Source organism: Capsicum annuum, chromosome 1 (genome assembly GCF_002878395.1).
Source record: "Capsicum annuum cultivar UCD-10X-F1 chromosome 1, UCD10Xv1.1, whole genome shotgun sequence".
In the NCBI taxonomy this organism is placed as follows: Eukaryota; Viridiplantae; Streptophyta; class Magnoliopsida; order Solanales; family Solanaceae; genus Capsicum; species Capsicum annuum.
In genome coordinates this window covers 35,401,944-35,474,032 of record NC_061111.1, presented here as the reverse complement: position 1 = coordinate 35,474,032, position 72,089 = coordinate 35,401,944, and the positions used below count along the sequence as shown (strand labels likewise).

Sequence of the window (72,089 nt, the reverse complement as noted above, 5' to 3'; positions counted from 1 at the left end):
GCTTAATAATAAGTTAATAGGAATCGTTTCAACTCAAAGTGATCGTTCAACGACTCAGATCAAGGGAAACACAATACCAACATCATGCAATATAGTAAGAGTCAATTAAAGTTGTAGTTGACTATGTCAACTCATCCCTAGTTGTAGATAAATCAATTTAGGTATTAGATTAATAATAATTTAATAGGAATAGTTTCAACTCAAAGTAATCGTTCACAACTCAGGTTGGGAGGAACGTAATACCAATATCATACAATATAGTAAGAGTCAACTGAAGTTGTAGTTGACCCTATCAACTCATCCCTAGTTGTAGATAAATTAATTTAGGTATTAGCTTAATAATAAGTTAATAGAAATCTTTTCAACTCAGAGTAATGGTTTGATGACTCAGGTCGGGAGGAACGCAATACCAATATCATCCAATATAGTAAGAGTCAATTAAAGTTGTAGTTGACCCTTCAAATCATCCCTATTTGTAGCTAAATCAATTTAGGTATTAGCTTAATAATAAGTTAATAGGAATCATTTCAACTCAGAGTGATCGTTCGATGACTCAGGTCGGGAGAAACGTAATACCAACACATGCAATATTGTAAGAGTCAATTCAAGTTATAGTTGACCCTATCAACTCATACCTAGTTGTAGCTAAATCAATTTAGGTATTAGCTTAGTAAAAAGTTAATAGGTATCGTTTCAACTTAGAGTGATAGTTCGACGACTCAAGTCAGGAGGAATGTAATATCAACATCATATAGTATAGTAAGAGTTAATTGAAGTTGTAATTGACCCTGTCAACTCATCCCTAGTTGTAGATAAATCAATTTTGGTATTAGCTTAATAATAAGTTAATAGGAATCATTTCACCTCGGGAGGAATGCAATACCAACATTATCCAATATAGTAAGAGACAACTGAAGTTGTAGTTGACCCTGTCAACTCATCCCTAGTTTTAGCTAAATCAATTTAGGTATTAGCTTAATAATAATTTAATAGGAATTGTTTCAACTTAGAGTGATCGTTCAATGACTCAGGTCAAAACAATGAAATACCAACATCATGCAATATAGTAAGAGTCAATTGAAGTTGTAGTTTAACCTGTCAACTCATCCTTAGTTGTAGCTAAATCAATTTAGGTATTAGCTTAAAAATAAGTTAATAGGAATTATTTTAACTCAGAGTGATCGTTTGATGACTCAGGTCGGGAGTAACACAATACCAACATCATGTAATATAGTAAGAGTTAGTTAAAGTTGTAGTTTACCCTGTCAAATCATCCTTAGTTGTAGCTAAATCAATTTAGGTATTAGCTTAATAATAATTTAATAGTAATTATTTCAACTCAGAGTGATTGTTCGATGACTCAGGTCGGGAAGAACATAATACTAACATTATGCAATGCAGTAAGAGTTAATTGAAGTTGTAGTTAACCCTGTCAACTCATCCCTAGTTATAGCTAAATCAATTTAGGTGATAGCTTAATAATTAGTTAATAGGAATTGTTTTAACTCAGGGTGATCGGTCGATGACTCAGGTTAGTAGGAATGCAATACCAACATCATGCCTATAGTAAGAGTCAATTGAAGTTGTAGCTAGCTCTGTCAACTCATCCCTAGTTTTAGCTAAATCAATTTAGGTATTATATTAATAATAAGTTAATAGGAATCACTTCAATTCAGAGTGATTATTCGATGACTCAGGTCAGGAGAAACGTAATACCAACACCATGAAATATAGTAAGAGTCAATTGAAGTTGGAGTTGAGCCTGTCAACTCATCCCTAGTTGTAGCTAAATCAATTTAGGTATCATCTTAATAAATATTTAATAGAAATCATTTCAACTCAGAGTAATCGTTCGACGACTCAAGTCGGGAGAAACATAATACCAACATCATGCAGTATAGTACGAGTCAATTGAAGTTGTAGTTGACCCTGTAAACTCATGCCTAGTTGTAGCTAAATCAATTTAGGTACTATATTGATAATAAGTTAATAGGAATCATTTCAACTCAAAGTTATCATTTGATGAATCAGGTCGGGAGAAATGCAATACCAACATCATACAGTATAGTAAAAGTTAATTGAAGTTGTTGTTGACCCTGTCAACTCATCCCTAGTTGTAGCTAAATCAATTTAGGTATTATCTTAATAAAAAGTTAATAGGAATCGTTTCTACTTAGAGTAATCGTTCGGTAACTCAGGTTGGGAGAAATGTAATACCAATATCATATAATATAGTAAGAGTCAATTGAAATTGTAGTTGACCCTATCAACTCATCCTTAGTTGTAAATAAATCAATTTAGGTATTACCTTAATAATAAGTTAATAGAAATAATTTTAACTCAAAGTAATCATTCGATGAATCAGGTTGGGAAGAACGTAATACCAACATCATGCAAAACAGTAAGAGTCAATTTAAGTTGTAGTTGACCCTGTCAACTCATCCCTAGTTGTAGCTAAATCAATTTAGGTATTAGCTTAAAATAAGTTAATAGAAACCATTTCAACTCAGAGTGATCATTCAATGACTCAGGTCGGAAGGAATGCAATAACAATATCATGCATTATAGTTAGAGTCAATTGAAGTTGTAGTTGACCCTGTCAACTCATCCCTAATTGTAGCTAAATCAATTGAAGTTGTAGTTGAACATATGACCTCAATTAAAATTGTATAAAAATAAATTTTCAATCTGTTGCAACAAATGATTTATCTGTTGGAATTTGTCAAATAGATTATTGAATATGTTGCAACAAATTATCTATTTGTTTTAAGTTATCAAATGGGCGTTGTTATATGTTGCGACAGATGACTGAGCTGTTGGAAATTTTCAAATAGAAATTGTCATCTATTACAATAGATGATTTATATTTTTTACATCTTTTTTTATTTGAAATCAATTTCCTGTCCGAGAAAAAAAAGATAAAAAGGTAAGGCGGTAAAAAATATTACTTGGATAACTCAAAAATCTCCTTGAGTAGTCTTATTGTATCTTTTCGATGTCACCATCTCCTCGTGACCCTCAAAGGTATTAATGAATATTTAAAATCATCTCTAGAATTCTCTCTCCTTCATCCATAAATTAACTTATCTCTTCTCTCTTCTGTAATACTCCGAGAAATTTTTTGCTAAAATTTTGTGCGTAAACGTGTTGGGTTCTATCTTTTAAAATGAACCATAAATTTTTCATCAGGAATGTCTTACATTATGACCCACCATTGCGTAGAGTATCGAATAATCTTTCCAACGATATGTGGATCATCCAAAACGGACACCCGAGCGACGAGTTATGAACATTCCAATCGAACCATGAATAGTAGTGAACAGTAAAACGTGCAGGAAAAAGTACTAAGGCTTGGCGTATTTTTGCTCCAAATTTAAATGATCATAACTCCTTGTAAATAATGATCTGGGTGATCTACTATATATCAACGGAAAACTCTGCGAGTCCTCTTTCCTATGAAATTGGTTTCATCCAATTTGTCTATTAGAGTAAAAAGTTATGGTCGATCTACTTCAGCCTATCAAAAGTGAATTTTTGGGTCAATTTCAAACAATCATAACTCCTCATACACAATGATCTGGGTGAGATACTATGTATCAACGGAAAGATATGAGAGTCCTCTTTCTAATGAAATTGGTTTCATCCAATTTGGATAGCGGAGTAAAACGCTAGGGTTGATCTACTTTAGACTATCAAAACAGTCCACCAAAGGACAGATTCGAGAATTATATGATTTTTAGGGGCGTTTTGGTCATTCCCCCTCACCCAAAATCCGTCCAAACCCTATATTAAAGCCTCTTAGAAGCATTATATGTTATATTTCATCAAATTCCCTCAAAAAGAAAACCCTAAACTCCTACATCCAACTTCAAGAACCTCCAAAGTTCACCATTTATTTCTGCAAATTTATTCAAGATTCCAAGTTCCTAGTTCAAGAACTCCAAGAACCATCATTCAAAGGCATGATTAACATCTCAAAAATGAGTATCGATCTAAAGTTCATCATTCTAGGTATGTGGGGTTTTTCAACAAGAACTCTCTTTCGTTTTTGTGCCCAAAAGTAATTTTCTTTACAAAGGTATGATTTTTATTTGATTTTTATGAATTTGAAGCATGAACCCATATCTTATGATGATTATTATGAAATCTTGATGTTTATGATTTTGAAAGATGATTTACATGTGTGGTGATATAAAGCATGAATCTTGAATGATATTTATCATGATTCTGATATTTGGGTCGTGAATCCCCATTGGAAATTATTCTTTTAAAGTGTGTGTTATAAGCACGTTGATGTTGAATATTTGAGATATTTTGAATGATTTGACCTTTTGGTCTTAATGGAGTTGTTTTGAGCTCGAGTGTGAAAGAAATCCACAACGTGATTGATTTTGATAGATGGGAAACATGATGGCTCCCGATGTATTTATATATTATTGAAATTATTTTGTTGTGGATTGTATTTGAAATGGTCTGAGCTAAGTCTGGGAGAAATCTTTAGCACCGAGTGGGAGGTATAAAGCAAACTTACTTCCCTAGAACTACGTCCCCCAGTAGGAGTGAGCCTGAGGCTGATTTATACAGTGATCACTAGTTTGTGTGGATTTGATATCGATACTCCTACTCTTATGGAAAGGATAGGACGGCTCTCCCCAACGTGGGTTGTACGTTGGACTCCATGTAGCTCACATGGTTTATATCGGTTATAGGATCTCCCAGTGTGTATGTGTTTCCTTGTGTCTATGGTGAACGGTGAAGTGATTTGAAAGTGAAATTATGAAAGTTATTTTTTAGAAAGATTTAAATGATATTTACATTATGAGAATTGATATTCTTGATGAAATGAAAGTGATTGACAAATTATATGATGACTCATATGTGTTATTATCCTGAATTCATCCTCTCATGATTATGATGATTTTCTTCGGGCTATGTGAGTCTTTCATACATCCTACATATTTCTTATAAATATTTATGATGATGATGTTTATACAACTGCATACACCCCCATATACTCAGTTCCTTTCCATGGTACTGACCCACATCTTCAGATGTGGGTTGTATTTTCTCAGAATCTAGGTTCAGGTGCTCAGTTCCAGGTTCGACAGTGATTATTTGGGCACACTGTTCTACATCCTCTATTGTGGTGAATCCTTATATTTCGAGGACATGATGTCTGATGTTGGTTTCACGAAATTGTTTACATTTGATAATTGAGTATGAGTCAGTTGCGGCATGCCTCAACGGCTCGCTGGTTTTATTGATTTTCTTAAAGGCTTGTCAGACTAGTATAGATGTTGGGAGTTGACTAATAAGTCATATTTTGTTATCTTTCTGAAATTCTTTTATTCTTGGATGATGATTACTCTGTTGATATTTGAGGGTTATTTATGGAAACCCCGTTGATTTGTGTTGAACTGAATGAAAATGGCTCAAAGGGTTAGCTTGGGGCTACTCGTAGCCTCAAGCACCGTGTGACGCCCCGGGACCTGTTTTCGGGGTGTTACATCTTCTTTCTTTTAGAATTCTCTTTCTCTCCTCTTTAGGATAATCACAACCGTCTTTTTTTTCCTTATTTTACTCTCCTCTTTTGCGTGAGGATCCTTTCAGATCTCAATCGATCAATATCTTTTCTTATCTAAAATGGGTGTTCTGATCCCTTTTTTTTTTGATACTGAAGGTATGGTTCATTGTTGCTCTTTCCTTCTCGTCTTCTTCTTTGTATGTTATTTAAATTATATATATACATATGTTGTTTTTATTGATTACTCATTACCAGTATCCTATTTATTGAGAAAATTAAAGAAAAGGTGACTTTTAAGTCTTAAATGAACAAACCATTATTTTTATTAAAAAATATGCAAAAAAGGTCATTTGTCGGGAGAACTTAAAAATCATTGTTGTTAGTATCATTTTTTTATGTATTTTGTTTGTTACTTTGTTGGTGGTGGTGTTGTTAGGATGTTGGTATTATTGGAACATGTGGTGTTTGTGTTGTTGATGGTGTTGGAACATATGGTGTTGTTTCTTTGTTGTTGATACTGTTGTTGATGTTGGTGGTGGTGGTGCAATAGTTTCCTCAGCTGTTGCAACTGATGAATCAGTTGTTGGAACAAACGGAGCAACTGTTCGAAGAAATCAAACTAGTAGCAAGTTTGGTTTGATTTATTCCCACAGATTACCCATCTGTTACAACATGTCAGCCATCTGTTGCCACATATGCATCGCATGTTGCAACAGATGGGGAATCTGATGCACCAGATTAGCTATCTGTTGCAACACATATTGAAATGTGTTGTATTCATTCAATTTGTGTTATCCTTTTATAACGTTCTTTTTATTCTTCTCTTTTTTGACATCAATTGCTTTTCTCTTATTTGCAGATAAAAAAGTAAAAGTGGATCAACCTTTGCCCGACCAGCATTAAAGGCTAGAGTAAATATGTGTTCGGCGGAATAAGTTTCTTACAGATGGAACCACTTTATATGTGAGAGGTATTTATTACTGATCAACCTATCGTGAAAACACATATCTAGTACACTGATATTGTGAATGTTGGTTCTTTACCTATTAGGCGTTAATAATTCAAACAAGATATGGCATTTTACAGTTAAGATTGTTAGGTTCGAACTGGTAAGGCTAAGGGAACAAGTAGGTGGTGTCGATACCCTATTACGGTTTAATAAAGATTTTGCTAATGTTTATGTGTCAAGTTTGGAGAAGGGTTCAAGTTTTTGGTGGCAATATAAATATTTAAATAGTGATTGGACTGATTTTAAGGGTTCAATGGACTTTTAAAAGGCCTCCGAAGCCTCGCACTGATGCAAACAAGAATGGAAAACTAATAGAAATTCCCCTAGTCCAAATTTATATAGATTGGTTGCTCGAGGAGACTATTATACAGAAGAAGGTGATTGGAAGAATACCCATGCGGGAAAGGGGAGGTGGAGAAGACCATATACCAACTCGGACCTTATTAAGGAAGAAATACAGGGTAGGAAGGAACATGTAGCGAATCTGGCTGATGAAGTTGACATGAAAAATGAAAAAATAGAATGAGCTGCAAATGTGAAATTGTATCCAAAAATTAAAATCCATCAGTTTATTTTTTGAAAAGAAAAATGTTGAAATGGATTGGAGCTGTGCACTTTGTTAGGGGAGAATGAAGACCCATAAAATACAGGACCAAAACTCTATGTTTGCAGCTTTGCGAGCATCGATGGTGGTAAGATTGTTGGTCTGGAACAAAACCTGAACCAACAACTCCTGAAGTAAAAATAAGGGATCAAGCCAAGGTGGCAATTTCTCAAGTTAAACATGTATCACATGCCTCCTGTTTATGGTTCTGGTCTGGTCAAAGGTAGTGGAACCAATAAGGCATGGATTTCTGGCCAACTTCAAAACTTTTTGTTTCTACAGTCATTAACCTAATCAGAACCATAAACAAAAGGCATAGGATGCAAGTTAGACTTCAGAAATTAACGCCATGGCTTCCCTTATTTTTACTTCTGGAGTTGTTGGTTTAGGTTTCATTCTTGACAGAAAATCTTACCAATCCTCTGTGCTCACCAAGCTGCTTTCTTAGAGTTCTGGTCCTGCATCTTGTGGGTCTTTATTGAGGCCACACTCGCTAGTCGCAGTCCCTAGCAAAGTTTCCATCTCCAGTCCGCTTGAGCATATTTATTTTTCAAAAATAACTGATGGATTTTAATATTTGGATATACTTTCATATTTGAAGTTCATTTAGTTTTTTCATCTCTCAAGTTAATTTCATTGGCCAGATTCACTAGAAGTTCCTTACTAGCTTCCTTGTGTTTTCTCTTAAACAAGGTCTGAGATGATATATGGCCTTCTCTACCTCCCCTTTCCTGCACAGGTATTCTCCCAAGCACTTTCGGTCGTATAATAGTCTTCTCGAGTAACCCATCCATATAAATTTGGACTAGGAAAATTTCTATTGGTTTTTTATTCTTGTTTGCTATAGTGTGAGGCTTCGGAGGCCTTTCAAAAGTCCATTACACCATTAAAATTGATCCAATCACTATTTGAATGTCTACAATGCCATAAAATATTAATCTCTTCTCAGACCTTGACACATAAACATAAGCAAAATCATCACAGGGTATCGCTACCACCTTCTTGGAACCCTTCGGCCTTACCAGTTCGTACCTATCAAACTAAACTATAAAATGTAGGATTTGAAGGATCAATGTCTAATCATTAAAAAACTGTATTCTCAAAATCATTGTACTTTATGTGTCTCTATGATGAAAACCTGATCACTAATACATAACTCCCACATATGAAAATGGATCCATTCACTGCACGTACCTTATTCTTCCTATCCCATCAATGTCGGACAGTGTTTATTCTTCACTTCCCATGGTTAAGTAGTGTACAAGACTACGGAGGCTCAGAGGGTAACCATCTTTAATGTTAGAGGACTACATTCCCCTCAAGAAAAAACAAGTGTTACAAGTTGTGACTTTTTCACCTTTTTTATTTTTAAATCTTATATATATATATATATATATATATATAATAAAACAGTTATCAATTTAGATTAATTAAGGTATGTGATGACTATTTAAAAAGAGGTGAACAGTCTCATGTATTGCAATATACAGACCATCTGTTGCGATAGATGGACCATCTGCTGCAACATCTCAATAATAACGATTGTTATTAAGATATAAACTGTTTTTAAAAGGTGAGAAGTTTGAATTTAAAAGAAAAAGTCATGAATTTTCACAGAAAATAAAAAGTCAGCAAATTGAATGTAACTAATACAATGGAGCTGAACAGTCGTGTCTTTTTGCCTAACATATTCAGATTCAATCCTCTATAAATAAGTCCCTCCTTAATCTTCATTCTACTCTACTTTATTTAGTATTTCTTGCATTTTTGTCTTTTCGTATTACATCTTCAACCACTTCTCTTCAAAGAGCATATTCCTTTCTCGTTGAGGTAAGTTTTTTTTGTATGTGTAAATCTACCAGTTGGTAGTATACGTTGTATTACATTCGGACTCTTTTGTTTACCTTTGTGTTTACTTTTTTTGTCATTTGATGCATGTTCTAGATATGGTTGATCCTATTTGGGATATTGTTATTTTGCACGATATCGTGCGGGAACTATAGAGGTAGGTTAATGATCTATAGAAGGAGTTGGTCGTCGTGAGAGGAAGGATGTTCAGAGAGATGCAGAGGTTGATGAGGGCCCTGCTGCTGACGATTGATGATTAGCTAGCTGGCAATAATAATGATAATGATGATGATGATGATGATAATTAGAATGTATTTTTCTTTTATCGTATGTATTTTAATTTTTCTATATCAAATCTATACCTAATGTATTTTATTTTTCGTTTAATGAAAAATTTATTTTTGATCGACTTTGGATTTTTAATTCTTATTTAATTTTCATTCTATAAATTTTTTCTTCTCAACAAACATGTCAACAGTGGGAGGTAAGGAGCAATTTTGAATGCAGTAGCAATAGCAAGAGTTTTGAGCTCTTTCAACAGATAGATCATTTGTTAAAACAAATTGGTCATCGGTTGGGTTTCTGTCAGCAGATTACCCATCTGTTACAACAGATTTGTCATCTGTTGAAAAAAAACATTCTAGTTTGATGAACTGTATTGTGTTCTTCCAGCTAATGTCCATTTGTTGCAACAGATGGTTAATCAGCTTAAAATAATTTTGTGGTCTGTTGGATTTAGTTCTTGTTTTGCTTATTTTTATTGATGCACAGGTTTTTAAAATGATATTTTATATAATAAATGATAACATTTACATTCACAACAATGAGTTAAATATATAAAAGTCCATAACAAACAACAACACAAGTTTTTGCAATTACAACGATCATGGTGGATTACGATCCGGGCATGTAGTTCTTTTGTGGCCAGTCTTCTTACATACGGAGCACTTATTTCTTCTTGATGGAAATAATTCTTCGATTCCATGCCTCCTTTTATATGGCATTATTTCGGGGTTTGATAGTGTTTGGGTCAATATATAGAGGAGGTATTAATCTTCCCAAAAGCTCTACAGGAACAACCCAAGATTCTTCGGTAGGCACCAAAGTAATATGCCCACTATATGTCATTTTATATCTGTCCACCAAATAATATGGAGAGACGTACTCATAAGTTTTACTTTCATATTTTGCATCGTATTGAGCTCGAAGCGCTGCCATAGTATGTGGACAGGTTATTTTGTCCAAGTCAAAAACTCTGCACGTGTAAGATCTTGTTTGAAGATCGACCGTGGCAACAACACCGACCATTGATACTAAACTTGTAATGTGCTATTGGATGAGAAAATAACCTATTCCCCAAACTGATGTTCGTTGATATTAGTTTTTTTGCTTCTAGAACAAATTGGGTTCCTGCGTTGTTGAACTCCACACGCCTTTCATGAAAAAATTTGTCATACTTCTCATTTATTATATCAAACAGAGCCACGATGGGAAATTCTGTCATCACCAAATAATGGATTCGCCGATTCGGCTATGTTTGATATCATAATATTGTACCTATACAAAATAATCACTTAGTCAGACATCATACTAAACTAGTACCTCAAACAAGACATTAAATCCATAATAATGTATCTATTTTCCGGACAGTATGCCCGGCTCCATCTCTCGAAACCAACATGTATGAGATGTTCTACTGTATTGGGGTGCATATCCTCTATTTTATTAAAATGGTCTAAAAATTCCTCTTTACTATATGCTTTAGCTACTCTATAAAAAAAGGTCACGACCCTTTCATTGTGAAAGTTGGTCTGAATGTTCTCTCCAAGATGCCTAATGCAACAACCAAAGTGAGCTGAAGTGAAGAAAATTGAACCCATCTTTGGAATACTTGGATTCCTATCCGAAACAAAACACAACTCTTTGGCATCTTTGATGCAGCTTTGTAGTTGTTCAAAAAAGTATCCATAAGAGGCATCATATTCTTTGTCCACTACATAAAAAGCGACAGAAAAGATGTGATTCTCTGCATCCTGCGCCACCGCCGCTAGTAGAACTCCATTATACTTTCTCCTCAAGAAGGTCTTGTCGATGACTATGCCTTTTCTCAAATATCAAAAATCTTGAATCCAAGCACCATAGGATACAAAAAAAGTACTTGAACCTTTTGTTTTCATCAACATGCAATGTCTTCTTGCTTCCAAGATTTTTGGACTCAAGCATGTAACGGTAGGCATCAAGGACTGCATACCCATGCTCGTGTGTCCCCCTAACTAAGTCCTTGGCAATCCCTATAGTCGTATATATCTTCCAATAACTGACCATGACACCCAATTCCATAAGGATTTAATTGGACATATCCCTTGTAGAAGGGCCTTTGCCATTGGGGAATTTATTCTTGAAATATTCACCGAGGACCATTGCAGTGGCAAGAGAATTTTGGCCCAAAATATTCTCTGAACCACATGTGTGATACTTTTCATGTTTATGAATAATGAATTTGTCAGAGCTTAAATACTTCACCTCTCTCAACCACCACTTGCAGTTTGGACTAACACATCTGTAGCAAAAGACTTTTCTCGAATTAATCAGCTTCGTTATTCTAAAATCTTTTTTCAAGCAAGAAATAAACAATGTAGTAGATAGTTATTTCTTGTCCTTGAATGACATTCCAATCTAAAAGTCGGTCTTATCGTCTTAACGATTGCCAGATGTGTCGATTGAGAAGAACTGCCCACCGTATTACTCACAGCAACGGGCGTAGGTGTTTGATTATCATCTGGAATATTTATGTCCAGATCATCCAACGTATCATCAAAGATGTCTTACTGTTGTACTTCTTCTACATTTTGTTTCTCATTCTCTCTCATTTTTTCAACCACATACACCCTTAACACCAGCCTGGATGAATCACTAAGATAACCATGTAATTGAACCTGATCGGTTATTTTGAAAGGTAGTACCCTCTGATTTTCAAAGGAGTTATGCATGTAGCTGATGACAAGTTCTTTTGGTTGATAATTCAGTCCACAATAGCTGATGATTAAGTTCACAAAATTATTATATGAAATATCACTTTGGACTATCATAGCTATCATCTATTGCATTTTACCCTCCTTCCAATGCCATACGTATCGATTGCTCTTCTCGATCAATTGACCATGACAATCCACCCCTATTGTTATTGATCCCTCCATTGGTGGTACCTAAATACAGTCATTTGTTAAAAAAAGATAATAATGATATTATAATAAAATAAATAGTAATTTCATAGTGCCATAACATAAACCTCAACAGATATGTAATCTCATGCAACATATGAAAAATATGTTGCAATAAGTGATCAGTTGTAAAATATTACTTACCTGTTGGGATTCATGTTATGCTCCTGAAGCTGATTTTAATAGAGGAGTCATCTGTTGTAACAGGTGAATCATATATTGCAACAGACTACATCTGTTGCAACATATGAAGCGTCTGTTGGGATAGATGTTACAATCCTAAGGAACCTTTGAAGCTGATTCCAATAGATGAGTGACATGTTGCAACAGATAACTAACCTGTTGCGACAAATATTTACTCTATTATAACAAACAACACGTCTATTAGAATTGAGTTCAAGTTCTGTTGCAATAGGCTACTAATCTGTTGCGACAGATATTTACTCTGTTGAAACAGATGACGCGTCTGTTGAAATAGAGTTCAGGTTCTATTGCAATAGGTTACCAATCTGTTGCGATAAATATTTACCCTGTTGCAACAGGTAACTAGTCTGTTGTAAAAGAAATCTAGTCTATTGCAACAGATGGGTCATATGTTGTATGTTACGGCACTATAGAACCATAAATATGGATCCAACATATGAGTATTTCGTTACAACAGACGGCTCATCTGTCACAACAGATTAGAGTTCTATTTAAACAGATGGCTCTTATGTTGCAATCATGTTCGTGTGCTATCTATTGTTGAAAAAACAGCATAATAGCAATTACCCAGATGACAAATTCAACTAAAATCATAATTTGACTTACCAAAATCTCCTATGAAGTAATTAGGGGTGTGCATCGGTTGGTTCGATTCGGTTTTACATATTACCAATTTGGTTTATCGATTTTCAATTTTTAAATATGTTAAATCAATAACCAAACCAATAAGATATTTTTTATTGATTTTTGATTTACTGATTTTTAGTCCTTAACAGTTCGATTTTCGGTTTAACCGATAAGAAAATAATCATAAAATAGAAATAGTAGTAACTAACATGAAAAATAATCAAATCTTAGTTGCAAACAAAAATCCTACATAATGTGTTTTAATTTACAAGAATCTTAAAGTTTGAACTGAATGTTGTTAGGAGAAATTAAGAGTTTGTATAATTGAAATAATAGGTTTGTTAATTTGTAGAGATTAAAGAGAAATTAAGAAAAATATCTAATAAGTCATATATATATACATATATATATTCTTATTGGGTTATCGGTTTACCCAATAACCCAATAAGAAAGAATTGAACCGAACAATAACCCAATAATTTTTTTTATAAAACCATTAAAAAATCGTTAACCCAATAACAATAAAACAATAACAATTTTATCTATTCGGTTTATCGGTCGGTTCGATTTTTGCACAGCCCTAGAAGTAATGCCAAAGTGGAAAGTGATGTACGAAATAAAATTTGACCTAAGAAATTGGTTGAATAGCAGCAGTAGTGATAACAACAGCAACAATGGTCAACAAGAAGAAGATGAAGATGATAATGAAGTAGAAGATGATGCTAATGAAGAAGAAGATAATGATAATGAAGCAGAAGATGGTAATTAAAGCAGCAGCAACAATGAACAACAAAATCGCTAAGAGAGAGAAAACAATAATGGATGAGAAGAGAGAGAAATGCGACTTTTTATCCCTCCGTTTCTTGTTATATTAGCTTAACATTTGGATCAAAGTGTGAATTTAAAAACTTGTGGGATATTCTCAAATTTTTCCAACTTTCTTAATCCATAATAAAGTAATTGTCACCTCCACTCAATTATTAAGATTTGAGTCATCTATACCTCATTTTCAAACTCGTTTGTCACTTTTAACTCAATGCCCCAAGTTTCTTTGATCTGAATGCATTTTCTTTTACTAGTAATCTTTCTAGTAACTTCGCATTCGCTTATAGCACCATCATCTTGCTTTCTCCTACCGTAATCCAAAAGCAATGCCCGTATATTTATGGGGTTAGGGCTACTATTTATTTCTATTCTAGAGCTTTTCTTTGGAGTGTATTTCAATGAAGATTTTCTACTCACCATATTTGCTTCAATTTTTATTTTACAAAATGATTAAATCGTAAATATTAATTTAAGATAATTTGATCGTAAACATCAATGACGGATCCAGAAATTTTCTTGAGTGGGTTCGAAAAATGAAAATATAAATGTGTGACAAAGCCAACAAAATACAATTTGAAAGCCAACAAAATACAATTTGAAGGGATGTAACAGTATAGAGTCACGACAGATTTCTTAAGTAACAACAGTTGTACACAGGACAGATTTTTAAGAAAAAAAAACCTGCACACCCCTAGCGGGGATCGAACACGCGAAGTGGGTGAAGTAAGCTCACTGAGCTATCTAACAATCTTGTTTCAGGTGGTTCAAAATTATAAATGTACATAAATACAAATTTTCTACCTTATATATATAACATAATTTTTTGTCTAGGGAATTCGGGCGAACCCCCTGACAACCACGTAGGTCCGCCCCCGGTAAACACCAAGTTAAAAAATATCAATTTCTTTTGGAAATGATAACCTTTTTGTTTTGATAAAAGTTACGTGAATGAAAATATGACGAGGAAGGTAAATTACGTTGATCAAGGCTGGCTCAAGAGTAAAGCTAGTAAAGCGTTTGCTTTAGGTCCCAAAAAATTTAATATAAATTTGTGATTTTAATTTCACTTAAAATAATATTAAGATTGTAAAATATAAAACGTACAAACTTTAGATTAAAAAAGAAAGAAAAACCATCTACATTTTCTTAAAAAAATATTTTAGAACTTTTTATCGAATCTTCATATTAATAAATAAAGTTTCCATAATAATATTCAAGGTAATGCATTGTAAACAAATGAATAACATCTTATAAATTAAAATTAGTCTTTACTTTGATAAATAATAATATTACTATGTGAAGTTAAATGGTTAATGTCTTCTAAGAATACTACACTAAAAAGAGTACAACAACAACAAACCCAGTGTATTCCCACATAGTGAGGTCTGGGGAGGGTAAGATGTACGCAGTCCATACCTCTACCTCTAAAGAATTAGAAAGGCTATTTTCGATAGACCCCAGCTCGAGACACGGAATACTAAACAAATTCATAGTAAAGCATGGAACAAGATGGCATAACATAAATACGACACTCATAAGTAATAGTAAACAGAGAAAAGTAAACAGACTCGTAATAAAGCATGAAACAAGGTATCATAACAAGAATAATACTCTCACCAAGTAATTCCCTACACTAGCGACCCAAACTGACCCTAGCCTTCTGCCCTAATTCGCGTCTTCCAGATCTTCCTATCTAGGGTCATGTCCTCAGTGAGCTGTAATTGCTCCATGTCCCGCCTAATCACCTCTCCCCAGTACTTCTTCGGCCTACCCCTACCTCGCCAAAAATCATTCAAAGCTAGCCTCTCACACCTACAAACTGGGGCATCCATGCCCCTCCTCATCACGTGTCCGAACCATCTCAATCGGACTTCCCGCATCTTATTCTCCATTGGAGTCACACAACCTTCTCCCTGATAGTCTCATTCCGAACTCTATTCCCCCTAGTCAGCCCACACATCCAACGCAACATCCGCATTTTCACCACCTTCATTTTTTGAATGTGGAAGTTCTTAACTAGTCAACACTCCGCTCCATACAACATGGTAGGACGAACTGCCACCCTGTAGAATTTGCCTTTAAGCTTGGGCGGCACCTTCTTATCACACAGCACCCCCGAAGCAAGCTTCCACTTCATCCATCCCGCCTCAATACGGTGCGAGACCTCCTCGTCAATCTCACCATTACCCTGAATCACGAACCCGAGATACTTGAAACTATCCCTCTTACATACCACCTGTGATTCCAACTTCACTACCACCTCATTCTCCAGCCTCATGTCACTAAACTTGCATTCCAAATACTCTGTCTTGCTCCTACTCAACCTAAACCCTTTAGACTCAAGAGTTTGTCTCCACACCTCTAATTTATCATTCACACACACACCCTCCCCCCCCCCCACGTCTCATTAATCAAAACAACATCATCTGCAAAAAGCTTACACCAAGACACCTCTCCTTGAATACGTCGCGTCAACACATCCATCACCAAAGCAAACAAAAAGGGACTAAGAGTAGATCCCTGATGAATCCTGTCAAGACAGTGAAATGCTCTGAGTCTCCTCCCGCCGTCCTCACCTGAGTTTTAGCTCCATCATGCATGTCCTTAATTGCTCTGATATATGCCACCGAGACTCCACTCACCTCCAAGCATCTCCAAAGCACCTCCCTGGGGACTTTGTCGTATGCCTTCTCCAAGTCGATAAACACCATGTGCAGGTCCTTCTTCCTTTCCCTATACTGTTCCACCAGCCTCCGTACCAGGTGAATTGCCTCCGTCGTCGAGCGACCAGGCATAAATCCAAACTGGTTCTCCGAAATAGACACTATCTGTCTCAACCTCACCTCGACCACTCTCTCCCAAATCTTCATAGAGTGACTCGATAACTTAATACCCCTATAGTTATTGCAACTCTGAATGTCACCCTTGTTCTTATAAAGAGGGACCATAGTACTCCACCTCCAAGCCTCGGGTATTTTCGTCATCTTGAAAATTCCGTTAAACAATCCAATCAACCACCTTAAACCAGCCTCGCCAAAAAACTTCCAAAAATCCACAGGTATCTCATCAGGCCCCGTCGCCCTACCCCTTCGCATCCTGCGAACAGCTTGTCTAACCTCCTCTACCTTAAAACGTCTACAATAACTAAAATCCTGACACTCCTCTGAGTGCTCCAGCTCCCCTAACCCAATAGCTCTATCCCCTTCGTCATTCAAGAGCTACGACAGTCATCTATTCTTAACGTGGCCGTCCTCCACCAATACTGTACCGTCCTCCCCCTTAATAAATCAAAAATAACTTTAAATTATTCATAATGTTTTTACTATGCGCATATATTTAAGGCCTCATATTAACATTTGGCTAAGTTACAAAGATAGGAGTTAAGAGAAAGAAATTCAAACACACAGAAAAAAACAACAACAATACAAAGAGAGGAGTTAAAGAGAAAGAAGTTCAAACACACAAAAAAAAATAACAACAAAAAAAAAGATAGATAAATACGATTGCCAAAAAATCAGCCTTTAAATTATATCCCAAAAAAATAAATTCAAATCCTTAAATCTCGATAAATGAGTCATTTCAGTAAAAGTTTTAACTTTTTACATGAAAATAAAAGATATATTTTGTAAATAAAAAATAGTATATTTATATTTTGTAATATTTACTCTTAAATAGTATATGAATGAATGTGATTTCCTCAAATTCTCTTATACAATTAGTCTCTTATACAATTAGAGTTTTTCTTATACAATTAGAGTTGTGAAGAACTAATTATATACAATTAGTCTCTTATACAGTTAGAGTTTTTCTTATACAATTAGAGTTGTGAAGAACTAATTATTAACAAGAATCTCTTATACAATTAGAGTTTTTACTAATATAGAATAATATATTAACCGTATTTTTTAGCCCAAAATCAAACAAAGGATATATTCGATTTATTTTCAATTGTTGAAGGGTGTTTTTGACTTTTTTTCATGTTTAATTTATACGGTTGACATACAATTAGAATAACGGGAACTACAACTAATTAATTTTGAGATCCGTCTTCAACGCCAATGCAAAAACAACATTTTATTATGAGAATGAAACTCAATCCGACATTAGTTTTTAAAGCATGAAATCGAATTAATCGAGTAAGGGGATTTTGAACCCAAATAACTTTTAAAAAAAAAAAAAAAAAAAAGTTTACATGAAAACCTAATATGGTGACCTGAAATCGAGCAATAACTTTACAGCCCACAGTGTCGAAATTATGTAAAGTTTAAATCCAAAACAACCAGAATAAATAATGTTCAACCCAATCCTTAAACTAGCTAAAATGTCAAACAGCTATAGATTAGGTTCTGATAACAATCGAATATGCGGAAGCAGTTGAAAGTAACAGAACAATGAAGAGTAAGTATGGAGGTAGAGATAACAAGCAAATTGAAATAGCAATCAAATCATAAAATGAATCCAAAATAGAGAAAGAAAATCAAAAAAGGTCATTTCCTGAAGAGATACATGGCTCAAATTCAGTAAAACCCTTAATAAGCATCCTAAAACTATCTATTGAAAATATTCTTTAGAATGCTAAAGGTCTAGCGGTCAATGAAGTTGATCAAGCACCATGATGTATAAAGTTCATATTCTAACAAAGACGAAACACTCATCTATTCCAACCTAAAGGACAGAGTTACCTCATATCGTAGGCTGTTGGTGGTGGAAAGTGTTAAATATCTTGTGGACTAGCCTAAGGGTGTTACTAATTATAAAAATGGTCAAATAGGCATTAGGACTTTATTTCAAAACTAGTCATTCTTTGGATCTTGATCCTTGATCTCTTGAAGAGGCCCTGAAATAAACTTCTTTGATCTTGGTGAGGTCTGTCTTCATGAATTCTTTTGATGCAAAAAGTGAATTGATCAGTTTACTTTCATCTTCTAATTTTGCCTTCCTTTTAGGCTCATCATCATAACTTGTATTAAACATGTCATGCATTGAAACCCAATCACCAAAAGGACTATTATCAACACTAGAGATGATCAATTGATGATCTACATTCTCATGAGCAATTGCATTCTGAATAAAAGGATGATGAATTAGTGCATCCATAGTCAATAATCTACCAGGATAATCACAAAGCAAACAGTTGATCACAAAATCTTTAGCCATCTCAGAAACATTGTCCAAAAACTCATCAGAATAATAACCACAAAGCCCCACTCGATATTTCTCAATATGCTCAACGTACCAGGTTGGATCCCCAGTGAGCATCTTTACAACAAGACACCCTATAGAACACACGTCGAAAACTTGACCTTTTACATGAATCTCATGACTTGCTACTTCTGTGCCTCTCAACGCAGATCCAAAATCAGCAATCTTTAATAACTGATCTCCCGGGAAAACGACAATATTACTCGGCTTGATATCACAATGAACAAACCCCTTGCTATGAACATGACGAATCCCCATTAGGAGTTGATATGCATAGCGAGCTACTTCTAGTTCCAGAATTCCTCCATTAAGAAGTATAAAATCTCGTAAAGTACCGCAAGGAGCATACTCAAGCAAGAGATTGTACGTCTTCTTACCATACTCAACACTCTCGTCTTCCCCAAAACATCGAACAATGTAAGGCGAACCTTTTAGTTCGTTCAAGATTTTTCCTTCTTTTCGTAGTACAGATGAATTCTCAACTTCTGCGGATTTGACTGCAGCCTTTAAAGAACTCGTGGTGGAAGAATCCGCAGGCACAACCAAATGTACCGGGCCATAAGATCCAACCCCAAGAACGTACTGTTTTTTCCAAAGCATGTTGTAATTTTAGTTCTTTCAATTTAGAATGAATGGATGGAAGAAGCTGTATATACATGGAAGAGGCTCTTAAAATATACCTTTTTGTACTCTGATGGGATTCAAACTCCTTTAAAAATATACTCTCTCTATATATATATATTAAGTATGTTACTTGTGTTTTTTTTCCCCTAAAAATAGCAATTATATTTATAGCAAAAAATCAAATCCTATAATTTAGGAAGTAATTATCATATTTTGAATCCTCCAAATTTCCTTCCCTTATCGGTTACTGTCTTAACTAATTGTCCGTCTTCCCTTTAAGCTGGCAGTCACTCTCCCTCTCTCCGGGTTATTTTTAAAAACTTATATCATATCAATTTTTGGGTTATTTTATTTATATATTTAAAAAAGAAAATATATAAATATATCTCTCAACTTTGATAAATGATACAAATATATCCATTATTTTATTTTAGGTACAAATATATTCTTATTAATGAAAAGATACATACATAAACTTTGAGAAATGGTACAGATATACTCTCCGTCATACTTTAGGTATAAATATACTCTTATTGTTAATGAAAAAATACATATATACCCTTCTCACTAACGACTCACTAATGGCAAAACATATGTCACAATCCTGTTCATTTGGCCTTTTTTAATTTAATTTATCCCAACCTCACCGCAAAATAATTCTAATTTAACTCATAACTCGATCCGGTCTAATAGAAAGATAAAAAAGGACAATCCGGTGCACTAAAGCTATCGTTATGCGCGGTATTCGGGGAAGGGGCCCACCACAAGGGGGTAATCGTACGCAGTCTTACCTTGCATTTCTGCCAGAGGTCGTTCCCAAGGCTTAAACCCGTGCACTCTTGATCACATGGAGACAACTTTACCAGTTACTCCAAGGCTCCGCTTCCTAATAGAAAGATAAAGAGAGAATAAATGTGCATGAATAGAGATGCGTCTTGAAGATTCTATTTGATCAGGTCGGATTTTGAGTTATTAGTTGGATCGGTTTGTCGATTAAACTAAAATTATTTTCAGATAGGGTAGAGATAGAAGAATGAGAAAATTTCAGAAATAACAACTATAGAGTCTTAATTGTACCTTTTATAGCAATAGTTTCATAATTACGAAAAATAGCAAATTGTATTTTATATTTAAGTAAACTGTTGCTATACAAATACATATACAACAAGATTTACTGCCCTTGTTTTACTCAAATTAGTTGAGTTAAATAAGGAATAATTATTTCATCTAATTAAATTCTCATAAATTACTCTAATTTAAATTAGTAGATTTCTTTTCCAAATCAAACTCAAATATGAAGATTATTATTTCCATGATGTTTAAAATATCATTCTCTTATATCTCTAACTATTTTTCTTTGTGTTATAAATGTATTTACATTATAGTGAATGTCTATCAAGATCTACTTTGATATCTATTAGGATTTAAAGCATCTGTCTTTTACTTAGACTAAGAGTAAATTTTTCTTTTAAATAGAGGAGTTTTATTCATTGTATTCTCAATCTTATAATCCTTCATCCATCAAGAGAAATAAAGAAGTCTCCCTCTCCTCTCTCTATTTATTCTTCTTGTTCTTTCTTTATATTTCATAACAGCTTGTTAGTTTTTTCATTTTTTTTAATCTTTTTTTAATTTTAATTTCTTTTTCTTTTTCATTTTTTTCTTTCCACTTTATTTTCTCTCTTCTACTTCTCTTTTTTTTCCTTTTTCATTTATTTATTTATTTATTTATTTTTTCTTTTTTCTTTTTTTGTTTTCTTTTTTTTTTCTTTTCTCATTTTCTTCTTCTTCTTTTTTTAATTTTTTTCGCTATTTTTTTTACTCTTCTATTTCTAGTTTCTATTTCACATCTTCTTTTTTTTCCTTTTTCACTTCTTCTTTTTTCGAATTTTTATTTTTCATTTTTTTTCTAGTTTTTTTTCTTTTTTCTTTTTTTTACTCTTCTATCTCTATCTTTCATTTTTAAAAGACAAATATCTATATCATATAAACATATTCAAAAAATATACAAAATAAATAGACATACAGATTTGCATATGTATTTACGGTAAAAAAAAACATACATATATATTTGCATATGTATTTACAGAAATATATATTTGACTCACATGTATATATAAACATATAGGACACAAAATCTCTGTAACAAAAATGACAATTATATACATATACATATAGGTAATTAAAAAAACAAATGATACATATCTTAAACAGTAAAAGAAAACAAAGAAGTACATATGTTACCCTCTAAAATGGCATAGTATGTACAGTTCAAAGACAAATCCAATGTCATATAAAATACATATAGCTCTGCATATGTATTTACAGAATACATACCTAATCTATATGTATATTCTTATTTTATATGAGTCACTTTTGTATTTCAGATATATCCAGATCTGTATGACTATGTATTTTGAATGTTTTTTGAATATGTGTATGTGATATACATATTTGTCTTTAATAAAAGTTAGAGATAGAAGAGTAAAAAAACAAGAAACAAAAAAAAAAAAGTGAAAAGGAAAAAAAAAAAAGAGGAAGAAAGAGAAATAGAAGTATAAAAATAAAAGAAAAAAAGAAACAAAATAAAATAGAAAAAAGAAGAACAAAACGAAAATAGAAAGGAAAAAAAGATATGAGAAAGGAAAAAAAAAAAAGAAAACAAAAAAGAAAAATAGAAGAGAGAAAATAAAGTGGAAAGAAAAAATGAAAAAGAAAAAGAACTCAAAATAAAAAAATAAGATGAAAAAAATTAATAAGAAAAAAAAGGTAGAGATATAAAAGAGTGAAATACAGTAATGATGTTTTATATTGAAATCTTGAAGTTCAAATATGAAAAAGGGGAAAAAAAGAAAACAAAAAATTAAAAAAACGAAAAAGAAAAAAAAAGAAATAGAAGAGAGAAAATAAAGTGAAAATAAAAATAAATAAATAAATAAAATGATAAAAAAATAAGATGAAAAAAAATGGGTAAAAGATATGGCTATATTTGGGGAAGGTAAAATAGTAAAGTGAAAATACGAAAATGTAAAGTAGAGAGAGTAAGACATGTACTTGCCTGTTAATGAGTAAAATAATGTTACTCTTGCTATAAACTGTAATTTTATAAAAGTGTTGCTATTTATTGTAATTATAGTCTTTAGTATGCTACTTTCTGTAATTTTTCGTACAATAAATTAAAAAACGACAAATGAATAAGATTGTGACATGTATCCTGTCATTAATAAGAATGGCATGGATGTATCTTTTCATTAACGACAAAGGTATATTTATACCTAAAATATAACAAAGAATATATTTGTATCATTTATCTATCTTTTCATTAACGGCAAGGGCATATTTATACCTAAAGTATGACGGAGGATATATCTGAACCACTTATTGAAGTTCATGAGTATATATGTACTTTTTCATTAATGGCAAGGTATATTTATACTTAAAGTATGACGGAAAATATATCTATACTGTTTATTAAAGTTAAGAGGTATATTCGTACCTTGTGCGTATTTAAAATTAGATTTCTCCAATGGTCCCATCACCTCGTTTACTTCTTCTGTAAGTATTCAATAATCTATACACCTAATACCTTAAAACTTGCTTTCAAAGTTCGTTGAAATACCTCATGACCTACAACTCAAGACGTTAGATTTAATTTAATTTCAATACAAGTAACACAATACATTTCAAAGTTGCCTTTGATTATTAATCACCTATTGACTCATAGTAGTGTTCATCCAAAAAATTGCAGAACCATTACACCTTTTGTGGTCTTTTTAACTTTTGAACCCTACTTGCCCTAGGCAGAATTCAAGGTTAAAAGTAAGACGCGTAACCTATGGGCCATATGACTCATGAGGCAAGCGAGGGGCAACACTCGTTAAACTTAAAGCTTGGGACAAAACACAAAAATTTAAGACTTCCCAGGCCTAGGCAAAAACAATAATATTTCATTATTTTTAAGTTAAATTATAAAATATACTGGCTTAAAATTTATTCAATACTGTTTGATATTCTCAAACTACTACCTTTGTCAACATAAACATGGGTAGATGCCATACACTTACACACATACATTTAGTCCAAATTCATAAATTACTGTTCTCTCATCACACTTTTCTCCTGGGTAATTAAACCGCCATTTAATCCATGCAAGGTGTTGCTGAACCAATTGAACCTTCACAGAAGATGTTCCATGAACTCAATAGTCGATGATTAAGTCCTATTCAAATCATAAGCTCCAACTGCAAGTGGAGTAACTTCTAGACGTCCACATATATGTTTATAGCTATTATATGTTACGTAGCCTTCTAAAACTTTTTGAAGATGGAAACACATTATGAGTCGGCAAAAACGTTCTCATTACCAGTCTTAGTTGATTTCAAATCAACACTAATCTAGTGTATCATGCACATTTGGATGCAATGAATTTAGATAAAGAGGTGCGCTTCTATCACACATTCAACTCAAGAAAACGATGCCTTATAAAGAGCATAAATAGACGAGAGAAGTAGGAAACCCAGAAATTCAGAACATATCCAGACTTCCGTATAGAATTGGTTTCTAGCTAAATGAAGAACAGAAAAAGGACAGAAGCAATCAAAGAGACATGATTGAAATTCAGCCAACAGCTAACAAATTACTGCACAGATATAGTAGAATCCTTGACGGAAACTGGCGTAAGAAGAATAGCCCAGAGCAGTGAGGTCATATCACAAGAATCTCAATCAGCTGAACATCTTGGGTGTAGGCAGTCAAAGCAAGCTCTTCGACTGGAAAGGCCAATGGCAAGGGGTCCTCTACATTCATGCATAGCATTCTACAATTTTGATTAGCGAAACTACTACAGGACACCCCACACTATGTATGTCAGAAAATGAAAAAGAGAAATCAACCCAAAAAAAGAAGAATGAAGTAAACAAAAATAACTATGATGGTTTTTAAAGATTAAAACGGGGTGTCACAGGCCCACCTTTGAAAACACAAGACACTAGCTTTGTGCGGGGAAGTAGGAAAAGTAACTTCAAATTTCAAAATATATCACTCTATTGCAAACATTCTAATAAAATTGTAACCAGCTCTCAATTGACAGAAAGAAATTACGGAGATCCCTTATAAGAGGACCAATATTTTGACAGGTGATATTGAAAGAGTGGGTGAGAAAAGGGGGGCAAAGCAAAATGAAACAGCCATCATATAAAGTCAAACGGAACCAAAATTCAAATGAGCTTATAGACTCAGACACTGCCCTGTGAACCCAAATGGTGCACCATTCACAATTTAGTTTAAAGGAGAACATCAAATCCCCAACCTCCTTGGAACAGATTGTACCTGCCAGTCAGTCGTGTGTCATGCCATTCCTCATCCTTAATATGAACTTAAAGAAATACCACTATAATTTGAAGTGAGGCACGTCATATCCGGAGAGATTCAAGAAACAGAAGCATCTAGCGAGGTAGCCAGCTGGGATCAACAATCTTCAAAATTGAAGATCCCGCAGCAGGGCAGTGAAGAACGAAACCACAGAGTGTAGAAGCAGAAAACCAATGAAGCAGTACCAGGAAGACACCTCGGCACAAGAAAAAAAAAAACATAAATCTTTAGCAACATTCATTGTGATTATCTTCATAAATAACAGCTACCATGATATCCAAAACATAAGTCCATATGATATTAGTTTCTTAAAAACAGTAAAAACAAAACCAACACTTAGGATACCAAAGCAAGAACTGAAACTTAAAAACCACCAGTTTAAGCTGAGGGCACGGCCTCACTTACACAGCTGTGATTAAGTCAAGGATAGTAACACAAATCGGAAACTCCTGGATATGTCAGGCTATCATCTCTTTCATTCAGCTTCGGCTTCTGTGACGCTCTCTTAGTCCGTTTCTGCATATAAACAGCATATAAAATAAGAAAAAGAATGACTTAGTCATAATCTTTAGGAAAAAGCAAATAACATCCAACCACGAAAATAACTTGTAGCATATCTTCAGATGCTAACACAGTATATACATTATAAAAGAGAAGTCTCAGTTGTGTTCACATAACATAAGAACCCAAAATATGCAAATAAAGACTTTACCCATTAACATATGGAGCTTCATCTCTGCCACGGTATGGAGAACGGCTATAGCTGCGACCACGTGGTGACGGGCTTCGGCGCCTAGGGGAACGCCCATGAGGACTGTAACTCCTGCTTCAAGGAAGGGGGAAATCAGATGAAACGGAGAGAAGATTATCACAAATATTGAAAGGATCACTAATTGTTAACCGATTTCTAGTCAGTGATAATCCTTCAGTTTCTCACCTACGGCCATAACTTGGGCTCCTGCGGTATCTAGGAGGGCTCCGACTTCTACGTCTTCCTAGACCTCCTCCACGCGGATTTCTGCACTCACGAGCAAAATGACCAGACTCACCACACTCATAGCACTTCAAATCAGAGCCTCCAGATCGACCTCGACCCCCTCCACGGCCCCCACCACCTCCTCCTCTAGAATTATGTGAAAGTTCCACCCTCCATCCATTCTTACCTATTATTTCATAGAATCAGGGATAAAATACCATCAAATGATTGTTTCATAACTCAACATTTCACCAGTGATTAGAAATGCGAAGGTGAGAAACAAATAGACAGAAACCCATGTATAGACTAAGGTTTTAGCTCAGAGCAAGGCCGGAAATAGCATGACAATCACAAATATAAAAGAAACACGTTCAAAAAGCTTCATAATATGCATCAGTTTGTTCAAACAGTCAAATGACCATACCATCCAGCTCTTTGATTGCATCTTGTGCATCCCGTCGATCATCAAAGTCAACAAAAGCATAGCCAGGGGGGCGTCTTGCAACCCAAACACTGTCAACAAATCAGTGAGTTAAGAATGATAGACTTGAAGCAGTTAAATATCATAAATATTATATTTAAGATTGCAAGTGAACTGCAACTAATGCTCTTAAGAGAGAAAACCTTATGAGGGAATGGCTCCACCAAACCAGGCTAGACACTCCAAGTCGTCAACTAACAAAAGAAAATTTTATTTATGACTTCATTGTGTATGCAGTATGCTAGGGGAAATGTACATACCAAAAGTTAAGACTCCTATTTGGAAGTTCTGTGATATATATATATATATATATATATATATTCTTTTGAAAATGGTAACAATGTAATGGAGAAATGGAACATGAGGACTTCCCAAGGAGTCACCTTCCTAGTGCTACTCTAGCCCAAGCATAATGTTTACAGAATTATTTACATCAGCATTTGCTTAAAGCATTAAATACAGCTTTGACTTGTATGAACTGATCAATACGTTAAAAAGGCAGAGAAAATCCAAACTGCCTTTCAGAATCCTCACCTCGCCAATTAATGTAAAATGTCAATATATGTTCTCCATGCGTATAGGGTTTGTTTTCGTTTTCAACTGGTCACTCCAAAACGATTCCTCTCTTTTCCCGTAAGCGCAAATCAATTTGCTCAAGAAAAATATCTGTAATGTTTTCATTCTTTATGCAAAGAATAACAACGCAAAGAGTTCAGCTTTTTTTTCTTTCTGGCCAACTTCTAATCACAAGCCCATCTCTCTTCAACCAAGACCCTAATAAATTTAGTTCATTCTAAGATAATGCGCTCAACTTCCTCTAAAAACTTGTTAGCATGACCAGAAAGGTAGACATGAAGCATCTTTCCATCTTCTTGTAAAACACCAGGAGACAAAGGCACATCCAGGCTGTTCAGCCATAAGAGGTATAACAAATTAGGACTTCATGTTACAAACCAAATAGGCAAAATTTATTAACATTATGGGACACAATTGTGTGGCGTAGTGGTCAATGAAGTGGGCGCAGGTCAAATCCTGGCGAAAAGAAAAAAAACACTAGATGGTCCCTTCCCATTTGTCTAAGCATTGATAGACTGAATTAGCTGGTACCTTGCAGAAGGTAGCAAGTACCTAGTAGAATAGTCGAGATGGACACATACCAGCTCAAACACCATCTGTATCCATTTAAAAAAAAATACTATTATTATAAGTTGCTTTTTATTATTATTATAAGTGTGCTCACATCTTCCACCCTAATGTTAAAAGAACCGATTTAAATCCAAATCTCAAACAATAATTAGGTGTATAACGTAGATAAAGGAATCAATAATAATGGGCTTTAGTCGCCACGTCAATGGCCCAAGACGGTATGCCGCAACAAAAAAAAAAACGAAATATCAAAACAAACTGCACAAAATCCAATTATGATGGGTATTAATATCTCAAAATTTCAACAAGTGCAGGTGAGGATGACGGTAAAAGATAACGGAAAGTTCAATTGCCCAATACAACCATGCCTACCAAACATGAAGAGATGTAAAATCTTGGAACTACTTTACCTTCTTATAACTCCAAAGATGCGAAATTCATCTTCAAGCTCTCTTTCACTGACCCTAGGGTCCAGATTTCCAACATAGACTCTTGACATCTTCAATACACACCTATTGGGAAAACAGAAAAGTACGTCAACTCTTAACAATTAATATCTTCATCAAGAAATCTAAATACCCCTCACAAACAAACATTTTCCTTCTAACATAATAATATCGTCAAACTATAAGCCATTCTTTACACTTAAAAACTAAGTTACTCAGACTCTTCACTTTCGGTGCCGCAACCGTGTCGACACGACATGGGTGTGGGTGTGGGAACCGTACCCGATCTGGTCAACTAATTATGGGTACTGTTAGAGTATGGGTAGGAATAGGAATAGCATATAAAATCCTACTAGGAAAAGGATTGTAATGTAGTGTCCTATTAGGAAAAAGATTGGAATATATTGTCCATAAATAGGACCTCAATGTAATAATGTAGTTACAACAATTCAATAATATTTTTCTCTTATATTTCTCACATGGTATCAAAGCTTTCACGATCTTGATAAAGAATCAAAGAGTCTCCGCTGCCGGCGGGCGGCTATAATCCATATATCCCGCCCGTCTGGCCAATGATTATGTTAGTAAAAGTTGGGTCACTGACTCATTGTGTATCTTTCTAGTGACTATTTTCTCATATCTTTGCATAGCATCATGCATCTGTCCGGTGACTACTTTTTCATTTCTATTTTTCTTAGCACCGTACTTCTTTTCAATGACTATTTTCTCATATTTGATTTGCGTAGCACCGTGCATCTTTCCGAACTACTGTCTCATATCTGAGTTGCATAGCACCATGCATCTTTCTAGTGAACCCTCAGATTTAATTTACATAGTTCTGTACGGCTTTCCGGTAACTCCTCAGATCTTTTTCAATAGGGTCGTGCCATCATTCCGACCCTGCCCATATAATTTCTCTTTTCCAGTAGGATCGTGCCGTCATTCCGACCCTACTAATATAATTTCTATTTCTCAATAGGGTCGTGCCATCATTCCGACCCTACAGATATTTCTCTTTTTCAGTAGGGTCGTGTCATCATTCCGACCCTACCCATATACTTTTTTTTTTTCCTCAGATTGTAGTCACTTTTCATCCATCAAATCTAATAATCCGGCGTGAGCATGTTTCGGCTAAGTTTCCAGTGACTTTCATGTTCAAGATTTACTCGTCTCTTGATTTCGAGATGACCCGTATATTTTATACCAGTTTTCGGCAATTTTCCAGCGACACATGACTTTACGGCAAGATTTACTACTTTTCGGATCATTTTTCCAGTTTTTTCCGTTTCAATTGAGGTCTCCCAGACGTCCAAAGCAGTCCTTATTAATTTTCTTGCAGATATCTTCACCAAGTCCCTCACCGATTCTCATATTAGTTATATCCATAACAAGCTTGGTACATATGTCTTCTATGCACGAGCTTGAGGGGGAGTGTTAGAATATGAGTAGGAATAGAAATAGCATATAAAATCCTACTATGAAAAGGATTGTAATATAGTGTCCTATTAGGAAAAAGATTGAAATATATTGTCTATAAATAGGGTCTCAATGTAATAATATAGTTACAACAATTCAATAATACTTTTCTCTTATATTTCTCACAGGTACTTTGACCAAAATCGACTGGGAAAGTCCTAACAGATTTAAGAAATTTTGTAATCAAAACAAAAAACTAAGGTGAAATTAAAGAAAATGAAATACCTTGTATATAGAAATTTCTATGTTATTGTTTTTTCTTTTATCTTCTTTTAGGATTTTCTTCTTGAACAATATTTTCTCCTCAAGTTTTCAACATGTTTTCAACATAATATCTCATAATTTATGTTTTATAACTCTATTTTTAGATATTTAAATTATTTTTCGCCGAATCCACGCACCTATATCCATCCCTAGATCCATATCCCTGAAATCTTTACATTGAGACTGTGAAGGATCCGACCTCTAGATCCGTACCCGAATAGGACACCCGCACCCGAGTCCGAGCAACTTAGCTTAAAAATACATATTTTCCAGATCCTCATAGTTTGCAAAATGCCTTTACAAAAATACTTTAAAATATGCACCAAATATATGGAATACGTACAAGATAAATAAATATTGAAGAATTTTAAATAAATGAAACCTATGTTGCTCGAACTCTCCAAAAATGATGTTGCACTTGTGTCGGATCCTTAAAAACTGTGCTACTTTTGAAGGATCTGCTATAACAACGTTTTTCAAAGGAAGATGGACTCTATCCCATTCACCTAAATTCGACCAAAAAAACCACTCTCTCTACCCCAATTTATGTGGCACGTTTGAAATTTCAAGACAATCAAGTTTTTCTTTGACCGGAATTTCTTCATATATGTCTTTTAAATATTTTAAGTTGTTAATTATTATGATTTAACACGTTTTCTAATATATAAAAATTATTTTAAAAAACTTAAACCTTCAATGTCTAAATTCCTAGTCAAAGTTCAGAAGATTGAATCTCAAATTTCCAATTGTGCCATATGTATTGGGACAGAGGAAGCATTACATATCTAACAACTAAAGAAAAAAAGTAATGCAACTAAAGCAGCTCTTAAACAACAGTTCAAGAAACTACGAACAGCAATCAATCATATGCTCTTCCGCAACACAAAATTATTGGCCTAATTTCACAACGTTTCCAAGAAAAATAAGACATTTTTTTTTCAAATCACTGAAAATTTTAGAGAGAAAAACTGAATAAACAGCTCATATATAAACTGAACGAGCTATGCATAAATTTACGAGTTTCAATCCAATGAAAACCTAGATACATCAACAGCTCAAAAAATCCTTGCGTCAATTTCCAACAACAACAACATACACAGGTGTCATATTTCTGCCGAAGAAATATATGATGCAAAAAAGGAAAGGGAAGGATGAACAGACATCTTTTCCCGATTCAACCAAAAATTAAGTAAGAAAAAGAGTTAATACACAGCTAAAATTTACTGCAAGTTGTTGAAGATACTCAAAGCTGGAAACATATGACAAGTAAATTGAAGAATGTAGATAATGAACAAGATCAGAAGAACCTTGGGCAACTTGTCAAAGATTTATTACACAAGTAATCTGTACAACCCTAAAAGTTGCAGAAGAATAACAGAGTTATTTTTTCCGACAATAAGATAATTATCAAAATTGGGAAAGGAGAGGCATACCTGAAACCCTAGCGGAACACAACACTGAAGAAAGGGCTCGATTTGGTGGTCTGTTGTACCAAAAAAGGGCTCACCGTATAATATATCCAAGTCCTGCATTTATACTTCGGGTTATTTACACTTTTATCCCTGTGTTATTCTTACTTTTTAATTTGCTAAAAAAGAAAAAAAAAAGTGTCGTGAAATATAAAGAAAGAACAAGAAGAATAAATAGAAAGAAGAGGGACACTTCTTTATTTCTCTTGATGGATGAGAGATCATAAGATTGAGAATACAATGAACAAAACTTCTCTATTTAAAGGAAAAATTTACTCTTAGTTTGAGTAAAAGACAAATGCTTCAAATCCTAATAGATATCAAAGTAAGTCTTGATAGATATTCACTATAATGTAAATGCATTTATAACACTTCTCTTGAATGTCTAATTAGTAGATAATGTGTCTCGTTAAAACCTTACTAGAAAAATCCAGTGAGAAAAAATCTAGTGAAGAAAAAAGAGTATACATCTCTAACAATATGCATATAGGTCGCCTCATTAAAAACCTTATAAGGAAAACCCAGTGGAATAAAACCTCGTTAGAAAAAAAGAGTACAGCGCGTATTAACTCTCCCTAATGAGATCATCCTTAAACATTTGCATCCCGATCTTGTGCACCGTCTTCTTGAAAGTTGCAATTGGAGGAGACCTGGTGAATAAATCAGTCACATTGTCACTTGAACGAATCTGTTGCATGTTAATATCATCATTCTTTTGTAACTCATGTATGTAGAAAAACTTTGACGAAGTGTGCTTCATTCTATCTCCTTTTATGAATCCTCCATTAAGATATGCTATGCATGCTGCATTATCTTTGTATAAAACTGTGGGTACATTATCACATTTTAAATCACATTTTTCTCGAATGAGATGTATCATGGACCTCAACCATACATATTCTCAGCTTGTTTTATAAATAGTTATTATCTTAGCATGGTTCAATGAAGTGGCTACGATAGACTGCTTTGTATATCTCCAAGATATGGTAATATCCTCACATGTAAACACATAGCTTATTTGAGATCGAGCTTTATACAGGTCAGATAAGTACCCAGTATCAACATAACCAACAAGATTAAGACTGCAGGCTTTAGAATAAAATCATGTGTTTGATCTCATTTCGATGTCTCCTAATAGAAGCAGAACTATATCTTGCTAACAAATTAACTGAAAAGGCTATATTAGGCCTTGTAGTATTTGCAAGATACATTAGTACACCAATTGAACTAAGATATGGTATTTCAGGACCAATCCAATTCGGTATGTTTCGCATTTTAGCAAATAATCTTATTGCTTTTGAAAACTGTCCAAGAGTTTTAATGATTTTCAAGCTATAAGCTTATACAATATAAGAATTCTAAATAAGTTTTCCAGAAATTTTTATATGCTTCAAACATTTTGAATCCTTAGAAAGTTTTATATGAATTTTGTCAAGTGACAATATTCAACATGTCATATGTGACATCTTCAAGTGTATGGACTGTAAATAAAATAAGTTTTATACTTACCAAGATGCATCATTTCATGTCACTTGATAAATGTTTCTACACCAGCATGCTTAAATAAACGTGGAATTTAGATCCTAGTAATTTTTTATAATATTGCGCCAATATCGTATCAAAGATATCGTTAATGATATATCATTTTGTATCGGTTCATAATGCGACATAACAATTTGCGATCTCTTCACTTCATTATTATTCAGGTACCTGAACCTTTCATAAGGTTTCATGAAGTGTTATGTCGTAAACTCTTTAATAGCACATTGCCTTCTTATTATGATTATTTGCACCTTATTTCATTTGGAACCGATTAGTCTACCATGTTTCATGCATGCATAGACTTTCTCCTTCAAAAACACAAAATAGGAGCACTTGCAACTTAAATATGAGATGCTTTCGGCATATGACTTGAATTATCTTTTGAATGAGGATTTGATGATAATTCCTAACATATTTCATAGCTGCATATAATCTCCCCCTTATGTTAGAAAAACTAACATACATCCTCCATTTTCTTTGAGGATTTCATCTTTGTGCATCTCGGTATATTCATTAATCATATATTGCACATCAAAATTAGTAGATGAAATAGTTGGTTCCTGACCTTGAACCAATTAAGAGGGAAGAAATAATCATAATTTATTGGTTTAATGTCTATTGTATGCAATATATCATATTTCAGACCAACACATGAAGTTTTGTTCTCATTAGTAATGGTTTAGTTATTTATCGAAGACAGTCAATGCTAAACCATCATCATCAAGATGAATTGTCTTGATTACATAATCTGAAAGTTATGCTCTTAACTCAATTTTTTGAGCAAGCAACATTTATGAATGTCAAACGTCAGGTTGACAATAAATGTACATGTGATCATCTTATATCGATGCATCTTAATAGATCACATGACAGGTGAACAGGCCCATATTTACCTTTTATACTTTTCAGATTTAAGGAATTCAATCTTAACATTAGTTGGTCCAACCAACTTATCATGAGAACAAGCGACATAAACAATTTTTGAAGAATCTTCTGGTTCTTCAATACATGTCTAATACTCAATATGCACATCTTTGAGATGTCACAATCGTTCACATCAATTTATGAACTTTTATTCTAGTAAACTCCAAGTTTATCATGACATGTACTTTTTTCTTTATTAAATTTCAGATTTACTATTATATGAATAAGTTTTAAATTTACTACTTTAGAAGTAGATTTCAAAATAACTTTTCTCAACTATTCTGCCTCATTCGGAGGTGAGTTATGATACCATCACAATCAAGTACACGTTTGCATTAATAAGGTTCTCATTCCCCAGGAATGGAATATAATTATGTCTTAAGCCTATCAAATTATGATAGCTTATAACCTCTTTCATGATATTGCTACTTCCGAAGCAAATTGAGGCATAAATATGATAGAGAGAATTTCTTTATATTGCTACCACATTCACTTCAAGAATGGAGCAAATTGTCATCTTTCAGACTTATTATATATTGCTACCACATTCACTTCTTAGAATGGAGCATATTCAATGGACAAGTTTCATGACTTTTCATCAAAAATATATTATTTTTCTTAGCCATCATAATATCATCAATATGGTGTATTGAGATTCAAACTCAACGTTTACGGGGTAGTCTCGGGCCGTTACAGTCAGCATACTTAAATAAACGTAGGATTCAGATCCTCATAATATTATACAATATTGCGCACTATTGTACTAAAGATATCGCCGACGAGATATCATTTGTATCAGTTCACATTACAACATAACTTATTGAGATCTCATCACATTATGATTTGCAGGTACTTGAATCTTTTCTTGAGGTTTCACGAAGCATTATGTCATCGCTCTTCAAGAGCATATTGTCTCTTTATTATGATCATTTGCTCCATTTCCTTTTCAAAGATTATTTTATTTGGAACCAATTGATCTACCATGTTTCATGCATGCGATAGACTCTATCCTTCAGGGACAGATAGTAGAAGCATCTGCAGCTAAATATAAAATGAATTTTGGGCCAGCAAATGCTTTTGGCATTTAACTAGGATTATCTTTTAAATGAGAATCGTACTGACGATAATTCACAACATATTTCTTAGCTGCTTATTATCTCCCATTTATGTTAGAAAACTAACATATACTCCAATCTACTTTGGAGAATCTATCTTTGTGAATCATGGTATATCTATTAATTACATACCGCACGTCAAAAAGCTATTAGATGAAAAATATATGATTCCTGACCCTGAGCCAATTGAGAGGTAAGAATTGATCATAATTTATTGGTCTAATACACACAAATGTTATTGTATGCAATATATATTTCAGACCAATACTTTTTATCTTTGTTCTCATAAGCAATGATTTAGCTATTTATATGAGGCATTCAATGCTAAACCAACTTGAATATAACCAGCATTATCAGGATCAATTGTCTTGACTCCATTATCTGAAAATTATGTTCTTGACTCAATTTAATTGAGAAGACAACTTTATAAATGTCAAACTGCAGGTTGATAATAAATATACATGTAACCATCTTATAGATGCATCATATCAAATGACGGGTAAATGGGACCTTATTCACCTTTTACGTTTTTCAGAATTTAGGGAATTCAGTTTCAACATTAGCTGGTTCAATTAACGTATCATGAGAATTAGTAATATTTCTTGAAGAATCTTCTAGTTCTTCATTATATATCTAAAACTCAATATGTTCATCTTCAGGATGACAAAATCATTCACGCCATAAAGAAAATTATTTAAACTAGTTAACTCCAAATTTATCCTGGCATGAGTTATTTACTAGAGTAAAAAGTTTACTATTTCGGGAGTAGTTTGCAAGATTTTACTATTGCACAGTCTTACTACTTCGGGAGTAGATTTACGATAAATTTCAGACTTATTACTTTGGGAGTAAATTTTAGAATAACTCTTTCTAACCCTTCTGAATGTGGTTTTCACAGTCAACTGCATATTTATATACGTTACTATTCACCTTGGGGAATGGATCTGTAGTTGTAACATTTATCAAAAATTTTCATTCCTTGAGCATAAAAGATAATTAACAATTTATCAAAATTTTTCATTCTTCGAGAATGAAATATAATTATTACAATGTGCCTTAAGCATATCAAACTTTGATATCTTAGGACCTCTGCCAATATTTTGCTACTTCAGAAGCAAATTGAGGTATAAATATAGTTGTAGAAAATTTTCTCTATCATATCTTTAATTTCAAATTTACTACTTCAGGAGTAAATTTCTGATTTTCTACTTCAGGAGTATTCAAATGTTTTTCAAGATGAAAAAAATAAATAAAGTAAACATTATAGTATTACTAGCACATACTTTATTACACAAACTTCATTTATTTACAAAATTAGTGAGATACTATTGACAGAAATGTAAACTAATACAACTTAACATGAAAGTAAAACAATTAGACTATTTTATATTCATCGTCTACAGGATGATTAACATATCCTTCGGGGACTGTAAAGAAATCTGAGGCATCTAAATTCATGGGCTCAACATTATCTTAAGATATAAAGTTTGCCTCAACATCATTATATATTTTCTTAAGGGATTCCTGATAGAGCTTCACTAGATGCTTTGGCGTATGACAGATACGCGATCAGTGTCCATTTTCTCCCCATCGGTAACATCTATTTTCAGTGTTCGTCCTTGGAACTCTTCAGTAGCTTCACCCTTCTTTTTACACTGTTGGTGTTGAGGGTCATTTTTTAGTGCAAGGTGATCACCCTAATTAAAATATCTACCTCTTCCACGACCACAACCACGATCACGACTAGGGTCAGGGCTTCTTTCACGCCTGGTTTGGTGAAAATATACAACATTTACTTCAGGAAATGGAGTATTACTAGGAGGTCGACTTTCATGATTTTTCATTAAAATATCATTATTTTGTTTCACAACAAGAAGATGATAAATCAATTCAGAATACTTCTTGAATCCCATTTCTCAGTACTGCTGCTGCATTAGCATACTCGAGGCAAAAAACATAGAGAATGTTTTCTCTAACATGTCGTGATCTATGATATCTTCTCCACATAAATTCAACTGTTATTTAATTCTAAACATCGCATAATTATAATCAGTTATAATTTTAAAATCTTGTAACCTCAGATGGGTCCATTCATAATGTGCTTGTGGAAGGACGACCATCTTCGGGTGGTCGTATCTTTCTTTTAAATTATTCCACAATATAAGTGGATCCTTAATTATGAAGTATTCCATTTTCAAACCTTCATCAAGATGATGATGGAGAAATATCATGGCCTTAGCCCTGTCTTAATTTGATGCCTGATTATCGTTTTTTATGGTGTCTGCCAGACCCATTGCATTTAAATGTATTTCACATCTAGTGTCCAAGGCATATAATTTTTGTCCGATATATCTAGGGCAACAAATTCGCATTTGGATATATTTGACATTATTTAAGAAAAATAAATACTTACCTTTATTGTTGTTGAAAAGTTTTTGTAGCGACTCGTGCTGATAACATTATATAAAATTGTATATGAAAGTAACAAAGTGTAATGAAACAAAGAAGACTTGAATGTATTAATATTTCACACCTATCCTTTTCTACGTAAGTATGGGCTATTAATAGCCCAATATAGGAATTTTATCCAATTCAATATTGTCAAAGAGGTGGGGAATTAGTAAGCATTTTGCCAACTAAAAATGAAGCCCAATGTCCACTTAATTTGACACATCGAATGGCATCCATTTCACAACAGTTCCCTATACTAAAAATAAATGTGAGATAATAGCTGTCCAATTTGAAAAATAAATTGATAATCTAGTTATTTTTATACTTGATATTAAATATTAAGGATATAGTCAAATTTATCCCTTTACTTTAAAAAATTGATTATATATATCGTTCGTCATACTTTTGAATCAAATTTATCTCACCGTTATATTTTGGGGCCAAATTTAATCTTCAACTTGGAAAATGGCTAAAGATATCCTTCGTCATACTTAGGAGATAAATTTACACTCAAAATTATACTTTGGGGTTAAATTTACCCTCGCTGTGAAGAAAGTTTTCATGTGTATCCTTCCTTTAATAGAAAAGTCTAAATCAACGTTAAATATCACATTACTAAAAAATAAAATATACTCTAATCTAACCTACCCCACCAGACTCGAGCCATCAAAAAGATACTAATAAATATATCTCCCTTAGTTCAGTTGGTTAAATTTTTTCAATGAGATTAAACTATGGTATATATTAATCAGTGCATAGCTCATAAAAAATGAAACTACATCAGTGCAAACACAAACAATATACCCTTACCCCAGTTAATGGATCTGCATCAATATAAAGTCCATGAAAAATAACACTTAGCGGTTGTATGCAACAGTTTAGGCCCACTGAATATATCTTTGGATGATTGAGTTAAGAGGTCTCCTGTGTGTCAATCATTACATCTCTTCATTCTTGTGTTTTTATTTACAATTTAGATTTATACTATGTTTTTATTTACAATTTAGATTTATACAAGTTTTTCATCGTGTTTTTATATAGAATATAGATACACATAGAATTGCATACCAAATTTTGAAATTTGAGCATAATTGAACAAGAGCAGAGTTTGTAATAGATATTTTCTATAACTCCATACTTTTGTGTTATCCCATTTCATTTTACTTTTTGTTCATTTTAAGTGACCTACCAGCGCTGCACGTTGAAGAGACGTATACTTGTTCGTTAAAAAAAAATTCGACCAACAAAGTTGAGGAGTGGTAATTTATTTGTGTATTTTTTGTGGGTCGAATCGAACGATTAGATTAGAGTGCGTTTTATTTTTAAAAAATAGTCATTTAATGTTGATTTGAGCTTTTCTGTTAAAGAAACGACACAAGTGAAAAGTATCTTAATAACGAGGGTAAATATGGCCCCAAAGTATGACATCGAAGGTAAATTTGACCCCCAAAATATGACGAAGGGTATATATAGCCAATTTTTGCAAAGTAGAGGGATAAATTTAGCCCCAAAATATGACGAGGGTAAATTGGCCCCAAAGTATGACGAAGAGTCTATTTAACTAATTTTTTTAAAGTAGAAGGATAAATTTGACCCTTTTCCCTAAATATTATTCATTATTCAATATATTTTTTAAAGCAATAAATTAATTATATTCAAAGAGTAATCTGATAATATTATTTCTATTATTTATTATTTCTTAAGTTGTGTCAAGTCAATAGTAAAACAAGTGTGGATGGAAGAAATAGTTTTTTTTTGGGTTCTAAATTATATTATTTTATCATAAGTTATGTGTAGATATAATATAAGTTTCGAAAGTATACTTCCTTAAATATAAATCCAATTGACAGAAAGTAAAAAATAAAATTAGTTTATTTAAAGAATAAAAATTAACTTATTTAAAAGAAAAAATAGTCATATGTGTTTAATTTTTCAATTGCCATGCAGATGTCACATAGAATATATGTATCTACGTATTCAATTACTAGTTTATGTGTTCATGCGTTGCACATATATCTCTAGTCACGTTTAAATTTAAGATTTGACAATAATATGTAGCACAATAAACTTTTATAAGTATGCATAGAACACGCAATAATAAATAATGTAAATTCAAAGTAAGAAAACATGAATGAATGCAAGAAGATAGCTTGAATGAAAATTAAAATAAGAAAAAAAAAGTAGAAATAGAAGACACAGTACTATTATATTATTGTAATTAAATCTAAAAATTTAAATATTAGAATTTTTAACATGTTAATGCGCATAATCGTATCCAGGGTTCAAGAAAGCATTAGAGAAATATATATATATATATATATATATATATATATATATATATATATATATATATATATATATATATATGAATTTTGATTTGCGTTTTGTTTTTCGCCTTAAAATCTGTGAAGAAGAAAAAGCTAGTCAATAAACTTGAATTTTTCCTTTCTAGCGGCAAAAATTTGTAGGCAGAAAAACATGAGAATAGATAAGAGAGGTTGAACAAAGTAAGCATGATAAACATGAAGAAACAGTAGGAAAGAGGGAGTATTGAGTAGGTTTTACAAACTGATATACAAAAAAAAAAAATCAATCATTATTCACTGTTATATCCTCGTTTTTATTAAAATATAATATTATTGAGATATTATTGAGATATATTACTGTTTTTATTGAAATATACAACTATTTTGGTATCAGAGCGAGAAGGTTTTGGGAACATTACCTACTAACTCGCTAAAGTTTATAAACTTTATATGAAAAGACATAGATCCTTCCAAGACATAAGGTGTAGCTATTTCTATTTATATAGAGAAATTAGAAAAAGAAAGAACATAATAACTAGAAAACATAATTTAGAAGAAAGTCGAAAAAGGCTACTCAAAGTAACTAAATTACATAAAGTCTATAACGACTTACTAAGCGCGTTAAATTGGGAGATACAAGGTTGTGAGAGAGACTTAGAAAATAATACTTCAGGAATAAAGTGGCTTAAAGAGCGTATTAAGAGAAAAGCTTATCAATTAGGATAATAAATGCCAATAAGATATATTGAGTGTATAAGGGAAATACAACATCAATATTATAGAGAATTTATATATAAACATCAACTTGTAAAAATTCGAAAACAATTTGTAGAAAGATTAGAATTGTTAAATAAAGAAATAAGAAACCTAGAAATAGATATTTTAAATTTTAAAGAAACAGACGAAATAATTACCATAACATCTAACTATTATAAAAAAGCATTAATTAATGAACAATCTAGGCTGATAGAAAATATACAAGAAGTAGAATTGGATATAACCTATACAAATAATAGATTGAAATATCAAACTAAGCTAAGCAAAAAATACCTTAACTTAAACCACTTAGGATAACAAGATAGCGTCGTTAAAACATCTCGATTACCTAGATCTTAGATTTCAACCAGAAAAGAAATATAGAATATTAAAAAATAACTCCACCATAATTTCAACCAGGGAGAACATATTTTACATTCCGACGATAAAAAGTACAACACAATAATAGATTTTTTGATAAATACAAGCGAAAAAACTCAGGAAAAAGATAACAGTATAATAAGAACTCTAGACCAAATAGAAGTTACTCAGAATAAACATAAAAAGACACTAGATAAGATAGAACAAAATTTAGATTATCTAAAGTCCCAAGAAGTAGAAATAGACAGAAAATCCAGTATTTAAACCACAAGTTTAATTTAGAAAAAATACCTACAAAATTAGAAATTGAAAAACTAATAAAAAACATAATAGAAAGACCTAAAGAATTGGAAGTAAAAACAACTCAACTAATATCTAAGCTTGTAGAACAAGTAGAAAATATAACAACAGAGATCAAAGATTTGCAAGAAATAACAAAAAGATTAGAAGAAATATCACTTTCATGAGTGAAGAAGATATAAATTACAATAAAACACTAGAAAAATCAAGAAATTATCATAGTGAACCTGAAGGATTATCTAGGCATATACCTTCAAGTCAAACAGATAAAATTCTACTAAAACAAAATAATACCATAATAGAATTATTATTAGACTTACACAAAAAGATAGACATCTTAATTAAAGGCAAAGAAACTCAAAAACCCCTCTAGAAAGAACCAGAATTACCCGAACTACATAAGAAAATAGACATTTTAATAAATAAAGAAGTCCAACCAAAAAATAACCTCGAAATAGACGAACTTATTAACCAATTAAAACGAATTGAATTAACTCCTAAACAAGAACGAAAAAATATAATAAGAAAACCACAAAAATGGACTTTCTATCAAATAGACGGAGAGCCATCGAAAATAATGAAAGACAAGGAGAAGAAAGACAAAGAATAAGTTTTTCAGAGAATAGAATAGGAAATAATAATATATTATCTAGAATATGCAGAAGACAACCTAATATGGAGCAGAACCAAGAACTCAACGAAATAATAGATGTAGACAAAGACTTACAAATTTTCCAACAACATCAATTAAAATTATTAAATCCTAAAACACTATATAACGCAGGATATTTTTCTACAGACAATCAGTTATATAGACATTATAGAGAAGAGCAAATATCGGCTATAGGAGAAGATTTTAAAATACTAGATTTAGTAAATGCTAATTCCTTAAGATATCTAAAAGATAATAGAATGCTATTGATGCATATGGGTTTAATTGTTATAGGAATAAAAGGTTTAACTAGAAAAAATCTAGGATCCAAAGTATTAATAACAATATATGATGATCGATGGTCAGACATTAAGAAATCAATAATAGGATTAACTGAAGTAGATATGACAAATAATGGAGGAATATTCTATATAAGTCCAGACTTCCTAATGAACTTAAAAGAATTTGGAAAAAAATAGGAATCCAAACTAAAGGATACGAAGAAATGAATAGTGGAAATAATTTATTAATGTGCATAGGTTTTATTGGAAAATTAACTTTAAGTAGTAATACAAAATTTTAACTAAAAGTAAATGATGTAGTTGAAATAATGGGAAATAAAGGCATAAGTTTAATAAAACCAATAAAAATAGATCCCGAAATATATGCAGGTTTAGAATGGAATTTAAACAAATTTATTAAACCAAAAATTTTTACACCAGACTCTCATCTATTATATACTACAAGTAAAGGAGAAACTTCAGTCAGGTTTACGGATTATAATTACACAACTAAAAGAAATTTAGACGATGATGAAACAGAGAGTAATATCGAAACAGAAAGCGAGTTTATGAATATAGAAGTCCTACAAGAAGGATATGAAGTAGACATGGCCATAGAAAAGGCTGAAAACTTAGCAGAAGAATATAAATATATAAATTTTAAATGTAAAGGATGTCAAAAGGACGACATGAAAATAGAAGAATGTATAGAAAATTTTAAATACTGCCTAGAGAGAAGTGATAATTTAGGATATAGAAGTAACAAATTATTCCTCGAAAGAAAAGATGCAGACGACACAATTTCTGTATTAAGTTCCACAATAAGTTACAAAGAACTAGCAGAATTAGAACCAACTGGCTCTTCAAGTGCTAGCCCATTCCAACAAACAAACCCTAATCCCCAACCAATAGATTATAGTACAGACAATGTACCTAGAAGACCAGCAATTAGGATCAACCCAGATACAGAGCTTAGAGGAGATAATATAAAACCAGCAGGTAAAAGAATGCCAATAGAAGAACCAATTAAACTACAAGAAGGAGGAAGTAAAGGTAAAATTCTAAATATAGCAGCACATGATCCCCAAATGTGAGATACAGTGATAGACTTATGGAAAGGAATAGTAGCTGCAGATTACTTAAGACATTATACGGAAACAAATACGGAAACAATGTATAAATATTTAGAAACCTTTTTAGGAGAATCTGCAAAAGCTACATGGGAAAGTTTTAAGACAAACTGCCCATATGATTTCCAGATTTTATTAAGTATGGGACCAAATCCCTATAATTTCACAAACAAAATGCATATGTTATTAACTGGGAAAGATCCAAATAGTGGATTATTAGCACTACAAAAAGAAGCATTAATCAAACTAGAACAATTAAGTATTTCGCATTGGGTATATATAAAGAAATTCCTACAAGACTATTTCTATTATTGTACCGTCAGCGGAAATACTTTTAATGAAGAATTAGGCAAAAAATTATTCAATAAATTACCTGGAGCCTTAGGAAGAGAAATAGAAGATAGATGGTATAAAAGAGATGGGGTAGTTGCCAACCCGAATTTAAAATGGACAATAGGACATAGAACACAACATATAATGGATATATTAACAGAAAAATGTACAAACATACAAATACAAAAACAATTAAAAAGAAATGAAATGAATTTCTGTAAATCTATTATATACACAACCCAAAATTACGATCAGAAACAACATAAAAAATATACGAAAAGAAATAATCAAAAACCATATAGTAGAAAACAATACTTCTTAAGAAAGTCAAAGGCTAAAAAACCTTGGTTAAATAGAGATAGACACGTTAGAAAATATAGAAATGATAGAAATTATAAAAATAAATTAGAATGTTATACGTGTGGTAGTATAGACCATCTAGCCAATGTATGTCCTAAGAGAAATAATAATAGAACTAGAAACTCTCAACTAATAGAAGATTTTCAAGAAACTTTATTAAACGTAGATGAATACATGTCAGATACAGAAAGTATATACTCAATAATAAGTATTGATATAAATGACAAAGATAATTCAAAATATGATTCTTCAGAATCAGAAGAAGACAACTTAGTTAACGAAATAGGACAAGAGATAGAAGATTTAGATTTAAACAACCTAGTAATCAATAATTTAATGAATGTTACTCAAGAATGTGTACATGAATTCCAAAGAAACAAAGGCCTAGACAGTAATAGATGTCGTATATGTAATTGGTATCCCAGCAAAGACAATAGAGCTAAATGTAAAAAATGTTACCTAAAAGCATGTATAAATTGTATAGAAAACACTCTAAAAATAAAAGTAGAATCAGAGATAAATAACGAACAAAAATATACGAACAATCAAATCCTAAACCTAAGAGTGTCTACTTTAGAAACCCGATTAAATGATCTAGAACAAAGATTAACTATTCTAGAAAAAGGAAAAACAAAAATCACCATAAAAGAAACGGATACACAAGAAGCGGTACATTTAGAAAAATTAGAAGCAGAACTTATGAATTTAGAAGATAATAACACTAGTCTAATATGCAACGAAGATAAAGAATTCTCTAAAGAATTCTCTACCATAAAAGTCTTAGTAAAAATTAAAATAAAAGACGTAGAAATAGAAACTCTAGCATTAATAGATTCAGGATGTACTAGCTGTTTAATCAATAAAGAAATAGTACTAGAACACTTATTAAAAATACTTGAAAGACCTATAATGGCCACTCAAATGGATGGATCATAAAATATTTATCGGTATTACATAGAAAAAGCGCAGATAAGTTTTCTAAATAATTGTAATAAATTTTATAACCCAGTTTATAACGTTAATAGGATAATAACAAGAGATTTAAATATAGGATCAGATTTTGTTATAGGACTAAAATTTTGTATACAGAATAAGGGAGGATGTCTCTTAACAATAGATGGAATAATGCTCTTTAAAAATTTGACTTATACACCAGTACAAACAGTAACATTGCCTACAGTATTTAGAAAACTAAATACAAGTAAAAAGAAATTGCTTCCAGAACCATGTTGCGATGATTGCCAAAATAATCAATGTAGCAACCTGCTAAAAGAAAATCTGGAAGAAGTTAGAAACTATACTCTGCTTAATGCAGAGGGACAAGAATGCTTAACTAATATAGAAAAGGAATATACACTAATAAGTATAGAAACTCAGTTTTATAATTTTAGAAAAGGAATAGATAAAATAGGAATAATAAACAGTCCAAAAGATCTAGAAAATATAATATCTATATTAGACAAAATGGAGATAATAGGAGAAAGACCGTTAGCCCATTGGGACGCCAATGAAACAATGTGTAAATTAGATATAATTAACTTAAGAGTATACGATAAAAACAGCACCTATAGAAGCGAATAATGAAGATACTAAAGAATTTGATATACAGATAAAGGAACTCTTACAATTAGGAGTAATAAGAAGATCCACCTCTAGACATAGATCAACGGCTTTTATGGTAAGAAATCATAGTGAACAAGTAAGGGGTAAAGCTCGTATGGTAATTAATTACAAAAGATTAAATGATAACACCAGAACAGATGCTTACAAACTACTAGATAAAAGTGAGTTAATTAATAGAATTCAAAATAAAAAGGTTTATAGTAAATTTGACTGTAAGTCAGGCTATTGGCAAGTCAAAATGCACCCAGATAGCATAGAATGGACAGCATTCACATGTCCAGGCGGACATTTTGAATGGTTAGTTATGCCGTTTGGATTAAAGACGGCTCCGCCCATTTTCCAATGAAAAATGGATAACATATTTGGAGAATATAAACATTTTATATTAGTATATGTAGATGATACTTTGGTATTTAGTCAAAATATGCGAGAACATTTAGGACACTTACAAATAATCTTCAGACTATTTGTTAAACATGGCATAGTAATAAGTAAAAAGAAGATGGAGTTATGCAAGACTTATATCAATTTCCTAGGAATAACTCTGGGAAATGAAAAAGTAAAACTACAACCACACATAGCAAAGAAGGTACTAGAAATTCCAGATAAATTAGAAACAACAAAAGATTTACAAAAATTCTTAGGACTAGTAAATTATGCACGAAATTTTAGTCAAGATTTAGGAAAAATAGCAGGACCATTATATGCAAAAACAGGTAGTAAAGGACAGAAAAATTTTAATATAGAAGATGTTAAATTAGTCCAAAAAATAAAAGAAAAAATAAAAAATATCCCAGACCTAAAAATTCCATTAGAATCAGACTATTTAATTATACAAACAGATGGAAGTGACTTAGGATGGGGAGCTATCTTAAAAGCAAGACCTAATAAATACAGTAATAAAAATGAAGAACAAATAGGTGGATACCAGAGTGGGGCATATAAAGAAAAAGGAAATATGAGTGCTATAAACTTAGAAGTATTAGCTATCATATATGGTTTAAATGTTTTCAAACTATATATACTAAATAAAGAAGAAATTTTAGTTAGAACAGATTGTGAAGCTATAGTTAAATTTCATCAAAAAATAAATGGCAAAACTAGTAGTAGAAGAAGATGGTTAAATTTTACAGATACCATATCTGTTTATAAGAATATAGTATTCGAACATATAAAAGGAAAAGAAAACGAATTAGCTGACCAGTTAAGTAGACTACAACTGGGAATAAATAAATAAGTTTAATTTTACTCATTTGTTTTCAGCATGAGACCAACAGGACAACCTCCTGCAGACAAAGGCAAAGGTGTAGCTTCGTCTTCAGAGTCTTACCAACAGACAATGTTAGGTAACTTAAATTTTAGACCACTAGAATCCCTAGAGACAATGAAAAGAATTCATTTCGGACCATTTAATTTAATTGCATACCCTGAGAGCAACATATCCTTTAGAGTAAGACCAGATTACATTTTAGATAGACCCCAAAGGTGTTTAGTAGATAACCTCTGGATCTCTTATAATAAACAAAACCGAAATCATTTATGGCATCTATGAACTCTTTATGCCATTACATGGCAGAAAAAAGTAGGCCTCGTTTTAAATACTATGTAGTCATTCATAGAAAAACCAACGGAATCTTCCAAACATGGTTAGAAGTATTAGACTCCATACAAGGTTTTAAAGCCCCTCTTTTTAAAGGTTTTAATGATTTTACCGAAGCCACCAATCATGCTAGAGGATATTTAGGGCCAAATTATTATATATCTCCTTCCCTTAGACAAAATTCAGACCAAATACCCAGTATAATTTGCAAAAAGAGACTGGAAAGATTATTTTTTGCAACCATTGTTCTTCAATGACGGAGAACTTCAAGAAGCTAAATGCCCAAAAAGAATCACTTCTCATGGAAAACACTAGATTGATCAAACAAATACAAATGTTAGAAACAAGACTCAGTCAGCAGAATCTAGCTAGCAAAACAGATGCACAAACTCAGACTCCAGCTCAGAGTTCTCCATCTCCTCAAAAAATGGATGAGAAGGGTGTACATTTCCCACTAAATGCTCAGAAATCCACTGTACCGGATGTTGGTACAGCTAGTCCGGTTCAAACGGTGATCGGTAAAGACAAATCAAATCCGTTAATGGCTGTCACTTTGCCAAAAAATGAGGATAAAGGGTGTTCTTCATCAAAAGCTAAATTAACAAGATCTGGACATAGGACTTTAAAGAAGACTTTAATATCTAAGAGAAAAAACGAAACAATAGAGACAATAATTAAACAGACGCTAGACAGATTCTTCAGCAACCAGACACAAGATAAATACATGAATGAACAACCAGAAGGACAGCCCACTAATCTAGACAGAGTTGTGCCAGAGATAAATAATAAAGATAATAATTCAACAAGATCAGACGAAGAAGATAGTATTGCACAATTCTAGGATGCCCAGGATCCATATGAAGACGACGACTCAGGCATGAGTTTCGACTCCATTGCCCTGCACAACTTGGATACATAAAGATTATCTACAGTTTCCACAGCTTGTATTATTAGCTAGCATGGTCAAGTGGGGATGCCTACTTTATGTCTTGTAATAGTCAGAGTCAGAGTGCTTCCTTTATCACTACTTTCCAAAAGAAAGAAAAACTGTTGAAGCACGCGTCAAAATAAGTTTGAAAGAAAATTAATAACGCATGTGACGATGGAGCCCAAAGAGTACCCGACTTGCATTATTAAAGTTTTCTTTCTTATCCCTTATCAAAAAGTGTCGGCCAACTATGTTGAGGCCACGTAGTAGCCCTTAGAACCTCTCCTTTATGTATATTTTGCCTATAAAAGGCGTACATTTTGTAGAAAGAAGATAGAGTGAAATCAACCAACTTCAAAACCTACTTGAAATGTTTAAACCCTTCCTCCCAAAACACTTATCCAAGCCAGTCTTTCTTGTATAAACTTTGTATCATTGCGATTTAAATAAAAGCTCCAAGTTTTCTATTCGATCTTTAGGGGGTTCCCGAAAGGGAAACCTCTTTCCTAGTTACTTCATGTAAGTTCTTATTTACATATTTTCCCCACAAAAATATTTATACTCATGTTCTTATATCCTTGTTTAAAGTTATTTTACATATTTTTTGTAAATCATGTAAATTAAATTATCTATAAAATTCTTACCCTTAGTATATGGTTAGCCTCTTAATTTCTTAATATCAACGATGGATTAACCTGTAAATTCCTAGGAATTCTGGCCTTGATAGTCCAATAGGTTTGCAAAATAGACAAAGGGCGAGTGTTAGCTGCCAGACAAAAATTTTTCGGGGTGTGGTTAAAGAAGTACGATGTTAAGAACATAGATTAAGAGAAAGAGATGAACATGGTAAAGTAAAAAAAAAAAAACTCTGGGGAAAATATAAACTATAAGAATGATAAACATGAAGAAACAGTAGGAAAGAGGGAGTATTGAGTAGGTTTTACAAATTGATATACAAAAAAAAATAATCAATCATTATTCACTGTTATATCCTCGTTTTTATTATATCCTCGTTTTTATTAAAATATAATATTATTGAGATATATTACTGTTTTTATTGAAATATACAACTATATATATATATATATATATAGGTCTATGCCAACACGGGTCCAATATATGTTATTTTTTAGTTTTAATTTATATGACACAAATAAAATTTTGATAATTAATAATATATTTAAATATTTTTTTAGATATTTTAAGTTGTTAGTTATTGTAATTTATAATATTTTTTGACATTGTAATTCACTATTTTAAGTTGTTAGCCATTGTGATTTATAACTCTCTCCTTGTCCAAACTTTTGTAGCACCGATTGTCAATTATATTTAAAAAAGAATTTAAGTTTTTAATTATTGTAATTTATAATATTTTTTTCTATTTCAATTTAAGTGATACTGATATAATTTCGAGAGTCAATCAAATATCACGGGAAGTCACGAAGCAGACATGTCTTAAATGACTCATAATAACTTATTAGAAGTGATACAACAAAATTACTATAAAAAATAGTTATGAAAAAAATTTAAGCAGGCCTCATAGAAGATGTCAAATTAATTTAAAACATTAATAGTTAATTTATCATATTTTTATTTATTTTTAGTAAAAATAAGGATGAAATAGTAAAATTACGGTTGAAACAGCTTTAGCAGATATGTCATAAATTTCTATTTTAATATTTTTATTTAATATTATTCATTTTCTAATACGTAAACGACATCTAATAATTAATTAGGGAATAAATTATTCGAAATGATATAACAAAATTAATATAAAAAATAATTGTGAAAATAATTTTGATGAGTCTCATATAAGATGTCAAGTTAATTTAGAATATCAATAGCTATTTTATCATTTTTTTGTTTATTTTAGTTTTTTATTAAAAATTATTAATTTTTTTAATACTTAAATGACTTATAATAATTAATTAGAGATGAAATAGTAAAATTACAGTTGAAGCAGCGGAAGCAAACATGTCATAAATGTCTATTTTATATTTTTTATTAACTATTATTAATTTTTAAATACTTAAATAACATATAATAATTAATTACGGGTGATATAGTAAAATCACAGAGTAAACAGGCATGGCGACCTTCACCTGCTTCCTTCACTCTTCTATATATTAGAATATTTCTACTTATAAAGGGCAATAAGCAGGCACGTCTTCGACATGCGTACTTCAGTCGTTATTTCTACTTACTTATAAAGGGCAATAAGCAGGCACGTCTTCGAGATGCCTTCTTCAGCTGCTTCAATCGTTATTTTACTATATGACCCCAAATTAATCATTATAAGTCATCTAAGTATAAAAAGATTAATAATATTTAATAAAAATGATAAATTGAATATTCAAAATGACCAACATGATGTTGTTGATGCTATAGTGCAAGTTGATATGGTTGATCAGTAACCAGTTATTGATGCTTTAGAAAGTTTTCTCAGGCGATCTGCTAGAGAGAGAATACCTTCATCTCGTTAAAAAAATTAATAATATTTAATAAAAATGATTGTAACGCCCCGATTTTCTGAATCAAAATACTACACGATGCTCATGACCCCGAGGGACCACAAGCTAACCCATTACTGATATCTGTACTTGTACACTGCATAATATACATATAATACGTGGAAAACCTGAAAATGTAGGCCATAAGGTTCAACTAAAGAGATATAGTAACATCCATGGGGTAATGAATACCCAAAACAACTGAATATAAAACTGAATACTGAATCTGATAGCTAAATCTGACTAAATCTGAAAGCCTCTAAGTACTGTCTGAATAAGGAGTTGAAGGAACATGTCTCCAACTAACTCTGAAAAACTGAACTGAAGTAATAAATGAATAAATCAAATCATATTATCCTCGAATGGATGACAACTCACTACAACACTGCGACTGGAAAGCTACTACTGGTCTGGAACTCATGGCTCTGGACCTATGGTGTAACATGAAAAGAAAGCAATATAGCACAAATGTGTCAGTACAATTGGAGTACTGAGTATACGAGTGAGTAGGCTAATGCAAAGGGTTTACATGCATGAATAATGCTAACTGACTGACGGATATGAACGTAAGAGTACAAATATACATACATAGTAACTGAGATTGTGAGTACGTGGTAGCTAAATCTGTACGCTAATACATGACTGGAACTGTAGTTCTGATAATATGAGTGAATGTGTCTGACAGTCCTGAATCTAGTAGAACTCTCTGAGTCCCGTGCTATAACTGAATTTGACTGTATCTAACAGTCCTGGTATACTGATATCTGAAGAACTATCTGAGTTCTTTTACTGAGACTGATACTGAAACTATGGGAGGTAGTTATTTAACTGACATGCCCCATGTATACCATTACGGCTAAGCTGGGGTTCAATCTCTGCCCCAACTGGAGGGGTGTCAATACCCGCCACTGGTAAGGACAGTTGTGAGTGACCCTTATCTGACAGGTACTCAAAGTGAGAATGGTGGGACCTTAAACTGACAGGTTAAGCCACTTCATCAACCCAAATCTGACAGGTTAAGATGTCTCAACCTACGCTGGCTACGTATTTCTGGAACACAAGGATAACTGCTAAGAATCACACCTTGAACTGGAAGGTGAGTTCCCATCCTTGGGTTCACTCGGTGCTAACTTATACTCCCATCTGAAGGGACTGAACATGACTCAACTGGCTGTACACGGACTGAATAACTGACATCCATTGACTGACGGAGTAGTACTATTATTTGAGAGTTAACTGAGATCATAAGATTTCTGATGTTTCCTGAGTCACATGACTGACTGAGTTCTATAGAGTATAGCTTGACTGAGATTTATCGTGGCACATGACATGGCTCTGGGCACACAGCTATATTTTTTGGGTACGTATACCCCCAGGACTCGATAGAAGGAAACTGGCACACATGACATGACTTTATCATAAGATTAGAGTCCACAATTCACAATATTATAAGTAGGGGATAGTATACTTCATGTATTTATTCACATCTCAACATGGTAGGGAGAGCATGGATACATTTTGTGTATATAATTCATATTTCCATTATCACACATGCTTCATGCCTCAACAACAACAACACATAAATAGCATGAAAATTCATATGGAAGTGTATAGCTAATATGGACTTGTCATTTAGATATCATAGAATCATGTAATTATGGGTTTTTAGCATCCTAAGCATTTTATCAAACACCTGGCATGCATTCTTTAAAACATAGGTGGATTTCATACTTGCATCACATCAAACCACCTAAAGTTCATGTTTTTCAACTAACAACCACATATATTTCATGAAAACATCTTTAGATATCATTTTGAAACTTAAACAACAATCATCAACATGTACATGCTTATATCACCACAAAAAGTTTACAAAATAACATTTAAAAACATGGTTCTTGAGCTCTATTAACTGGTTGGATCTATATATGAACACTACGCATACCATAGATTAAGAATTCGTGGAATCTACGGTTGAATTTGCTTGAAGCTTGAAACCCCAATGGAAACCCTAGACTTGTTCTTGACTGTTCTTGAGTGAATTTTGATAAAATTAATGTAAAGGGATGCTTTGGAGCTTCAATCCCATGTTTGAAAAGTATATATAAGGTTTTGGGAAGTTACCATATTGCCCTTGAGGAGTTTAAACCGAAAATTGAAAACTATGCAAAATTTATCCCGATTTAGGCCCCCGGCGCGACGCGGAGCTTGGTAAAATGCCAATTATTGTGACCTGAAAGCTTGGCGTGAAGCAGGACTGTCATAGAGGCTTTATGAAAATTGACGAGTGCCATTTTGGCCTCTGGCGCGACGCGCCATGCACTGAAATAACATTCATCTTACAACAGAAACTTAAAATAGCCATAACTTCTTCACCGGATGTCCGTTTTAGGCGAATTTGGTATCGATGGAAAGCTTATTAAATTATGTATCCATTGGTAGGTCATGGGGTCAAAAATTCATAGTATAATGAGAGATATGCTTGTTTGAAGTTTATGATACCAATATCCTTCTTAAGAATTAAATCGGCAAGGAATGTTTTGATTCGCACAATAGCTAGGACATATTTGAGACCTTAATTCACATCAACCTTGATCATGAAACTACCAAGGAACCATTATGTACTATGCATGATCTTTAAACATGGAGCTAATATTGAGTTGGATTTTTTGGGGTATTACAATATCTCTCCCTTGGGAACATTCGTCCTCGAATGAGACTTAACTGAGAGGGAAGAATGACACAAGCCGAACATGAACTGAACATGAAGGACTGGAACATGATCTCATGAATGACATGTTAAACATACTAAACTCATGCATATCCATGTTAAACGCATGGATAACTGGTACATGGATACGTAACTGAGCAATCTGATAAACTGAGCTTCTCAAGATGAAAATGCATATCTGATGCATGACCTTTTAATTAAACTAATACATGAATGCATGACTGAGGATGCAGCGGTAATAGATACCAAGTTTAAACTGGGTACATGAACATGAAACTAAATAAGCTTAAGGAGAACTATTACCTTGAGCTTGATCTAATTTGCGGGAAAGAGGTGAGGATACTTAGTACGCATATCTATTTCTGTTTCCCAAGTTGCTCCCTCATGAGACTGATTTCGCCAAAGAACCTTAACTAGAGGGACTTCTTTGTTCCTCAATCGACGAGTCTGATAGTCTAAGATTTTGACTGGAATCTTTTCATAAGAGAGGCTGTTTTGAATGTCAATGCTTTGAACAGAGACTACAACTGCTGGGTTACCTATACACTTCTTGAGCAAAGAGACATAGAAAACTGGATGAATTGAGGCTAGATATGAAGGTAATTCTAACTCATAAGCTACCTTGCTAAAGTGACTGAGAATCCTGAAGGGACCGACATATCGGGGATTGAGTTTTACTTTCTTGCCGAACCTCTTCACTCCCTTTATGGGAGAGATCTTAAGATAGACATAGTCGTTGACCTCGAACATAAGATCCTTCCTACAAAAATTTGCATAAGATTTCTATCGGCTCTGAGCAGCCCGAAATCTCTCTCTGATCAAAACAAACTTTCTCTAAGGCATCGAATACTAAGTCAGGACCTATGACTGAGGCCTTACTAACTTCAAACCAACCGATCGAACATCTATATTTCCTACCATAGAGAGCTTCGAATGAAGCCATCTAAATACTGGAATGATAGTTATTGTTGTATGCAAACTCAATCAAGGCCAAGTGGTCATCCCAACTTCCCTTGAAATCAATTGCACACGCCCTTAGCATATCTTCAAGAGTCTGAATGGTCCATTCTGCTTAACCATCTGTCTGAGGATGAAATGCTATACTGAGATGAACTTGGGTACCGAGACTCTTTTGGAATGTTTTCCAGAAGTGAGAGGTGAACTGGGTACCTCTATCTGAGATGATAGATGAGGGAACACCCTGTAATTTGACCAACTCCCTGATGTAGAGTTTGGCATAATCCTCGGCTGAATAGGAGGTATGAACTGGAAGGAAATGGGTTGACTTGGTCATTCTATCTACAATGACCCAAACTGAATCATGCTGATGACGAGTTCTAGGCAAACCCATCACGAAGTCCATGTTCACTTCTTCCCATTTCCAAGTAGGAATCGTGAACTCCTGCATGGAACCACTAGGTTTTTGATGCTCTATCTTAACCTGCTAACATGTAGAGTACTTAGCCACAAACTCTGCAATATCACTCTTCATCCCACTCCACCAATAGATCTCCCACAAATCGCGGTACATCTTAGTGGCCTCTGGATGAATGGATTATCGCACACCATGCACTTCTGTAAGAATCCGTTCCCTCAAGTCATCTATACCTGGAACATATAAATGACCTTAACAACGAAAAACACCTTCTCCCCCTTGGGAGAAAACCTAAACTTTCTGATTCTGAACTGACTCTTTCAGTTTGACAAGGCTAGGATCTATGTCTTGCTTTTCTTTCACCTCAAAAACTAGAGATGACTCTGAACTACTCTGAACACATACACCACCCTCTGAAGAGTCGACTAAGTGAACGCCTAGTCTGGCAAGCTGATGGATTTCCTGAGCTATCTTTTTCTTGCTATCCTTAACGTGAGAAATACTGCCCATACAGAGTCTACTAATAGCATCGACCACAATGTTGGCGTTGCTTGGATGATAAAAGACACTCATGTCATAGTCCTTCAAGAGCTCTAACCACCTTCTCTGACGAAGATTGACATCTTTTTAAGAAAAGACATACTGGAGACTCTTATGATCTGTGAAGACGTCTACATGAACTCCATAAAAATAATGCCTTCAAATCTTCAAGGCAAAAACTACGGCTGCTAACTCAAGATCATGAGTAGGATAATTCTTCTCATGGGGCTTTAATTGTCTGGAGGCGTAGCTATGACCTTACCATGCTGCATGAGGACACAACCTAAACCCACTCTGGATGCATCACAATATACTACGAACCCATCTGAACCATCTGGAAGAGCTAGAACTGAAGTTGTAGTGAGTCGAGTCTTCAATTCTTGAAAACTCTTCTAGCATGAATCTCACTACTGAAACTTGACCTTTTTCTGAGTCAATCTGGACATGGGGGACGCAATAGAAGAAAATTCCTCGACAAACCATCTGTAATAGCCAGCCAAACCCAAGAAAATCCTAATATCTATTGGAGATACGGGTCTGGGACAGTTTTTTACCGCTTTAGTTTTTTGAGGATCTACTCTAATGCCCTCACCAGAAATAATATGGCAAAGGAATGCTACTGATCTTAGCCAAAACTCGTACTTACTAAACTTGGCAAATAACTGATGATTGTTGAGGGTCTGAAAAACAATTCTGAAATTGTCTGAATGATCACGCTTAGTGCGAGAATAGACCAGAATATCATCTATGAAGACTATGACGAATATGTCCAAGTACTTCTTGAACACACGTTCATCAAGTCCATGAAAGCTGCGGCATTGGTTAGACCAAAGGACATAACTAGAAATTTGAAGTGACTATACCGAGTACGGAAAGCTATTTTTGGGATGTCACATTCTCTAACTCTAAACTGATGATATCCTGATTTGAGGTCTATCTTGGAGAAATAACTCGCACCCTGAAGTTGGTCGAATAGATCATCTATTCTGAGAAGTGGATACTAATTCTTGACCATAACTTTGTTGAGCTGACGGTAATTAATACACATCCTGAGAGAACCATCTTTCTTGCACACGAATAAGACTAGCGCACCTCATGGGGATACACTGGGCCTGATGAATCCCTTTCTAAGAGATCCTTTAACTGATCTTTAGTTCCTTAAGTTCTGCTGGTACCATTCTATATGGCGAGATAGAGATAGGCTGAGTATCTGGGAGAAGGTCTATGCCGAAGTCTATTTCCCTTTTGGGAGGAATGCCTGGAAGATCTTCGAAAAAGACATCTGAATATTCACTAACCGCTGGGACTGATTTGAGACTGGGAGATTCAGAAATGAAATCTTTAACATGCACGAGATGATACACACACCCCTTAGAAATTATTTTCCTTGCCCGGAGGTAGGAAACAAGCTGACCCCTGAACGCTGAAACACTACCCTTCCACTCTAAGGCGGGCTTATTCGGGAACTGAAATTGAACTATCCTATTTCTGCAGTCGACTATGACATAGCAGGAATAAAGCCAATCCATGCCGAGAATGACATCAAAGTTTGTCATCTCTAACTCGACTAAATCTGCTGACGTGGATTTCTGAAATATTATAATCGGGCAGTTCCTGTATACCCACTGGGCTATGATAGTTTTGCTCACTGGGGTAGAGACTGAAAAGGGCTCTGCTAAAATCTCGGGACTGATTTTGAAATTGCCTGCTATGTATAGAGTAACAAAAGACAAGGATGCACCTGGGTCTAGCAAAGCATAAACATGAATATGGAAAATTTGTAACGTACCAGTAATGACATCAGTAGAATTTTCCTGATCCTGTCGGGTCTGAAGAGCATGGAGTCTATTTGGGCGTTGCCCACTAGTAGCACTGGAAGTGGCACCCTACTGGTTCGAGCGACCGGACTGAGCTACAGAATGAATTTGCTGACCCTGAAGACCTGACTGCGGACACTCTCTAATCCTGTGGCCTGGCTTGCCACAACCAAAACAAACATCACTACCGACTCTGCAAATATCCTTGTGGTTCTTACCATAAGCCTGATAAAGGGGATTTGTTCAAGCACTGCTAACCCTACCCTAAGATTTAGAGCCTAGCGCTTTATCTCTATTGCCGTCTCTAAATTTTGGCACTGTAAAACTAGCAGAGAAAGGAGCTGGAGCTGCTGGCTTGGGACAAAACTACAAATGATTCCCTCCCTCTGATTTGGGCTGAGCAAAACTGAAACTGCCTAATTTTGCTCTATTGTTCTGCCTCTCTCTAGTCTTAACCTTTTGCTCCTCTATCTGCTGAGCATGGGTCATGAGTCTAGCTAAGGTCATATCACTGTTCAGCATCGCAAATCTACACTTATTCACAACACTATCGTTCACCCCTGACACAAACTTGCTCATCTTAGCCCTATTGTCTGTAACCACATGAGAGGCATACCTGGCTAGCTGAGTAAATATAAGAGAATACTCCCTAACCGTTATATTTCGCTGCCTGAGGTTGATGAACTCAAGAACTTTGGCTTCCCTCAGCTCTTGGGGAAAGAATCTGTCTAAGAAAGCCGTGACAAATTCCTCCCACCCAGTGGGACCTGCGCCATCTACCTTCTCGAACTTCCACTATTTGTACCATGTGAGAGCCACATCTTGCAACTGATATGCGGCTAACTCAGCACTCTGAACAGAAGTAACACCCATGATGTCAATGACCTTCTAAACTTGGTCAATGAACTCCTGAGGGTCTTCATCAGACTTAGACCCATGGAAAGATGAAGGGTTCATTCGGGTGAAGTCCCGAATCCTAGCTGCTGCAGAATTTACCACTGGATTAGCCAGAATAGCTGGTGGCCTTTCATTTTGGGTAACTACAAAATGAGCAAGTATGGTGAATGCGGCTCTAAATTTCGCATGAGAAATATGTTGGCCCAAAGGATCTTTGGGCTGAGGAGATGGCTAGTTTCTTCTCTTTGGGGCCATATTCTGAAACAAGAGAAGAACGGATTAGATTGGGAGTTTAACTTGAGATTATGATCACTAGCGCGACATGAATACTGAAAGAAGGGAAACTATTCCTAAAACATCTTATAGCCTCCTGTACATAAATGTGGCACGCAACATACCCATGCACAAGACTCTGCTAGATGCAGCTTTCAAAATTCCTAGGACTCTATTGATATCTAACAGTCCTGGTATACTGATATCTGAAGAAATATCTGAGTTCTTTTACTGAGACTGATACTGAAACTGTGGGAGGCAGTTGTTTAACCGACATGCCCCATGTATACCATTACGGCTAAGCTGGGGTCCAATCTCTGCCCCGACTGGAGGGGTGTCAATACCGCGCCATTGGTAAGGACAGTTGTGAGTGACCCTTATCTGGCAGGTACTCAAAGTGAGAATGGTGGGATCCTAAACTAACAGGTTAAGCCACTTCATCAACCCAAATCTGATAGGTTAAGATATCTCAACCTACACTGGCTACGTAGTTTTGGAACACAAGGATGACTGCTAAGAATTACACCCTGAACTGGCCGGTGAGTTCCCATCCTTGAGTTCACTCGGTGATAACTTATACTCCTATCTGAAGGGACTGAACATGATTAAAATGGATGTACATAGACTGAATAACTGATATCCGTTGACTGACGGAGTAGTACTATTATCTGAGAGTTAACTGAGATCATGAGATTTCTGATGTTTCTTGAGTCACATGACTGACTGAGTTCTATAGAGTATAGCTTGACTGAGATTTATCGTGGCACATGATATGGATCTAGGCACACAACTATATTTTTTGGGTACGTATACCCCCAGGACTCGATAGAAGGAAACTGGCACACATGATATGACTTAATCACAAGATTAGAGTCCACAATTCACAATATTATAAGTAGGGGATAGTATACTTCATGTATTTATTCACATCTCAACATGGTAGGGAGAGCATAGATACATTTCGTGTATATAATTCATATTTCCATTATCACACATACTTCATGCCACAACAACAACAACATATAAATAGCATGAAAATTCATATGGAAGTGTATAGCTAATAAGGACTTGTCATTTAGATATCATGGAATCATGTAATTATGGGTTTTTAGCATCCTAAGCATTTTATCAAACACCTGGCATGGATTCTTTAAAACATAGGTGGATTTCATACTTGCATCACATCAAACCACCTAAAGTTCATGTTTTTCAACTGACAACCACATATATTTCATGAAAACATCGTTAGATATCATTTTGAAACTTAAACAACAATCATCAACATGTACATGCTTATATCACCACAAAAAGTTTACAAAATAACATTTAAAAATATGGTTCTTGAGCTCTATTAACGGATTGGGTCCATATATGAACACTATGCATACCTTAGATTAAGAATTCGTGGAATCTACGGTTGAATTTGCTTGAAGCTTGAAACCCCAATGGAAACCCTAGACTTGTTCTTGATTGTTCTTGAGTGGATTTTGATAAAACTAATGTAAAGGGATGCTTTGGGGCTTCAATCCCGTGTTTAAATAGTATATATAAGGTTTTGGGAAGTTACCATATTTCCCTTGAGGAGTTTAAACCAAAATTTGAAAACTATGCAAAATATATCCCAATTTAGGCCCCCGGCGCGACGCGGAGCTTGGTAAAATGCCAATTATTGCGACCTGAAAGCTTGGAGTGAAGCAGGGCTGTCGTGGAGGCTTTCTGAAAATTGACGAGTGCCATTTTGGCCTCTGGCACGATGCGCCATGCACTGAAATGGCATTCGTCTTACAGCAGAAACTTAAAATAGCCATAACTTCTTCACCGGATGTCCGTTTTAGGCGAATTTGGTATCGATGAAAGGCTTATTAAATTATGTATCCGTTGGTCGGTCATGGGAGTATAATGAGAGATATACTCATTTGAAATTGGCAATACCAATATCCTTCTAAAGAATTCAATCGGTAAGGAATGTTTTGAATTGCACAATAGCTAGGACATATTTGAGACCTTAATTCACATCAACCTTGATCATTAAACTACCAAGGAACCATGATGTACTATGCATGATCTTGAAACATTGAGTTAATATTGAGTTGGATTTTTGGGGGTATTACAATGATAAAAATAAATATAAAATGATAAATAAATTGTTGACGTTTTATTTCTACTTGATGCCTTATATGAAACCTATTTAAAATTTTTCACAAGTATTTTCTTATAGTAATTTCATTATATCACTGCTATAAGTCATTTATGACTTGTTTGCTTTGTTGTTTCAATATGATTTTATTATATCACCCGTAATTAATTTTAAAAAAAGATAAAATAGAAATAAAATAATAAATTTTGTACTACCTTCTTCATCTGCTTTAATCATAATTTTATAATATCATTCCTAATTAATTATTAGAAGTCATTTAAGTATTAATAAATTAATAATATTTAATAAAAAATATAAAATAATATAAAAGGATAAATTAACTCTTGATATTTTAAATTAATTAGATGTCTTATAGGAGACCCATTTAAATTTTTTCACATGCATTTTTTTATAATAATTTTATTTTATCACTTCTAATTAGATTTTATAAGTAATTTAAGACATGTCTGCTTCTTGGTTTCAATTGTGATTTTATTGTATCACCCTAATTAATTTTTATAGTCATCTAAGCATTAAAAACATAATAATATTGCATAAAAAAGATAAAATGCACACGAAATGATATGTCAACATAAATGATGTGTGAGTAGATGCTAACACATTTGAGGCTTTTCATTCTAAATAATTGCGAAGTCTTAAGCAACTTTTGATTGTTTTTTATCATTTTCTTGTGATATTGTAGTTGTAGTAAGGATGGGAGGAAAACATAGGAAAGATGAACAAAATAAGTAAAATCTGGTACAAATGAGCTGATATGAGTCTGACGGCATTTCTTGCAAGCCATCAGAGATGTGGTAAGCTACCAGAAAAATGCGTCAGGAAGAACAGTAAAGAAGAGTTGCTGGATGAAGGTGACAACATTCTCAATATGTCGTCTCAAGTGTGGTAAATCGTCAGAAGATGTCGTCAAGTAGGACAGAACATGGTGAAATAAGCTAAAGGTCTGACGACATTTGCTACATGCCGTGACTCCTCTGGTAAGCCGTCGGAGGACATCGTCAGAGTGAGGCAGAACAGGTTAAGAAGGCACGACTTCTGGCGACATATCTGAGACGCCGTCAGAAGCCTGGAGATCAACACCAATATGACGTCACCTAAATTCGAGCCCAACTGTGATTTTGTTATTTTATTACCTTAATTAGGCTTTAGTATAAATAGCATCTTTTAGGGTTTCATTCACAACTTCGGAAGCAGCTTTTGACATCTTGTAACTTAGTAAAGGGGAGTTCACTTGTTTTTGACTCTCTTAACTTAGAATTCAATTTTCCATCCTTTGATTTAGTTGTGGGAAATTCTTATTGTACTTGAAGGAGAAACAACTTTGAATTTCATCTTTTGTAAGTTCACTTGCTTTAAGTTATGAATTTAATCTTTGTTATCTCTTTCTATCTTATGAGCACCTAAAACTCACAACTAAGGTTGTGGGATCTATGATTATTATTTCATTGATTTAATAGTTGGATTAGGGTTTGAGTGATTGTGGGAACGTCTTGAAATTCTGTTGTTTTAACTTGAATCTGTTGGTTGCAAACATTAGGTTATGCCTTAGGTTTTATTTTCTTCTAACGGAGAAATAGACTAGAGGTCGTGAATTATCAACAGGGACTCGGAAGCTACCAACCTTCTATTTAATGATTGATGTCGTAACTGGATCAATCTACCTGAGATAACATCTGGTTGGAAATAGATATGTTATCTAAGTTCGAGAGAATTAAATAATAAATTATCTGATGAGATCGAGAGATAAGTTAGATAGTATTATCGGTAGGGATAATCTGTTGTTCCCACTTATCACGAGAATCATGAACAGTTATTATTCAATAGAGATTAATAGTCATAGTGATCACAATCGTAGTTTCTCTATATCATTGATTCAAAATATTGAAATCTAAGTTTTGAGTTCTAAAATAAGTTGAAACGTTAAAATTTTGATTGATAAAAACCCCTTTTTTGTCTTTTCTTATTATTTATTTGAATTTAACTTGTAGCTATAGTTTCGAACTAGTTTAATCGCCACTCACATTGTTCCCTGTGGATTTGACCCCGACTTCAAAGTTGGGTAAATATATTGACGACGACTGTCTTGCACTTATTTGAGGTGCAAGTTGAGCGTTATCGAAAATGGCGCCGCTTCCGGGGAACAATTTGGCGTATTGAGTTAGTTTGCAATTTTAGCTTACTTACTTGAATTCAAACTTGTAAATATTTGTTGTGATTTCCTTTGTTCTTTTGTTAGGTAGATTTTTTTTTATTTTTGTTTATTTCTTACTATGGCATCATGGAATGAATGTATGTTTGATGGTTGGAATCTTATCTGGATGTTCCATGTCTATATTGTGATGGACCCCATTTTTGGCAAGATTGTAGATATGCTCCCCAGAGAGAGATGTGTGCACCATCTCCATCCTACTGGGAATATAATTGTTTTTTTATGTAGTGGTCAAGATGGACATTGGAGTGATTGCCCAAATGCCCCTTCCCCCTATTGCGGTAACCCAGGTTCTAGTTCTTCTTATAAGTATGACAGGTCTTATGGTCAAGAAAAAGAAGAACGAAGCACTGGAAAGAGTGACATTGAAGCTATTCTTCAACTAATGTTGGATCGTATAGACACAATGAATGATACCATATATGACATACATCAAGACATTAAGGCATTTAATGAGGGAGGAGAAAGGATAAAGAGATGGATATCGACGTCAATCATCCAAAACACTTTTCTACATTATATTTAGATGATATCTTGTCTGTGGAATCATTTAAAATAATGGAAAAGTGTAACAATAAAGAGCAAGTTTCCTATACTAATGATGAGCTTGATGTTGATCAACCCTTGGAGATTTTCCAACCAACCGAGCCAACCATGAAGGATGATGCCAAGATTGAGGGAATGGTGCTAGAGGCAAAAGAAGAAGCCAAGTCAATCTCTTATGAAGACTCTAGCCCAATTCAAAGTAAAAATGTTGAGAAGATGAATAAAAGTGAGTGTGTAGAGGATAGTGTAAATTTTAAAGTAGGATTTGTGGAAGACTGTGAAGATGAGGAACAAGAATCCTATATTCTTTATTTTACACTTGATAAACAACATAAAAACACACCTCACTTTAAGGTTGAGTTGTTTGCCATGCATTATTCATTACTCAAATTTTTAATCTTTATACCACCTCCCTATGAGCGAGGTAAGAAGATAGACTCTAAGTTGGGGCTGAAATTCATATCCTTAAGGTGGAGGAAAAAGCTGAGTTGGGTCATGCCGCGACGTTAAACTAGGCGCTTCTTGGGAGGCAACCCAAGGTAATTTGTTGTTTGTATTCATATTATGTGATTGACATCAGATTTTCGCACCCATGGTGCCACAGGTATGTTTCTAACTCTCTTGTTTTGATTTGACGTATTGGGAATAATGTATAATATTAAGTTGAGGGTGGGGCTACTTGTGGGTGTTGATGTACTCCTGGGGTTTTTGTTGCCGTGCCTTTTTTCCCCAGAGTCTTGTTCCTAGTAGAGCCGACATGTTTAGGCTTACTGTGTGTGTTTTGTGATGTGTTGTGGTTAACTGGAGAAAAATAAGTATCTAGAGCAGTTGACATATTTTTGTTGATTTTTGAGACTGAAAAACACCTCTCCATTGGTCTGTTTTATAACTGTGTGATATATATTTATGTGTGACCACTGTGCATCTTGTTATGGCATTATTACTACTGACATGATATCCATTGCTAAACAATCACATGAACCAGATAGGTAGTAGCTTGTGATGCACCTTTGTGCCATGTATGTGTGAGATACTACTTAGTTCCCTTTGTGTGTTAAATCCAGAACTTGCCCGGTTAGTCTTACCTTGGTTGAAAGATAGGGGTTAGGAAAGGATTATAGGCCGTTTTGATTTTTAAGTCACTTTTTGCCTAAATGACCTTCCCTGTATGCATGATATCTCTTGATCCCTATTTTGAGCCTGAATTGACCATTTTTTCTATGACACCTATCACCTTCCCGTTTAGATCATAATGAACCTGTTTTGGCCCTGGTCTTTCTTGGGCACTGTTCACCTAGACTTAGGTAAACAATCTATGTTGAGGGTGGCTATCAAAAGGGTGCGTAATGTAAACTGAGCATGAAGAAAGGTAGAATAAAAGGAAAAGAATAAGTGAAAAATAATAAAAAGTTGGGTGGTGTGGAAGAAAAATAAGAAAAGAAAAAGAATGAAAAATAAAAGCCACATCCATCCTGAATAATGTGTGATCAAGAAAAGGAGAAAAAGAAGAAAAAGGTTAATAAGTGAGCCCAAAAGTTAAGGTAGTGCCAAGGAGGCTTAGTCACTCTAAATGCCATTGAATATCATACCAGCCTACATTACAAGCCGAAGAAAAGACTTATAGTGATCCTAACTTACCTGTATAGACACCTTGTTAATAAAAATAAGGGCAAGCATATGGTATTTGACATGCATTGATTGGAATTTCTTTCTGAGAGTGAGTGTCTCTTGACCGTCCCTGCATTGACATGCTTGAGTTCATATATGAGTGAGGAGGGGCTTCTTTATTGTAAAGGGACATCGATTGCATTGCTAGTTGTTAACTTGTTTGGATAGTGTAATCTCGGTACATGCATGGTTGTTGCTGAATTGATGCCATATCTTGATTCCTTTGGGTCACATTGTTAATCTTCATGGATATGCACAATTAGATTGAACATGGAGAGTGAAATGAGTTTTGAGTTAAACTTGATAATCAACTGTGATAGGTATCTTATGTGTCTGTTGGTTAAGCATCGTAGTATGGTGTTATGTAGTTGCTTGAGGACAAACAATTGTTTTAAGTTGAGGGTGTTGATGTATGAGCAGATGCTAACACATTTGAGGCTTTTAACTCTAAATAAGTACCAAGTGTTAAGCAACTTTTGGTTGTTTTTGATTATTTTCTTGTGATATTGTAGTTGTAGCAAGGATGGGAGGAAAACATAGGAAAGATGAACAAAATAAGTAAAATCTGGTACAAGTGAACTGATATGAGTCTGACGGCATTTCTTGCAAGCCGTCAGAGATGTGGTAAGCTACCAGAAAAAGGGGTCAGGAAGAACAGTAAAGAAGAGTTGCTGGATGAAGGTGATGACATTCTCAATATGTCGTCACAAGTGTGGTAAGCCATCATAAGATGCTGTCAAGTGGGACAGAACATGGTGAAATAAGCTGAAGGTCTGACGACATTTGCTATATGCCGTCACTCCTCTGGTAAGCCATCGGAGGACATCGTCAGAGTGAAGCAGAACAAGTTAAGAAGGCACGACTTCTGACGACATATCTGAGATGCCGTCAGAAGCCTGATGATCAACACCAACATGCTGTCACCTAAATTCGAGCCCAGCTGTGATTTTGTTATTTTATTACCTTAATTAGGATTTAGTATAAATAGCATCTTTTAGGGTTTCATTCACAACTTCGGAAACAGCTTTTGACATCTTGTAACTTAGTAAAGGGGAGTTCAGTTGTTTTTGATTCTCTTAACTTAGAATTCAATTTTCCATCCTTTGATTTAGTTATGGGAAATTCTTATTGTACTTGAAGGAGAAACAACTTTGAATTTCATCTTTTGTTAGTTCACTTGCTGTAAGTTATGAATTTAATCTTTATTATCTCTTTCTATCTTATGAGCAACTAAAACCCATAACTAGGGTTGTGGGATCTATGATTATTGTTTCATTGATTTAATAGTTGGATTAGGGTTTGAGTGATTGTGGAAACATCTTGAAATTCTATTGTTTTAACTTGAATCTATTGGTTGCAAACATTAGATTATGCCTTAGTTTTTATTTTCTTCTAACGGAGAAATAGACTAGAGGTCGTGAATTATCATCAGGGACTTGGAAGCTACCAACCTTCTGTTTAATGATTGATGCCGTAACTGGATCAATCTACCTGAGATAACATCTGGTTGTAAATAGATATATTATCTAAGTTCGAGAGAATTAGATAATAAATTTTTGGTGAGGTCGAGAGATAAGTCAGATAGTATTATCGGCAGGGATAATCTGTTGTTCCTACCTATCACGAGAATCATGAACAGTTATTATTAAATGAAGATTAATAGTCATAGTGATCACAATCGTAGTTTCTCTATATCATTGATTCGAAATATTGAAATCTAAGTTTTGAGTTCTAAAATAAGTTGAAACGTTAAAATTTGTTTGATTGATAAAAACCCCTATTTTGTCTTTTCTTATTATTTATTTGAATTTAACTTGTAGCTATAGTTTCGAACTAGTTTAATCGCCACTCATATTGTTTCCTGTGGATTCGACCCTGACTCCGAAGTTGGGTAAATATATTGATGACGACCGCCTTGCACTTATTTGAGGTGTAGGTTGAGCGTTATCAATAAACTGTTTGTTTGACTATCGAAATTATATTAGTGCCACAAAAATTACGATGGGACAGAGGAAGACATAAATAACATACATTATTTAAAAATGAGAAGACACGTAAACTGGAACTGAGAGAGTATTAATATCTTATTAAACCATTATATTAAAAGCATTATAAATCACATATTAACAGCTTAGAAATACAAAAGATATAAAATATTTGATTGACTCTCAAACTTATATCAATGTCATTTAAATTGGAATAGAAGAAAAAATATTATAAATCAACTTACTTATAAAGGGCAACAAGCAGGCACGCCTTCGATATGCCTGCTTGTGTTGCCTGCTTCAACTGCTTCAATCGTTATTTTACTATATGACCCCAAATTAATCATTATAAGACATCTAAGTATAAAGATGTAACGACCTAGGAATTTGATGAAATATGTGAAAATTGTGATTTTGTGTGATTTGACTATTTTACCCCTCCCCGTAGTTGTATTATAGTATTTCTGCTGTGTGGAGTGTTTGACATGATTTTTGATGCATTTTGGTACCATTTATGCGATATTGTAATTTTTGATGGCTTCGAGTGTCTTATTTTAGACTTATGGGAATATCTTTTGATCCTTGCAACGGATGGTCAAACGGACTGCACCAGCAGCTTCAAAATATCAATTTTAAATTATTTAGGCCTTTGGTTCGGGTCTCGGTGCACCCGATCTCATTTCGACCTATTGATCGAAAAATTAGAAAATTAAAAATATGAGAGTGGGACCCACATTTGGTCGAAACGACCTCAGATGGAAAATTTGAATTCTCCAGCAGATCGGGAATGTCAATTTTAGGGTGTTAGAATATTTGGTATGATTTTACAGCTTTTAAATCTCATTTCGATCCTCGATTTGAAAAAAATGTGATTTCGAGTTTTGGAGGTTAACTTTGTAAAAATAATATTTTTTTGAGAATCTGAAATCACCAATGAGTTCGAAACGTCGAATTTAGTATGGTTGCATAGTTAGTTTGTATATATCGGACTCCGAATGAATCTCGAACACCCTATCGAAGTCCAGATTGGGCATTTTAAAAAAACTGTTTTTTTGGTTAATGCTGGTGCAGAAAAACTGCACTGTTTATAACAGTTTTCTCCTCTTTTTAGCCTATTTTGCTCATTTTCATCTTGCCTCTTGAGAGTTAAACCCTAAAATAGTGTGAGAGCTTAAAAGTAAAGCTTGTGAGAGTTTGGGAAGCAAGATTAACATTTATTTCTTGATTTTACTACAGATTTAAGGTAAAAATTCACTCTTTTCTTAGTAATTTCTTGATAAATTTTTCAAAACTCCAAAGATCTCAGGACTTGATTTTAAAACCCAATTTCACTTCTTTTCACTTGAATAATGTTTTTATCATATAATTACTAGTTTTTCATCAATTTAACCTTCAAAACAACTTTGATTCTTGATTTTAACTCGGATTTTAAAGATTTTACCCGGTAAAGCTTAATAATGATTTTACTTCAATTTGAACCTCGTTTTTTACTCGATTTGACTTGGTTTTTCAGCTACAAATTTCTAAAGATATGGGGAACATATTTTTGAGGTAAAGTTTCGATTTTGCCCTTTTTTTTGAAAATCCGTTCCAGGGGTCTGTTTTGACCCCGAACCAAAAGTAGTCAATATATGTGTCATTGATTTTGTTTTACGTGTAGATTTCCTATTTGATGTTTTTAGTGAATTTCAAGATCATTCGTGGAAAGTAAGTTCGTGGGTTCGAAGTTTAGTGGACCGATTTTGGCTTTTGAGGTAGGTTATGACTTAATTCTTTCATATTGGGATGATTTGTAAATGATAATATAAAATGCACGTTAAGGGTGAGAACTAATCATGAAAAATGGCTATTTATATGTTGTACCTGTGTGGGGCCCGAAATGTGATGTAATTGTCGAAATTGAGTTATTATGCGATATGTGTAACCGTGTTGGATCCTATGGGATATTAATAGCCTTGAATACGAGTGAATAATTGTATTGCATTGTTAAGATGCTTAATATGGTACCATTGGTGTATTTTGATTATATTCATACTTTATTGGCATATGAGACATGTGAAAATTCATGGATGAAACTGAAATAATGAGTGAATATTGGCTCACGTGGTTGTGAAAATATATCATTATGGTTGATTGTGAAAATACTCATTGTGATTGGTTGTGAGTAGGGGTATACATAGGTCGGGTTGGTTTGGTTTTTTATTGAATAAAAGTCAAACCAATTATGTCGGATTATTAAAACTATAAACCAAATCAAACTAACATAAAATTATTTTTTTCGATTTAGGTTTTAGCCGGTTCTTTCGTTTTTTCTATTTTTTTGGATTTTCTCAGTTTTTTTATAATCTTTATTTTTTATAATTATATTGTGATTGAAGACTAAATCAAGTATGTTTTCACTCACGTGCTAATGAAAAAAACTTAATTATGAAAAATTGAGGAGCGAAAAACTCTCTTGAAATTAAAAAGTAAGATGAAGAGTGAAAAGTTTAGGTTTTAATTTTATATTGGGTCGTGGACCATTTTATTAGCAATTAATGGACAAATATTACAACTTAATATATATATATATATATATATATATATATTATATATATATATACAAACACACACACACACACCCCTACTTTTTAAATATTAAAAATTAATAAAACTAATTAAAAAAATATTTAAAAAGTAGATTATAATTAATATTTTATGTATAAAAAGTTAAATTATATGTATGCATATATACATATATATATATATATATATATATTTTATGTCGGTTTGATTTGGGTTCGGTTTGACTTTTTTTTGGTTAACACCAAACCAAACCAAGAATGGTCATTTTTTTTTCAAACGCCAAACCAACCAAACCAAACCATAAGTCAGGTTTTTTTCTCAGTTTGGTTTGGTTCTTTAGTCTGGTTTGACTTGACAGTTTGGTCTGTACACCCCTAATTGTGAGCATTACATCCTTATATCATACTCATTAATGAAATATTGGTACCACTGTAGCAACATTTGAGAAACGCTAGCAACACTTTTTTAAAACCCTCTCTGAGGGATGTGTCGGAAGGAGATATTGTAACACCTTACAAAACCGTTTCCAAGAGATATGCCGGAAAGGAGTTTTGAGATATGTAGATTGTATACGGGTTGACGAACCTCTCATGGGTCCTACGCCGGGAAGCTTTAGCTCCGTAGGTGTATACAGGGATTGTGCAACGACCTCATGCATCATCATCATCATCATCATCATCATCATCATCATATACATTCCACTTACTTTATTGTGTTTATATTGTGTTGTATTGCTATATTGACTTGCTCTTTATGTAATTATCTTATCTTCTTTTACTTGTATTTAATGATCTTGTATATGTATGTTCCCCCTTGTTCTACTTATATGTGATATAATGCATTCTTATGTTCTATCTGTTGTGATGTTGCAATATATGTGATATATATTAGAACTGTTAGTGCAACGGTGTGGGCTATCGTTGTGGGATATTTTTTGACTGCAGGTGACGTGCCCTTAGTGTATATTTTGTATGTTTTATTTACTACTTTGCTTGGTCGACCTATGATACCTACTAAGTACAAGTGGGTTGAACTCATGTCTACTGCGTCCTTTCAGTGCAAGTCCTAGCTTGAGTGCGCCTCAACTTGCTTGACTCGGGTGATTGTTGGAGCTTCCAAGGTAGCGGTTGGACATTCATGCGTCCGAAGTTCACCTCTACCTTTCTATAGTAGTTATGCCTTTATTAGTATTCGAAGACAGATATTATTTCTTTGTGGTTATTTTCTAATGTATATGAATTTTGGATTGTATCAGTAGTTCTACCACTATTAACACCTGGTTTTGGACATGATCGGTATTTTGGATAAGTTCTTTCCGCATTATTATGATTACTTGTATGGTTGGGCTTCGTTCCATAAGCCTTACCTTGGAATATTTTTGTCTTTTTATCTTTTTATATTAGTTTGGGTGATAGGTTTACTTGTCAAGATAGGCCATAAAACGTGCCATCATGACCCTCATTTTTGTAATACCTCGGGAAATTTTTCGTTGAAATTTTGTGTGGAAACGTGTTGGGTTCTATCTTCTAGAATGAAATATAAATTTTTCGTGTGGAATGTCTTAGATTATGACCCACCATTATGTAGAGTATTGAATAAGCTTTCCAACGATATATGGATCATCCAAAACGGACACCCGAGCGACGAGTTATGAAGATTCCAATAGAACCATGAATAGTAGTGAACATAAAATGTGCAGGAAAAAGTACTGAGGCCTGGCGTATTTTTGCTTCAACTTTAAATGATCATAACTCTTTGTACATAATGATCTGGGTGATCTACTATATATCAACGGAAATCTATACGAGTACTCTTTCCAATGAAATTGGTTTCATCCAATTTGTCTATCGGATCAAAAAGTTATGGTCGATCTACTTCATCCTATCAAAAGTGAATTTTTGGGTCAACTTCAAATGATCATAACTCCTCGTACACAATGATCTGGGTAAGATACTATATATCAATGGAAAGATATGAGAGTCCTCTTTCTAATTAAATTGGTTTCATCTAATTTGGATATTAGAGTAAAATGTTATGGTTGATCTACTTCAAACTATCAAAATAGTCCACCAAAGGACAAATTCGAGAATTATTTGATTTTTAGGGGCATTTTGGTCATTCCCCCTCACCCAAAATCCATCCAAACCCTATATTAAAGCCTATTAGAAGCATTATATGTTATATTTCATCAAATTCCCTCAAAAAGAAAACCCTAAGCTCCTATATCCAACTTCAAGAACCTTCAAAGTTCACCATTAATTCTGCAAATTTATTCAAGATTCCAAGTTCCTAGTTCAAGAACTCCAAGAACCATCATTCAAAGGCATGATTAACATCTCAAAAATGAGTATCGATCTAAAGTTCATCATTCAAGGTATGTGGAGTTTTTCAACTAGAACTCTCTTTCATTCTTGTGCCCAAAAGTAATTTTCATTACAAAGGCATAATTTTTAGTTGATTTTTTACAAATTTAAAGCATGAACCCATATCTTATGATGATTATTATGAAATCTTGATGTTTATAATTTTGAAAAATGAATTTACATGTATGGAGATATAAAACATAAATCTTGAATAAAGATTCTGATCATCTTCGAACTGTCTTGCAAACCCTTAGAGATCAAAAGTTGTTTGCCAAGTTCAGTAAGTGTGAGTTTTGGCTAAGGTCAGTTGCTTTTCTGGGTCATATCATTTCTTTTGAGGGTATTAGAGTTGATCCCCAAAGGACCGAAGCTGTTAGAAATTGGCCTAGACCTATTTCTCTGACTTATATCCAAAGTTTCTTGGGTTTAGCTGGCTATTACTGCCGTTTTATTA

At 33.6% G+C, this 72,089-nt stretch overlaps 2 protein-coding genes across 4 annotated transcripts; both read right to left on the bottom strand.

Moving 5' to 3' along the window:
• Positions 1-18,302: 18,302 nt before the first annotated feature.
• Positions 18,303-25,153, bottom strand: LOC107854275 (mitogen-activated protein kinase kinase kinase 20). 2 transcript variants are annotated; one of them, XM_047411385.1, is made up of 3 exons: positions 25,017-25,141; positions 23,185-23,315; positions 18,303-20,574 (listed from the first exon to the last, which is right to left on the bottom strand). In XM_047411385.1, the coding sequence occupies exon 3, from the start codon at positions 19,662-19,664 to the stop codon at positions 18,660-18,662; it is 1,005 nt and encodes a 334-aa protein (XP_047267341.1). In that variant the 5' UTR covers positions 19,665-20,574; positions 23,185-23,315; positions 25,017-25,141; the 3' UTR covers positions 18,303-18,659. The 2 variants fall into 2 exon arrangements, with proteins under 2 accessions (XP_047267341.1, XP_016554772.1); XM_016699286.2 differs by lacking the exon at positions 23,185-23,315 and having other exon boundaries at positions 25,017-25,153.
• Positions 25,154-25,284: 131 nt separating this feature from the next.
• LOC107854276 (serine/arginine-rich splicing factor RSZ22) lies at positions 25,285-31,414 on the bottom strand. Of its 2 annotated transcripts, XM_047411429.1 has the most exons (7): positions 31,281-31,347; positions 31,155-31,201; positions 28,072-28,173; positions 26,459-26,547; positions 25,996-26,221; positions 25,771-25,881; positions 25,285-25,574 (listed from the first exon to the last, which is right to left on the bottom strand). In XM_047411429.1, exons 3-7 carry the CDS (start codon positions 28,158-28,160, stop codon positions 25,538-25,540), a joined length of 552 nt encoding a protein of 183 aa, XP_047267385.1. In that variant the 5' UTR covers positions 28,161-28,173; positions 31,155-31,201; positions 31,281-31,347; the 3' UTR covers positions 25,285-25,537. The 2 variants fall into 2 exon arrangements, with proteins under 2 accessions (XP_047267385.1, XP_016554773.1); XM_016699287.2 differs by lacking the exon at positions 31,155-31,201 and having other exon boundaries at positions 31,281-31,414.
• Between the last annotated feature and the right edge of the window lie 40,675 nt (positions 31,415-72,089).

Coding starts and splice junctions, on each gene's coding strand:
- LOC107854276 (XM_016699287.2), bottom strand. CDS start 28,160: ATGTCAAGAGTCTATGTTGGAAATCTGGACCCTAGGGTCAGTGAAAGA. Junction 26,222..26,458: donor TGCAATCAAAGAGCTGGATG/GTATGGTCATTT, acceptor ATGAAATAATAG/GTAAGAATGGATGGAGGGTG. Junction 25,575..25,770: donor GAAGCTCCATATGTTAATGG/GTAAAGTCTTTA, acceptor GTTTATATGCAG/AAACGGACTAAGAGAGCGTC.
- LOC107854275 (XM_016699286.2), bottom strand. CDS start 19,664: ATGCTTTGGAAAAAACAGTACGTTCTTGGGGTTGGATCTTATGGCCCG.